Source organism: Primulina tabacum, chromosome 5 (assembly GCF_025594145.1).
Source record: "Primulina tabacum isolate GXHZ01 chromosome 5, ASM2559414v2, whole genome shotgun sequence".
Classification (NCBI taxonomy): domain Eukaryota; kingdom Viridiplantae; phylum Streptophyta; class Magnoliopsida; order Lamiales; family Gesneriaceae; genus Primulina; species Primulina tabacum.
In genome coordinates, this window is record NC_134554.1 from 24066789 (window position 1) to 24131880 (window position 65092).

Genomic DNA, 65092 nt, shown 5'->3' on the forward strand with positions numbered 1-65092 from the left:
TAAATGTGAGGAATTTTCGTAATATTTGTGTTAAATTTCGTTTTAGCAGAAGTTATAAATTGTAATAAATAACATATGATAAATTAAGTTAATAGATAACCAAAAATATAATTTAATAATAATTTTTTTCGTAAATTAAAAGTAAATATAAGATAAAATCAGATTTGGCATTGGATTGAATTGTTGTTTGAAAGGGTGAAAAAGACAACCCTAATAAATAAATGGAAGTAAGACAGTTTGGTAGGTCGGAAGTGGAAGTAATGATTGTTTGTGAGTGTGGCAGTGAGAAACACTCTCAAGGAGCTTTTAAATTATTTTATTTGTTTCTGGAATAAAATTTTTATATAGAATACTTATTTCATGACCTTATCTTGATTCTAGAAGAAAAAAAAACCCAAAATTCACTAGAAACTAAGTAAGATAAATTAATATTATTTCATCGAAAATTTATTTCATATCGTTTATTGAAATAATTTTTAGATAGCCGAATCTAAGTTATAATTATAATTAATTATTTAAAAATATTTATTAAATTTAATTACGCGGTATAAAAATAGTTTAAAATACTTAAAAATGTACTCAAGGGTTTGAAAAAATTTCGGCTTGACCTCTTCGTAGATAGAACATAGCAATAATTTAAAATATATGTAAAAGAAAAATGACTGAAGTACGACGCTGTTATATTAATAAAAAATCACAGATAAGTACCGATCAGACACAAATCAGCAATTCATACATATCAGTTCAAATAAAGCAGGCAAGGTCCACAACGACATAAACTAAATCCAAACTCACCATAACTCCAAATAACCATACAAATACAAGAAAAATCTTCCCGGTATATAGACTCTGACATAAAACTGATCAAAATCCAATATAATAAAAATAGATTAATTGGGAGACTTCAACTCAAACAACCGATTAACCATATCTCAATCACGAGCTCCACTGGAAGACCTTCTATCTGGTGCTGCAAAATTACTCGGGTGACCTATCATGGTGTCCAAAAACAACTATAGTAACCCTCCAGTATAAAATACTGAGGTTGTGAATATGGTATGATCAATAACGATAATAATAAATCACTCATAAACATATAATAAAATGAAAATATGCAATGCATTAACATGGTTCAATAATAAAAGGATACTAAGAGTCAATAAATGGTACGATAATAATAGGAGTAATGTTCGAGCAATACACACATGTGAGCTACAACTTCATGCAGCTAAGCTGTTCTGCCAAGTTTGCGAGATATGTCATGCTGTGTCTAATAAACACCCACGACTCGTCCTCAATTTAGTTGATAACGATACAACAGGAAGACTCAATAACGAATAACGTATGATGTCAATATTTCATGTGTATATCACATAAAAAATGCAGCAAGAAATAGACAATCATAATTTCAATATTAGTGATAACTAGACTCAAAAGCCAGCAGCTAATTCCGAAATAACCACGAGTGCCAGGAATAAAATATAATAAGATGAATGAGTCACAAGAATGATTGAGCTCAACATAAATGTCATAATATCATGTCATCTACTAAATCTCATACATTATGTCAAATAATTGAACATAGATCAACAAGACATTTAAGAACTCATATAACTCCTCATAATAACATTAACAACTATAAAACACATAAATATGTCTAAAACATAATTTATATGTTACCATCGAAATGTTACATACCTAAACCGACTTTAAACCATAACAAGCTCGACTTAGATCTCATGGGCCTATCAAATAAGATAACATGCGTGATAATTCCACAATTTCGTAATAAAACTTAATAATCCAACTCATTTCCAAAGATTACTGAAGTTGAATTTATTTACTAAAATTATAATATAATGATTTACTTATCATAACTTAATCTCAATATTCTACCTAGTCGCATATATTTTCAGTAATTATCCATTTCACAATTAAATCTCAAAACCGACTAAAATAATCGAATAATCAAAAAATTCTAATATTTTTCCAACAATTCAAATCATTCGATTTATTCTCGAAATCTTGCTCCAATATAACCTGGAAACTCCAATAATCAACATATAAACATTAATTATCGAATATAAAAACAACTAGTTCAATATAAAACTCACAGGTCGAAGCATTTTACCTCAAACGAGACCAACGATCGAGCATATAATATAAACCTAATATATACGTCAATAAATCACAATCTAATCAAAGAAGCGAATTAAATTTTGCCCCTGAAACCATAGTTTTCTCATTTTACCCTGCACCTTAAAACCTCGACCAAATTCCATCCAAACTTAACATAACACCTTAAAACACACCCATAAATATTTCTTAGTTGTAAAATTTGCTCCTTAACTAAACTCATAATTCGTTTTAAAACTTGAATCTAAGTCTCGGTTTTAACCCGAATCAACTCAAATATTAACCAAACTTTCACCATAGCTTACTAACACCTAATCAACCGCTTTTCAACCCAATTAAATCCGTTTAGATCCCTCGGAAATGCCTATAAACCTACTGAATTTTTCTTCCCTTTTTGAACCAAACCCTAGCCCAACAAATCCCAAGCTCCTTCGATCCTAGCCCCAAACAGATGAGACCAGACATTAACCAATAATCCTAAGACCATAAAGAACCCTATGGACCCCTCTGGACCAAGCCCTACAGGCTCTTCAACTCTTGCGCGGCACGACTAGGTTGGTCCCTAGCCGTGTGCCTACCCATTCACCCCCTCTTCAGCCATGCGTGGACCACCATGGCTCGTGACTAGGACCCTCACGAGCCCAACCCCCCGCCTGGACAGCTGCTGCACAACCCCCATCTTTTATTTCCTTCCAAACTGTGCCCTAGCTTTTGTTGAAACCCAAAAATCGTGCAGCCGTTGCACTTCCTTTCCAGCCCTTAACCGTGTATCTAAGAGTCCTTAAACCTGCTATAAATCGAGCCCTAACATCCTAACCTAGCAGCGCCTTTACTTTAACAAGAACCATCAATAATCATGTAAGAATGATCATGTTTTCCATGTGTAATGCATAAAAACGAAAATAAAAGAAGGGACATCAGAGTTTTCATGCAACAATTATATTCACACATATTATGATATGAATGATGAGAAAAGAAAGAATAAGGCATGCCTTTGCGTGATTCACGCACGAAAATTCAATTCTTGAGGCGAAGGAACGTTTGCGGAGAGACGGATAATCCTTTCTACAAATTTCTCTTCAAAAACAGACGTGAATTGCCATTTGAAAGTTAGTGTGTGTGTGTTGCTAGGGACAAAACCCTAGGATTCTAGTGCTTTGAGCGTGAGTTTTGAGGGTAGCCAGGGCTAGAAAAATCAAGTTTTGATATAAATAAATGGGTAGAAAGATAGGCCCAATAGGCCCATTATAATATAGAAAAAAAATCTCGTTTAGAGAGGTTTTCGAGAATATTAACCGAGCCTCCAAAATATCATTGTTTTCTTTAAAAATCGATTACTAGTTTAAAATACGACTCGGCATGTAAAAACCTCTCAAAAACATCATTTTCAAAAATCACCTATTAAATATGCCATATGTTAAATAATTAAAAATAATCATTTAATAAAAATATTTTTTCTTTTACGGTCCATGGTCTCCGTTCCTCGGTCGCATCTCGAATAACCTTGAAACACAATTTTATGCATTCTATTAGAAACCATATTTTAATCATGTAAACGCGCCAACCACATTTTATGCAAGTCATATTTCATGTCAATGTGGCTAAATCGGATGTTATCTGAGAAAACAGATGGTTGTAAAACCAGATTGACTGCACCAAAAAAAAAAATCAGTTGAGCAGTTCTTGAGGGTATTTCCAGACTGATGGAGCAGGCATAGCAGGCTCCAAGGCCCCAGACAGAAGTCTATGAGCATTTCTGACGGCTCAACCCGAAGGAGTTCGGGGGTACTACTGATTCGTTTTTAGCAGAGGGTTGGATCATGTCTCTAGGATTGCACTTTCAGTATTTATATATGAGAGACAGAGATCGGGTCAGATGCGCCGTGTATATGCTGAGGGACGATGCATCCCTTCGGTAGGAGGGAGCATCGCTCGGGTTGAACTTGGCTACTCTCACATGGGATCAGTTCAAGGAGGTGTTCTACGACAAGTACTTTCCAGCGGAAGTTAGGGGTCGTCTGACGAGAGAGTTTATGAGTCTTCGACAAGGGGACTTGTATGTGGCAGAGTTCATCAGAAATTTCGATAGGGGCTATCATTTTGTGCCCCTTATTGCGATGGATGCCGCCCAGAAGCTGATGCATTTCATGGATGACCTCAGACCCACTTTGCGTCAGGATGTGATGCTGATGAGGCCACCGCTTGTTCCTTTCAGGCGGAACAAGCCCTCCGGGATATCGACGCCGAGATGCAGCGGAAGAGGCATCATGCCCAGTCTAGTTCTCACCCACCAAAGAGGCATTTCAACGGGCCACCGAGGCATCAAGGGCAGCAGAAGCCCCAGGGATAGTTTCAGAGGCCCGGACAGCAGAGGCCACCACAGGCACCAGGGGCTCCTAAGCCGGCAGAGAGGCAGCAATGCAAGCAGTACAACCGGTTCCACTTTGGCAAGTGTATGTGGAGAACCTTCAAATGCTTCATATGCCAGAAAGAGGGTCACAAGACAGTTGATTGCCCTAGGAACAAGGGCCCCAATACTGGCAGAGCCTATATGATGCATGCAGAGGAGGCAGAGGTGGAGCCAGACTCTACACTGATCACCGATAACCTTTATGTTTAAGAATTTATTTACTGCCTCGATTGCTTGGATTATTATTTTTGGTTGTGAGAATCTATAATGAATTAGGTTGCATGTTTTAATAGGAGAGTTTAAAGGTGGAATTGTGGTAATTAAGAGCTTTAAGGGCAGTAAATGTAATAACCTAAATCTCAGGACCTTATTGCAAAAATAAAATTTGGGGGCTGTTTTCGTTTTTTCGAAAATTTTGGAACCAAATTCGTAAATTTCGAGAATTTCAAGGTTTAATTTGGCTAAATTCGAAATTTTATGAGGACTAAATTGCAATTTCTGGAAATTTTTGGGTAAGTTTCGAAATTTTTTATGGAACAACTAGAAATCAATCAGTGAGTGTTGGAAGATTTTGGGTTAATTACAGATAGAAAATCTCTTAGGTTTTAATACGATCAGATTTGATGGTATGTTTTGTCGGTAGGAAGGATATACATTTCATGTGTAACCACGTATGCATTGCTAGATTCCGGAGCTACACATTCATTTATATCCGAGTCATTTGTTAAGCAACTAGGAATCATATCAGAGGCTATTGATTTGGTATTCAGAGTTTCGATTCCGTCCGGAGATTAGATGTTTACGTCTCAGATAGTGAAGAGATTGGAGCTTTAGTTGCAGAAAAATATTGTGCAGGTAGACCTGATTGTGCTACCGTCACCAGAGTTTGATATTATTCTTAGCATGGACTGGCTTTCTTCGAATGGAGCCGCTATAGATTTTTGTCAGATGTCAGTATCTGTTCGACCATCCAGCAGGCAGCCATTTATATTTGAGGCAGCTAGACACTAGCAGATGTCCCACATCATTTCTTGCATCTGTGTGAGGAAGCTCATGAGGAGAGGCTGCCATGCATTTTTGGCGAGTATTGTGATAGTGACAGAGCCAGTCAGTTAGAGGCTAGAGGATGTCGAGGTGGTCAGGGATTTCCCTAGAATTTTCCTGGATGATGTTTCAAGCGTTCCACCAGACAGGGAGGTTGATTTCTCTATTGAGCTGATGCCAGGTGCAATGGCGATCTCTAAGGCACTCTATTGTCTAGCACCTGCAGAGATGAAATATCTGAAGGATTAGATACATTATTTGCTAGATAAGGGTTTCATTCGCCCGAGATTTTCTCCATAGGGCGCACCGGTACGGTTTGTTAAGAAGAAGGACGGCAGCATGCGGCTTTGCATTGACTACAAGGAGCTGAACTAAGTTATAGTCAAGAATAAGTATCCACTGCCTAGGATCGAGGATCTATTTGATCAGCTTCAGTGAGCTTCAGTATTCTCGAAGATAGATCTCCGATCAGGATACCACCAGCTGAAGGTAAGAGAGTCTGACGTGCATAAGACGGCTTTCAGGATGCGTTATGGGCACTATGAGTTTATGGCGATGCCCATCATACTAATGAAAGCGCCAGCGATCTTCATGGATATCATGAATTGCGTCTTTCAACCATATTTGGATCAGTTCGTCATAGTTTTCATAGATAACATATTGATTTAATCGAAGAGCAGAGAGGAGCCCAGTCAACATTTGAGGACCGTATTGCATACTTTACAAGACAGACAGTTGTATGCCAAGTTCAATAAGTGCGAGTTATTGCTAGACAAAGTGACATTCTTGGGCCACATCATATCCCGAGATGGAGTGGAGGTTGATCCCAGTAAGGTTGAGGCAGTCCGGGATTGGCCAGTGCCTAAGAATGTGACAGAGATCCGCAGTTTCTTGGGGTTGGCTGGGTACTACTGGAAGTTCATTTCAAGGATTTTCTTCTATTGCGGTGCCTATGACCGCCTTGACGAAGAAGAACGCCAAATTCATCTGGGTATCAGAGTGCCAGGAGAGTTTTGACATGCTGAAGCAGGCATTGACCACCGCACCAGTTCTAGCTATGCCATCAGGGCAAGGAGATTTTGTGTTTTATACAGATGCTTCGAAGCTGGTTTGGGCGCAGTTTTGATGTAGCATGACATGGTTATAGCCTATGCGTCTAGACAGTTGAAAGTCCATGAGAAGAATTATCCGACTCATGACCTTGAACTAGCAGCAGTAGTATTCGTCCTAAAGATATGGAGGCACTATCTGTATGGGGAGAAGTGCATGATTTTTAGTGATCACAAGAGCCTGAAATACTTCTTCACACAGAAAGAGCTGAACGTGAGACAATGAAGGTGGCTATAGCTAGTGAAAGATTATGGCTGCGGCATTAGCTACCATCCGAGTAAGTGATTCCTTGAGAGTACAGTCGACACTGAGGGACATGATCCGAGCAGGGCAGACTTCTGACGAGCAGTTGCAGAAGTGGAGACAGAGGGATGAGTCTAAGGGCCTGAGGTTATATACAGTGGAGGACGGCATAGTAAGGTAGTGTGACCGATTGTGGGTTCCTAGCAGTGATTCCTTGAGAGCAGATATCTTGAGTGAGGCCCACAGCACCCTGTACTCCATCCATTCAGGAATTACGAATATGTATAAGGATCTACAGACTCTTTATTGGTGGCCGGGAATGAAGAAAGATATTCTGCGTTTTATCTCCGAGTGTTTGACGTTTTAGCAAGTCAAGGCAGAACATCAGAGACCTGCAAGAAAGTTGAGACAACTCCCTATTCTCGGGTGGAAATGGGAGAACATTACCATTGACTTTGTGACAGGAATACCGATGACAGCGGGAGGATATACTGCCATTTGGGTGATAGTTGATCGACTCACTAAATCAGCACACTTTCTACCAATCAGGAAGACTTTCACCATGACTCAGTATGCAGAGATGTATATCAGAGAGATAGTCAGACTTCATGGGATTCCAGTATCCATCGTGTTAGACAAGGATATGAGGTTCACGTCTGCATTCTGGAAGAGTCTACATCACGCATTAGGTACTAAGCTGCTATCCAGTACTGTCTTCCATCTTAAGACTGACGGACAATCATAGAGGGTGTCTCATAATTTGGAGGACCTACTCAGAGCTTGCATGATCGACTTCCAGGGCAGCTGGGAACTGAAGCTACCTCTCGTGGAGTTCACGTACAACGACAGTTATCAGACATCTATCGGTATGGCTCCATATGACATTGTATATGAGGAAGTGTAGGTCAGAAGTTTATTGGGGTAAGGTAGGAGAGATGACAAAGTTGGGGCCAGATATTGTCAATCAGACTGTAGAGTTAGTGGTCATGATCTAAGATAGGATGAATACTGCTCAGAGCCGACATAAGAGTTATGTAGATCAGTGGCGTAGAGATCTTGAATTCCCAGTAGGGCATCATGTATTTGTGAAAGTCGCACCGATGAAGGGTGTGATGAGATTTGAAAAGAAAGGCAAGCTCAGCCCTAGATTCATAGGACCGTTTGAGATCCTAGAGAGAGTTGGGATACTCACATACGGAGTTGAATTACCGCCGAATCTAGAGGGAGTTCTTAATGTGTTCCACGTTTCCATGCTACGGAAGTACATGTCGAACCCTTCGCATGTACTGAATTATGAGACACTATAGTTGACGCCAAATCTATCTTTTGAGGAAGGACCCACTCAGATATTAGATATGCAGGAAAGGAGGCTCCGGAACAAGGTGATCCACACGGTCAAGGTCAAGTGGCTGAATCATTCTGAGGAGAAGGCTACTTGGGAGATTGAAACCGAGACGAGGAATCGCTACACGGAATTATTTGGTATGTTTCGAGGATGAAATTCTGTTTATGGGTGGAGAACGGTAAGGTCTAGGAAATTCGAACTATGTAACATAACTGCATGCAGTCTAGGGTTTTTACTAAAATATGTGTTTAATGATTTTAATATTTCATGTTTTACTTAAGTTTGATGCATTAGGGCTTTAAGTTGCATTTCGTGCTCGAACGAGGAATAGAGACCGTGGTTAATCAGGAAATTTTTTTTATTAAATAATTATTTTGAATTATTTAATATATAGTGTATTTAAGTATGATTTTTGAAAATGGGTTTTGGTTGGGTATTTATACTCGTTGTGTCATATTTTTAATCGGTACGCATATTTTACCGATTCGGATGACTTTTTGAGGGTTCGGGTAATATTTTAAACGTACCAAAAAAAAATATTTTTCGGTGGTGTTATTGGGCTTGATGAGTTTATTTTATCGTATAATGGGCCTAAAACCATTTTAATCCCCTTGATTTTAATTAAGGGCCAATTTACACCTTTAAGTATGATTTAAACCTCATTTGTCAAAACCCTAAACCTAACCCCAACCCCACGGTCGCCCCTCTCCTTCAGTAGCAGCATCATTTCATAGGTTTCTTCAGCATCCATCTCGATTTTCTTCAAAGATTTCAAGAAATTTTCTCCCCCGTCTCTCCGGTGTTCGTCCTACACGTAGATGTCAAAGTTTTAGAGCGTTTAGACGAAAAGAAACTCCTGAAAACCCTTTTTTTCTCATCATTAACATCATGCTATGAGAACTTGATAGATTATGCATGTCATATTATTGTTCTTATGATGGTGCATTGTTTTACTAGATTTTGTCATGAATATCTTTGAGAAAAATATGTTTTGGGCTCATGTTTTGTTGGGGATGAAGGGGCTGCCAGGTTTCATGATGAGGGGACGATATACAGCAAGTTTAGGGAGGGTTTAGATGAAAAGATCAGAATTGGAGCGAGTCATTGTAGGTGGCCGATCTGGATTTCATGTGTAGACTCGGTTTTGATTCAAATGGGCTTTGGGGTTGATGCGGCTGTGTACAGGTTGGAACAGACCATGGTTCAGGCCCTGGTGGGTCTGAGTTGGGGTCCTAGATGGTCGGTGTGTGGCTGGAAGCAATCCTTGGGGAGACCATGAGCCTAGGAGAGAAGGGTAGACGCGTTTTGTCTTGTTAGAGTGAACCATGCACGTCCGCATGCATGGGGCTAGGGGCCATGGCTTGGTCAGTCAAGGAGGATCCAGTGGTGGGCTAGGAAGGTCTTGTGAGGGTCTGGTCCGAGCTGGTTCGGGGTAGGGTCGAGTTATTGGCTTGGAAATGTAGTTAGGGTTTTGGCCGCTTTGTGCAGGAAATTTCCAGCAGATATCCAGCCAAGTTTGGGAGTCCCATATGGTCTGAATTAGGTTGTTAAAAGGCAGGTCATGTTTGGTGAGGTCATGGATTAAGTTTGGAAAAATTTGGTTTAGTTTTGGGTTGATTCGGATTTAAACCGGGACCCAGGTCCAAGTTTTAAAACGAATCGTATAATTTATGGAACGGGCTCAATGTTATGCCTAGGAAATGTTTATAAATATGTTTTGAGGTGTTCTTAGGAGTTTGGTTGGCTTCGGGTCTAAATTTAGAGGTCCAGGGGTAAAATGGTCAGTTAGGGTTTCGAGGGGCAAAATAGTTATTTTACACTCGGGTCGAGTTAGCAGTCCTGGCAGCGCCCTGATCACCAAATTACACATTTTTAATATATATGGTATCATGAACACGACTTTTTGTGTAATTATGAAAAATACGTTGCATGCTTGATTTTAAGGAAATTTACGTATATGCATGATTTTTATAAGTTATGAATATGATGACATGTTTTGAAGGATAGGAGTTGGTTGTAACTAATACGAATACGATATGTAAGGCCAAGGCTCAGTGGATAGGTAATACTGTCTTTGATGTTTCCGCCGCCGGGTACCACTATTATACGTAGATGGATCCATCGAATAATAGAGCTGATACGAAAGTCACAACTAATGAACTGAATTCAATTAAAGAAAATAAACACGTATATGATGATATGTTGAGACATGTTTTGACACGTTATGCTTTGTTACGATATGTTTACGTTCACATTTTAAGATCACGAAATGTATGTTGATTATAGTACTTTTCACTGTTGCATGTCATGTATATGTACTTGTTATAAAGTTTATGATGTGTTAAGTTTTTATACTCACTAGGTGTGAATGATGCAGGTGGGCATATCGATGCAGAGACTGGAGGCGCAGAAGACTGAGTAGGCGGGGCTAGATGTGCACACGTTAACCCGAGGACCATATTTTTCCGCACATCATGTTTATGAAAGGAGAGATCATGAATATTTGCATACTTTGTGTTGGAATATTTCATGTTCTCAATCTTTATTTTGATGTTAACAAAACTTGTTATTGTGTTTCTAACATATTTACTCAAGTGTGAAGTTATTAACACAAGAAGAAAACTGAAACTGAATTCTGCACAAACTGAATTTCTGGCAAGTTTCGGTATTTTGATGATATCTCTCAACTTGATGATTCAAATGACAATCCGCCAACAAAATTGATCGTAAAAATCAATTTGAAACAAGTCATATTTCACGTTAGTTATGCAAATTCGTATTTTATCAAGGTCTAAGTGATCGCTAAATTACCGAACTGATTGACAAAAACAACAATCAGTTGGGTATGAACAGTTGTGGTATTTTGGTTATATCTCTCAGCTCGGTTATTGGAATGTAGCGATTCAGTATGGGTTGGAAAGATAAGACGATGATCTACAAATCATATTCAGAAGCTAAAGTCTGAATCGAAGCTTACGATATTGATAAATGATGATGAATCTACTGGTTCTGTACAAACTAAAATCAGATAGGCTGATTTCAGCACACCAGCTGAACTGAACCGAACCAGCAGCTGACTAACTAAACTGAACCAGTTAAACTGAATCAGACCAGCTGAAACTGAATCGAACCAGACCAGTTGAACTGAACCAGCTGAAACTGAACCAGACTAGTTGAACTGAACCAGTTGACTAGAGTTGACCACTCGGGAAAATGTCCAGCAAAGCGAATTTGACCGTTGCAATTTTAGAAACAATACAGAAACTTTTCAAACGGTCATATTCTTGTATCAAAGTATATATCATTATTGAATCCTATAAATACAACATTGAATATCAAACAAGAGCTTTTGAAGAGGATTCAAAGCATAGGCAGTTAGCATAAAGACATCAGCTAGTTGAGAGCACAAACCCTTTTGTGAGGATACATTTGAGATGTACACTATAAATGATAAATTTCTCACACACAATCACTCATACATATACAAGATAGTTGAACTTCAAATATTAGTTGAGTGAGTCTTCACACAAAGACGTAAAACAATGTGTTTGTAGTCTTTTCATATGAGATATTAAACAATATGATGATTTTGAGGTGCTGCCTGCAATATTGAGTGCTAGGAGTTCTGGTTGGGTGCTGCCCTTCTGGAGTGGGTCTGTACAAAGAGTTGTATAAATCAAAATTTTCTAGTGAATCCTTCCCAAGGTGGAAGAAGGGGTGACGTAGGAGCATTTGAAGTCTCCGAACATCCATAAACAAATTCGTGTCTATTTCTTTATTGCATTTACTTATCATTTTCATAGTTTTAAAGATGCATTGTTGAAGCATTTTACGTGTTCTTCAAATACAAAAATATTGCATACCAAGTGTTTAATAAAATGCTTCAACCAAAATATTTTTTACGCATTCAACTTGCATATGTTTTAAATGCTTTACAAAATATTTATTCGATCTCTACGAAGGATTATTTCGAGTGTCTTCCACTTGGTTTGAAAACCAAACTCGATTTAATTCATCGGTGTTCAATATTTCAAGAACCGAGCTATTGTAGCTCAACGATTTACCCCCTAACCGATCCTAACACTTTGTTTTTTTTATGTTGGATTCGTCAGGATTTTAGTTATATTTTTAACTGCAGTATTTTTATCATTATTGGATTCCTCTTATTTTAAAAAGATTTGTTTTACAGCAGTCATTGAATGCATGCTTAAAAATAGTTATTTCGAGATTTAGCTTTTTTAAAAAATATATATATATTAGTAGACGGTTTAATGAAGATACGAGTTCTGCGCAAGCTGAAATCAGCAAACTTCATCAGTTTGGTTCAGTTGAGCAAGTTTAGTTAAACAGGTTCAGTTGAGTAGACCAGCAAAATTGAACAAAAACATCAAAATCAATTGAGCTCGGGAAAAGTGTCCAGCATGCGGAAATGATCGTTTCAATATCAGAAACAATAGAGAAACTTTCCAAATGGTCATATTATTGTATCTAACATATATATCAGTGTTGGAACTTATAAATATAACATCTTGAAGATCAAATACAAGCTTTGGAAGATGATTCAAAGCATGTGCATCCTACATGAAGAAATGAGCTAGAATGAGATCAAGCCCAATATATGAGGATACGTTTGAAAGATAAATATATTGTAAAGGATTAAATTTTCACACACAATCACTCACACCTATATATGATCGTTGAACTTCAAAGTTTAGTTGAGTGAGTCTTCATATAAGGACAATAAAGATTGTGTTTGTAGTCTTGGCAAAAAAAACATTAAACACTATGCGGATTGTGAGGTTGCAGCCTACAATCGAGAGTGTGTTAGGAGTTTTGATTAGGCAATGGATAAGCACTATGTTGAAATGAGTTTGTACAGAGAGTTGTATAAATCAAATCCTTGTAGTGGATCCTTCCCAAGAAAAAGAAAGGGTAACGTAGGATTTGTTAATCTCCGAACATCTATGAACAAATTCGTGCTTATTTATTTATTATATATAATTATTTCTATTGTTTTTAAGATGCATTGTTGAAGAATTTTATGTTCTCTAAATACCCAAAATATTGCCTACCAAACGTTTGATAAAATATTCAACCAAAGTGTTTTTACTCGTTCAACTTGTATATATTTTAAATACTTTACAAAATATTTAATCAGTTTTCTACGAAAAATTATTTTGAGTATCTTCCGTTTAGTTCGAAAAAAAAAACTTGATTTAATTTATCAGTGTTCAATATATCAATAATCGATCATTGTAGCTTAATGATCCTATCAATTAGTATCAGACCTACTTATTCTTGAAAGAACATTTGAAATGGATTTTTAGTTAATTTTTTTTATATATTTTCTAACACATATATGCAAAGTTTCAATTTATGGCAGCTTGCAGCAACCTTGGAAAAATGGCTTAACTCCTTGCTCGAGTGTCAAAATTACAAACCATGTTTTGCATTGAAACCTAGACTCGTAAAGGATCGCAGTAGTATAAAATTTGTAGCCTGGTAGAAAATCAGTTTATTTGTTCAATTCAGGCTATAAGTGCTGCAGTAGAAAATAGGATATGAAGAAATTTGGTTAGTCATCCCTTTAATTTTATAAATTTCAAAATTTCAGAGGTATAGGAGGAGATCTCATTTTAAATATTGAGGTGGAGAAAAATTTGTACTTAAAAAATATTTTGAAAATATGGCTTTTTGATTCAAACAAAAAGAGGGAGAAATAAGTTAGTCGAAATAATTGTTTATCCAAGTTTTGTGGTCATAAAAAAGAAGGAGATTGTTGGGATGAGAAACACAAGTAATCTTGATTTTGATGATAACAAAATTTGTTATTGTGTTTCTAAGGTGAGAAACACAAGTAATCTTGATTTTGATGATAACAAAATTTGTTATTGTGTTTCTAACAAATTTATTTAAGTGTGAAGTTGATAACTCAAGATGAAAGATGAAATTCGAATTTAGCAAAACTGAAAATCTGGAAAGTTTCAGTATTTCAATGGTATCTGCCAACTCATTATTGCAAATGACTAGCCGTTAAGACAAGTAAATAGAAAAATCAATTTTTGACAAGTCATATTTCACATCAGTTGGGCTGAATCAGATGTTATCTATGAAAACTAATAGCTGTAAAACCAAATGGATTGCACGAAAACAATAATCAGTTGAGCATGAGCAGTTACGGTATTTTGCTCAGCCTGAACAGCCCGATTATCCAAATGAAACAATTCAGCATGTGTTACGAATCTAGGACGATGATCTACAAATTATATGCACAAGTAAATGTCTTAATCGGAGTGTAAGATGCTGATAAATGACGATAAATATACGAGTTCTACAGATACTAAAATCAGCAGATCTCATCAATTTGTCTCATTTGAGCTGGTTCAGCTGAGCAGGATCTCTTGAGAAGACGATCAAAACTGAACAACAACGTCAAAATCAGTTGGGCTAGGGAAAAGTGGCCAGTAAGCCGAAATGACCGTTTTAATATCGAAACAGTCTTTCTAAATGATCATATTCTTGTATCTAACCTATATATTATTGTTGCAGCTTATAAATACATTTTGAAAATCAAATACAAGCTTTGGAAAATGATTCAAAGCATGGACAACCTAAATGAAGAAATGAGTTAGAATGAGAGCAAACCCAATGTGTGATGATATATTTGAGAGATAAATACACTATATATGATTAAATCCTCACACACAATCACTCACACCTATATATGAGAGTCGAGCTTCAAATTTTAGTTGAGTGATTTTTCACATAAAGACATTAAAGATTGAGTTTGTAGTTTTGACATAATAGACGTTAAACATTATGTGGATTATGAGGTTGCTACCTACAATCGAGATTTTGCTAGGAGTTTCGATTAGACAATTGATAAGTACTAAGTCAAAATGAGTTTGATAAGGAGTTGTATAAATAAAAATCTTCGAGTAGATCCTTCCCAAGGACAACCAAGAGGAAGAAAAGATGACATAGAAGTTGTTAATTTCAGAAAATCCATAAACAAATTCTTGCATATTTATTTATTGCATTCAACTTACACATCTTTTAAATACTTTACAAAATATTTAATTGTTTCTACGAATGATTATTTTGGATGTCTTCTGTTTGCTTTGAAACTAAACTTGATTTAATTTATCGGTATTCAATATCTCAAAAACCAAACTATTGTAGCTCAACTATTATTTATCAATCGATCTTATCAAATACATTTAATTAATTTTTTTCCATTAAAGTGTTAAGAACACTACAATTATTATTGGCCTATAACTATTCATCTTCACTCTCCAAAACTTCATTTGAGGCTATGATTGCAATTCCTCATTATCACTTTTAGCCACGCCTCGATCATGCAAAAAGGCAGAGAATTTTTAACTTTTTTGGTCGATAACAATAATAATCTTAGTGAAGTTGATGTTTGTGTGAATAATGTGTATATATTTATTAGTCAACAAGGAAGAGGATAAAGCCAGGTTGATTTTGTACGATTCTAAACAATTTTTAGGTCCCCATGTGAACTGAATATACGAACGAAGAAAAATGCAATGACATTTTTGAGTATTTTAATTTTATTCATGCATATAATATACAAATATTTTGAATTTTTTTGAAGAAGATTAATTTCTATAAAAAAAAATGCGATAGTTCTAGAAAATAAAAGCTTTTGAATCGGTATAGCATTGCAATGGCATTATTATTACATAAATATGCAATTATACTTGTACATTAACATTTTATTTCGCTTGTTGCCTATTATTAGGGCTTAAATTTTCTGAAAAATTAGTGCTCAACTTTAATTCTATTAGCACATGAATTAATACTATTTGAAGTCTTAACTGACCTGCGCAATTAATTGATTAAGGAAAAAAGCTATAATTTTAGTATCGTTGACTCATATATAATATGATGAATGATAAATCATTATATTTTGATAAGAATGATGCATAACATTAATCTTTTATAGAACTTGGATTAAGTATTGGAAAAAAATAAGAATGAGTAATCAATCAATGTCTCATCTTCCGCACTAAGTTATTTGTTTTAGATTTTAGTATGTAACTTGTCAAAATTGGTTTTAATCGAGTAATATTTCTTTTATTTTTTTTATCGAAACCACTAAAACATCGGATATTTTTTTGGCACAAATGCTCTCATATGTGACTCGTACTGGCGATTATAAAACCTATATTACATACATTAAAAGATACATAAGTAAAAATAATAAAAAAAACAAAGGCTTTTTCCTCACATATTTTAGAATATTTAGCGTCATTTTGCTTTATTATTCCCCTTCAAATAAGTAGTTTCTGATGAGTTAGTTAGTGACAACTGACAAAAAAATGCAAAACAAATTCAATTTACTTGATAAAAATCCAACTTGAATAGTTATATGACTACATTTCATAACAAACCAATTTACAAAATTAAAATTGTAATTTTCTATTAATTATATAAGTAGTTTAAATCAAAACTGTCTTCACGTCCTCTAAAGTATCGTTCGTACCTGATCAACATTTTTTAAAAAATATTTTAATAATATTAAAATATTAAAATTATTATTATAAAATTATTATCAAGCATATAATATTTTCATAAATTTTTGTTGGTTATATACATAATGGTTATATACATAAAATTAGGCTATCAAAGAAGCTCCAAATATTTGAAAATCTCACCCAGACTATTGAAAACATGACTGGTAAAACTTGGAAATTGGGCTAATCCAACCCCGACCAATTCCATTTTAATTTGACTAAAAATTAAAATCATTTTTAAGAAAATAAAATATAGATCATTGTTGTTTTACCAAAATAACTTATGGTATTGATACAATTTCAATATTTTAAGACATACATCAATACTAGCGCTTCTTGTCTATGGTTCATTCAATATTTGCAATTATTGCACTCTAATGATATCATTTACAATTATTGTATCTTTGCAATATATGAGAATCGAACATGTGATCCCGACTTTAATATCAATTATAGGATCAAGTGCTTGCAACTTTATCAAAAGTTATAACTTATGTTAAATTGACAACTTTAATATTTTAAATCGTACATCCTAAATGTCAACCAAAGATCACCCTACCAATAAAGTAATTATCGCATCGTTTTTCACAAATAAAACCAATCCGATCTGGTCATTTGATGGTGAGTATGAAATTAAATAAATAAAAATAAATGGAATTAACCCAAATCCAATTTATTTTACATTGTTTTTATAGAAGATGGCATGCATGGTAATAAATTTAGTGGTGATTCTCTCCAAAATCGGCTTCTCCTTGGGTCAATTTTTCTTAATTTCACTCCTTCAAAATCGTCTGAAAACATGAACAAACTGGTTAGGGGACGCAAATATGGTTCCCGACGTTACGCCTCCGATGCCTAAGTTAGACCAAACATAGGAGCAATGGAGAAATAAGTGAAAGTGTCTTGAAAGCCTAATACAATGTTGATATCATGTGTTTTCTATATATATATATATATATATATATATATATATATATTTGATTTATCAAATAAGATACCTCATTTCTCCATCGTGTAATTCTCATTCTTAAGATGAATAGAAAATTATAATAACATGACATAACATGTCAAACGATTATTGAAGAGGCATCAAAAGGGTTACCCCTTGCGTAAAAACTCATATATATGTTTTCGAAATAAAGCTCGTGAATGGAATTTTATTATTTGAATTGTAAATATCTACTCTAGATTTTACATGAATAGAAAAAAAAAATTGTCCTTATCTCCAATAAAATTATTATAAAAATCTATATATTGAATCTACAGCCAATGAAACGTCCTAAAACGTTTTTCAAAAAATACATGGGTTTTTTTTTTTAAATAAGGATGCCAAAACTTTAAACTTAAAAAACATAAAATTTTGTGTTGGATCAATTAATGTTTTGGTATTACACAAATTTTAAGGCAAAACTGAACTATGTTAAACCGAAGTAACCGAGTCCACAAGCTAAACTGAATTAACTAGACCGAAATAAGTCAAGACTAAACTGATGTATACTAAAATTTATCATTTTACCAAGTCTATCAGTCCAGGAAATCTTCATTCGCTATCAAGGACATCAGACATCTAGGAAAGCTAAACTGATGTTTGAATAAATTTTTCTGTACAAAACTGACCACATCAATATACAATTATCAGATAATGTTGACGTGGACAAAAGACAAGTCAACATACATTTTTTTTTGGAACGTATGCTTTATGAAACTCGAGACCGTTGGATTTAGAGTTTATAAATAGAGAATAAGTTCAATTTAGTAAAGCTCTACGTCTTTTCCAAAAGATTCAAGCATTCAAGCTTTCAAGTATCTAAACTAAACTCAGTCAGTCGAGCACATTTACAAAGAATTGTACATGATCATTAAGGATCATTAAGTATTAAGATATCATAGTATTATAAATCATTATATTTGATAACAGTCTGTATATTGTTATTCATTCAATGAGGTGTAATAGGAGTTTCAGTTTGGTAAGTCCAAACTGAACAATGATTTTGCAAATTACTTTTATTATCCAAAGTCTTCTAGTGTGAATCTTCCATAAGGAAGAAGGGGTGACGTAGGAGCTTGAGTTCTCCGAACATCCAGAAACAAACTTGCATACTTTTTATTTTCAGTTTACATAGCCAAACCATTATTCGATTGACTCTAATATACTAGTTTGGCTTCTTTCCGCACATGTTTGTTATTCAACTGACATTGAAAATATAGAAATATATAATTATGTTGCTAACCCGACTAAATTATGTTTAGACAAGTAATTTATGTCTATCTCTATTCAACATCTTTCTAAACACTACAATCATTCCTATCATTTTGCATAATAAATTTAATCATCATAAAGTTAAGATAAAGCTCAAACGTTGTTATTGTTAGCCGATATATTAGGAAGAAAAAGAATCTATTAAAGATAAACTATTAATAACAATAGATGAAAATACAATTCTATACGGATATATATTTATATGAAAAACAAGAAACGTACGAATAAGTGACTAAGGCCTGTAAAGAACACAATTTCCTTAAAACATATTCGTCCCCTCAGAGATGGTGTTTTGAGGGTCATGTAAACGTCTATCTCCAAGGATAAAATGACAATACCAATAGAAATTAAACACAAAATGATACTCCGACTAACAGAAAATATGCCTGATCATAATTACCCTTAGAATGGAAAACAAAAAAGAAAAAATTGGAAGAATGAAAGACTTTTAGTTTTATTACTTTTATGGAAGCATTTTTTCCCCAATAAGATTGAACACAAATTTATAGGATCAATACCGCTTTCTCATTCAATGCACAATACCACAAGTTTCAAGACTAACTTAAATCAAGTGCATTTAATTATTTCTTGAAAGTGAATTTTACACGAGGCAAAATTTATTAACTCATCTAATTTTAATTTACATCAATTTTAATTAACCAAAAGGAATTTAAATAAAAATTCGAATAATCCCTCACATGAATTGAATTGAAATTTATCGAAATAAGAAAACTGGGTGATATTGTTTGAAAGGAATATTTTATTCCTTTATTATTTTGATAAATTGATATCATCAATTTAATATTTTACCTTTCTAGATTATGAAATATTGCTTGATTTATTTCTAAATGATAAGATCTTGGTTGCTTTATATCTAGATATTATAGGATTTGTTTTTAATATTATTTTATCTTTGTTTGAAAGTGTTTTATATCTAATGAAAATCTTGTTTCCATATTTTGTAGGACTCTTTTATGGATTAACTTTTAGGTCAAACCATTGACATAAATATGTATAGCTTCACAGCCGTACAAGGGTGGTTGTGGAGAGAGGGAAAAAAAGGTTTTAAAGAGAGAGAGGTTTTGGAGAGAGAAAAAGTGTGGCAGAGAGGGGCTTTTCATAACGTTGGACATAGAGCTTTTCATTGAGAAGAAAAATCACAAGAAGTCCTAACATTTATTTTTCTCTACGGTTTTTGTGTGATCGTGTGATCACTTTGTTGTGGAGAGGAGCTACTGGAGTTTTTGGGAGTGCACGTGTAGGTCGGCTAAGGAGTTCTTGCATAGAAGAAATATACGAGAGCCGAGCCTATTTTGATGAGACATTTTTGTGTGATCGGTTGATCATTTTACAGCGTATGAGAGCTGCTGGATTTTTCTGAACACACAGAGAGTTCAGATATTGAAGATTTTCGTGTTGAAGATTTTGTGTGATTGATTCACATATACCGTGTTGCTGATTAGTGTTGACAACACTCAAGAACTGTAAGGTCCAAAATTAAGACGACGTAATCCAACTGCATGCGAATCTAGGAAATTATGAAAAATTGAGTAATTAATTGATTTTAGTTGCTAATTAATTATGTGACATACTTGTTTATATGCTGAATTAGACTTTTATTATCATCATGCATTTAGTGGTATTTTTAGGAATATTCAAGTGACGATCGAGGAATGGGGACCGAGGGCTGAAATTGAAAAATGATTTTATTAAATGATTATTTTTAATTATTTAAAATATGACCGATGCTTGTCAGTATTTTCGAAAATAAGGGTTTGGAGGTGATTTTATACGCCGAGACGTAAATTTTATCGGTGTTGGTTTTTCAACTAAAATACGAGCTTTCTGGCCACCCGGCTAATAAATTCACAAATTTATTTAATCAAAGCTATGATAATATTTTATTTAGATCCTAAATAAGCACTAATGGGCCTAAACTTGGCTTAATAGGCCTAAACTTGAGTTAATAACCTTATTTACTATATAATATACAAATCTCCACCCAAAACCCTACACTTTTGCACCAAAGGAAATCGGCCACACTTTTTCAAAAATCTGAAAATTCTCTCCTCACCACCCTACACACACACGGCACACATACATATCATCCAAGGAGGATTTTCGTAGGGTTGAAGAGAATACAAGCCAAAGTTGTGTTCCGTTCTTCGTCGTCAACGGTTTTTCGTGCGTATAAAACGCAAAGACACGCCATACATCTCCTTTTCTCATCCATCATATCATATTATTGTTTGAATTATTGTATGCATGAAGAACATGTCTTATTTTTCCAGAATTTTCGAAATATAATGCTTATAGGTTTCGAATTCATGATTTATGTTGCACAAAAAGTGTACAAGCATGTTAGGGGGCTGCCATGATGTCAAGTTAAGTCCAAACAAAGGTTTTATGTGATTTAGAAACACACACGATCCACCAAAAGCTATAGAAGCAAGATAGGAAGAACCGAAACCTGCTGTCATGGGGGGAAGTGATCGGGCTGCTTGTTGTAGGGTGAGGCAGGGTCTTGGCTGGGGCCAGGGCTCGTCCAAGGGCTGTCATGGGTCAGGGCTAGAGTCCTAGCCAAGATAGGACTCGAGATATGGGCTGGGGAAGGAGTCCTAGCCATGCTAGGACTCCCACCCGTGAATCGCGCAGCATGTGTGCGCTAGAAGGCAGGCGTCCAGGGGCGTGGGGGCTCGGCTCGTGGGTCACAGGCTTGGTTAGGGTGTCTCAATAGGGTCCTAAGAAGGTACACTAGAGGTTGGCTCGGGTGCTGGGGCGTTGGCTAGGTCCCTAGGTGTGCAAAACTTAGAACCCATGCAAGGTAGGATTCTCGGCCAGCATGGGGTCTCATGGGAGGGCTTCGTTTTATGGTTTGGTTTGGTTTCTTGGTAAAATTAGGGTCCAGTAGGCTAATTTAGGATGTTGGTCAAGTTTTGGACCAACATGGTTCGGGGGTAACTCGTGAAAATCGAAAGTTGGCTCGGGGTCGAAGTTTAGGTGTCAAGTTAGAGTTTTAAACTAATTAAAAATTGGAAAACGGATCACGGGGGTCGAGTCGTGGTCCATAAGGGCTAAAATAATATAAAAAGACTAAATTTAGAATTTAGAAATTTTATATTAAAGTTTGGTATTTTTCGGGATTAAAACACTGTTAAAACAATTAAGAAAAGATAATTGAAAAAGTCTAACATTTAAGCCAAATAAAATTATGAAAAAAATCATGTAAGCTTAAATAATTATTTGTTACATGTTAGAGTCATGAAATCAAGAAAAAAGTCGAAAACGTAAAATGTCGAGTCCAGGGGTAAAACGATCTTTTTACACCGGGAAATTAGTAAAGGCCATGGCAGTGCCCTAAATGCTATTTTTACGAAAATATGATTATTTTTAACTGTTTATGAATTTTTCATGATTAAATGATGATTGTTAAATGTCTAAGGGATTTTTATGATTTAAGAAGACCGTTAAAATACATGTTGCATGCTTGGTTTCAAAAATGAAAAACGTAATGATATTCATGATTTTTCTAAAGTGATGTGAATGAAAAATGTTGAAGGATGTGAAATAATTGTGACTAATTCGTTAATATTGGCGACGTCGTGAGGGTTATGGTCCCAGTGGGAGCCCGACGATTGTGTTTCCATCATTGCGGATATGTGGTAACGGATATGTGGTAACGGTTTTGTGTTAACGGAAGAATGGGAATATCGTGAGGGGAAAAAGCCCAGAGGGAGCCCATTTATGGGAAAATGCCCCAGAGGGAGCCCCGACGATCGTATTTCTATTCGAATCATGATAGGCCAGGGCCCAGTTGACCGGTGAGAGAGTTGCTGGTGTCCCCCGCCGCCCAGTACTGTGGTTTTATGTAGATGGATCCATCGACCCTCATGAGCATGATCAGGAAAGTCACAATTAACGATCTGAATTCAACAAAAGAAAAGAGAAAAAGAAAAGAAAAATGTTCATGATCATGTTAAAGGTTTTATGTCATGTCATGTTGAGGAAAAAGGAAAAAATTTAAGGTTTATGATTGCATGTCATGAAAAAGTATTTTATGAAAATGTTAACGAAAATGTTTATGTTTATGCATCTTCATGAAAATGATATTTTAAGTACAAGTATTTTCACCGTTATATGTTGACTGTATTACGTATTACTCGTTATAAAGATTATGGTGTGTTGAGTCTTTAGACTCACTAGGTGTGATGGATGCATGTGGTATTGAGGGAGGACTTGATGAGTGATTTGACTGGACTGAAGGCGCACACAACCTGAGGACCAACGCTACATTTTCCGCATTAAGCTTTATGATTTAAGTTAAAGATTTTTAAGATTATTTATTTATGCTTTTGAGGGAATTTTGAGAGGTTTAGTATGGGCTTTACCTTTCAAATTATTGCTTTTTAGGTTTGGTAAAACAGTAGACGATTTTACTTTACGACTATTTCACTCGAATTTTTAAATACTAGTTGATTGAGGTTTTATTTTAAAAAGGGCAAAATATTTTATAAAAATATTTTCTTGTATTAAGTGAGTTGGCCGAAATATATATATAAAAAAATTTTCTAGTACTTTTAAAGCAATAAAAAGGACAGGACGTTCCAGTTGGTATCAGAGCAAAGGTCCTGTAAAGGGTTGTGCCACCATCAGCGCCGGGAAGATCAGTCGTCAAGCCTCAATTTGTAAGTTTACATGCTTTATATGATTTTATGATGTTACCTGCATGATGATATGAATATTATGATGCATGTTTATTAGCTTTTTGAGTATTTATGCTTTGCATGCTTAAACTGATAAAATGAATTAGGACATGTCGCATGATTAGGAAACTTAGATTTAAATGCATGTTGGTTACGTTAGAATTTGGAAAACATTCAGATAAAATGCCTCCTAGACGCATACCCGTTATCGAAAATCAGGCAGAGAACAGTGTTAATCGCCGAGAGAATAGTCAAAGAAATGCACCACCACCACCACCTCCTCCACCTGAGGATCCTGCTACTCGTGCATTAGAGGGCATGGCTCGCCTCTTCGAGCAGCCGTTACGGCAGCAGCAGTTACAGCAGCAGCAATTACAGCTGCAGTTACAGCAGATGCAGGAGCAGCCACCTAGGCCACCGCAGGATACTTATGAGCAGTTCCGGAGGCTAGGGCCGAAGGAATTTTCTGGCACCACCGATCCATTTGCTGCTGAGAGTTGGATCCGATCACTCGAGGTACATTTTCGCTATCTGGACATGGGAGATGCCGACCGTGTGAGGTGCACTACTTATCTGCTTAGGGACGACGCTTCTTTATGGTGGGAAGGAGCCAAGCATGGTGTGGACCTTGCTACACTCACTTGGGCACATTTCAAGACGAAATTCTATGAGAAATACTTTCTGCTGACGTCAGAAGCCGGATAAAGAGGGAATTTATGACTCTCCGTCAGGGAGACATACCTGTTGCTGATTTTGTGAAGAAGTTTGATTGGGGTTGCCACTTTGTACCCCTTATTGCCGGGGACGCGGAAGAAAAACTTAGGCATTTCAAGGATGGCCTATGACCTACCATTCGGGATAAAGTTATGATGATGCGTCCGGAGAATTATGCTATGGCAGTTACTTATGCATATCAGGCTGAGCAGTCCTTAAAGGACATTGACTTTGAGATTCAGCGCAAGAGGCAGCACTATCAGAATAACAATCAACCCAACAAGAAGCCAAATACGGGTCCTCCTAGACCTCAAGGGCCTCAAAAGCCCCAAGGTCAAGTCAAGAAGCCAGCGCCACCAAAGCCACAGAATCCGGGAGCACCAAAGCCTGCTGAGAGGCAACCATGCAAGGAGTGAAACTGTCTACATCTTGGCAAATGCGAGTTGGGATCATATAAATGTTTCTACATGCAAGGAGGCCGGTCACAAAGCTATTGATTGCCCAAAGAGGAAAGAAGCTACTACGGCCCGAGCTTATGTTATGAATGCCGAGGAAGCTGAGGAAGAGGCAGACACTATACTCATCACGGGTAATGTGGGGACCCGGACGCTAATCATCTTCTTAATCATCTTTGGGATTTAATTATCAATTAAGATAAACAAGGTCTAAAAATTTTTCTTTTTAAAATATAAGTGCGGAACGTAATGGAATTTAACTAATACACATCTCAGTATAAAAGTACAATATAATGTACAACAATTATTCAAACTAGTCTAAGGTTCAACTACTAGTTTCCAGTATTAAACCAAGTCTACATCCAAGTCCGGAATCACCACTCTAATCTCGATCTCTCATCATCCTCTTGACCCTGATCTTGTCCCACCTGTTGTCATGCACACATACAAACAAAACAACAGCCGGATACTCCGGTGAGAATAAATCCCAGTATAAATAATGTATACATGCAGTTAACTGAATTAACATAAAAGCATGAATTATATCTTATTACATGTAGCATAATCAAACAATATGTATCAATATCAGTCTGTAAATAAAACATGAATCGTAATCTACGAAACATAAATCAATACGGATATGTAAATCAAATTCTAGTCTCAATATCTAAAACTCGACTCATCTCTCATTCTAATATAGGGATCCCGGTGAATAAGAACGTAACAAGTCTCCCACCTACTACTACCAGTCGCAGTGGCGGTACGTTCTTATTTCTGGACTTTGGTCTAATCTATATCGAATAGAATGCTATCTGTATCTGAAGCATAACGATATACCAAACGTCCAGTGCCTTGGCGTATCTACCAAGACTAAGCCTATTCTGACAATGTGCAATGGGTCAGTGACAAGTCTGTCGAAATCTAACCCCTCTGTCAGTGACTCTTACTTAATAGCTCTCTGCTTTCTACTTCTAATTCAATAGAATAAACATACTCATTAAGACACAAAGGTATAAAAACAATACCATACAAGTATGTGGTTTAGGGAAACTCGAGTTAAATCTAACTCAAGTCGATCTCCCAATTGACATCCATTTATACCTTTCTCTTCTCGATCTGATGAAGACGAAGTCTTGTATTCCAATCTGTCCATATCCAAATCTGATAATGACAACCATATAAATACCATATCAGTATATAACTCAATTCAAGACCTGTTCTGATCAATACTCAAATCGGTATATAATCTGATCCATATCTGAACAAGGTACAATCTAATTCATATCAATGATATCACGATACAATCGAAATCATTACTGAATCTGATCAATATCAATCTACTGATGTTTCGACGGCATAACAATACAGTCACGATAATCCCGTCTATCCCAACATCACAGATATAATACCAGAATTCATAACCAGTATCAGTACAACTCAAAATCTGAATAATAACACAACTCTGATATAGAATCTCAACTAAATCAACTCTGAAATTCATAACAATTTCATAAACAGTATTCTTTAATCTGACTTCAGTTATACAATGTCTACTGTAGCAGAAACATCATATCTGATTCATATTCAATTCTGACAATATCATAAATTGAAATCATGTTTAAACGTAACGAAACTTACGTCCAGTTGTAGCCTGCATCGATAGGAATACAGTATTGAAGTCGGATTCACAATCGGACGGATGGATCTCCAAAATCTTCAATCACAAATTGAAATCCTTCCTCGGAGCCTTATCTTGATTCCTCTTTGAATTGTGAAGAAAGAATCGATTGTATATATATATATATATATATATATATATATATATATATACTGCATGCAACACCAGGAAACGTGGCTTATTTTTCATGTTGCACGTCAGACCGCGGGTGCGCTCACTTTTGCACCGCGGGTGCGCTCAGTGTACTGATATACATCAAATTTTCCAGAAGCTTGGACCGCGGGTGCGCTCTGTCTTTTAACGCGGGTGCGCTGACCTTACTGGAACAACACCGCGGGTGCGCTCAATCTCCAGTAGCAACTCTCATACCCTACAGTCCATACACCGCGGGTGCGGTATATTCTCACACCGCGGGTGCGGTCTTTCTTTACCAATAAACTCAATTTGCAACGGCGCTTCTCTACATCTGTTCTTCCATCGCCTTATTCATACTACATATATCAATTCAGACATATCAACAAGAATCTCGGGCATTACATTTCTCCCCCTCTAAGAATTGATTTCGTCCTCGAAATCGCACGTAATCTATCAATTCATATATGAAAAGCACTATATCAGAAAAAATGTATAACAGAGTTTAAATCAAAAACTCATCTCAATGAATCCATTCTGAAATCTTAATCTCATGACAAATTCTATCTTTCAGATAATCTCTTTGAGGCCCTGTCAACTTACTGTATTTTCAAAATAGAATAGTCTTTATTCTGAAAATATCTTTCTTGTACGGATCTGTGATTCTAAATTGGAATAATAATTCAAGAGTATAATATCATAATACCCTTCGAAATAACTCTGACCGAATCAATCTCACAATACTGGCTATACAACATCTGTATATACCAATCAACAGCTCATACCAAATCAATATCATTCGCTGATATCAGATCAGTTTATCCCAGTCAAGGATATATTAAATCTTCGGCTCCAAATACCAATCGTCATCATCCGACGTTGGCGTATTAAGTCTGTCTGGTCTGAGCTATCTTCATTCTCTTCTGAATTAGCTACATTTTCTTTGTCATATCTCTGATCAATTTAGATTAAAGTTCATATACCTCAAAGATATCATCTCTATATGAAAGAAATCTGTGGTACTCACTGTACAATATATCATCTGTAACTATTTCATTATCCATCTGAAAATCTGATAACTATTAGCATACAATAATTCACACAGCGACAATATGTCATATCAACTAGTGCTAGCATCCAGCACTGCAGCTCTCTGAATATCTCTCAATATCCGGATAGTACGCTCTGACTATCTGTCAGTCGGTGGATAATATATGAATGAGTTCAAGGTATATTCTGCCACAATTACAAAATCAATCATAATCACAATCTGATATACTCTACTTCGGCATTCTAGTCATTCTGACCACTTTTCTGACATCGATCTGTGTCATTTGGTCATGTTTGTACGTTATCTGGTACAAACTAATAGATATAGATTGAACAATCTGTCAATCACAATCATATTACATCACAATCTGGAAAATATTGCAGTGGTCTTATTACGAAATTCATCGAAATATACTCCCCATGTCTAGTCAAGAATATACAAATTCTGTAATAAATCTTCTGATCTCTATCTTTCTATCTTCATTTATTGGCGGTTCAGACATTTCAGTACAATTCTGCCAACATTTCAGCATAAATTCTGCCATAACTGATTTAATCTGTCTATATCAAAACTATCTGTTCGAATAATCATATACTTTCTGTTACCTGACGACTACTGAATCCATTTCTGTGCGCTTCTGACCCTATCTGTCATTTCCAATTCGAACTATTTGGTATAAACAATCAGTTAATAATATAAATTAAAGAAAAATACCTACCTGGTATTCGGTTCTGATTGTCGATATCAAATTCTGTTATACAATTCTGAAACATTTGACATCACAAGATAGTCATTCTCATACCGTAAAATCACATATCTGTCACTCTGATCGATGCTCTGTTCTGATTATTGAAATTAAGCTCTGAACATTCTGATTATATTTCTGATCTACTGAAATTCTCGAATTCAACTCTGATTCGGATTGAACTGTATATAATCTCAACGGTTCACATTGATCTGTATCAAATACGGCTGTAGAAATATAACAATACTCAGGCAGACACAAAATAACAATCGTATATGAAAATCTGTCAATTCAGACCAAACATAAATATCTGACAATTCTGATATTTCTGAAATTTCTGATATCGGTATTATTCTTATCTACTGATCATGATCTCAACTGTCTCAAAATCAATCGGTATACTAACTTCAGATATCGCATATTCTGAATACAATATGTTTCAAGCAGGATTCATATCTGAATAATTTCTGTATACAATAATCACAGTTCTCAGAGTATTCAATACAATCTTCAGATATTCGATTCAGTCAATCAGATGCTGTAAATATATCAAGCTATCATAGATACAACAAGCATGAAATCATCAGAATATCTCTGAACATACTGAAATATGCCACCGAGAAACACTAAATCAAATGTAACTCCTGGCCCGTACTCTTCTACTGATCTTTCAATTCTTTCACTTCATTCAGTGACATTCTGCACATTCAATATCATTCTGTACTGAATTCTAAAACACAACCAGTACCTGGTATCAATTCAATTCTGAAATCTATCTTTCTAATATAAAGCAAATCTGAAATCTTATCTGGCAATTATCAGCCAACTCGTACATCACTGGCAAATCTGCCAATGCTAGGCTCGATTTCAGTACATCTACTGAATACATAAGGATACCATCTGCTCCTTTCTGTATCAATCGAATCATAAACAATACAGATATCAAAGGAATTCTAAATCCAGAATCCTTACCGTGAAATCTTTACTCATCAGCCATATCTTGTCTGAATTTTATACTCTCCTGAAAGGAATCTATCATAATTCTGTACTTGTTCATCATATTAATATCAATAATGCAGTCAAATCAGAAAACACAAGTACATCATAATCTAACTCAATCTTATTCTCATCGTACTGTAGTATACAATATTTCACAGAAATCTCTGATATCCATCTTTCTTTCCAAAAAAAAAAAAAAATAAGGGAATCAATACTACTAGTACAATCAGACTCAATAGATACAGCATATCTCAATGCAACTCAGTCAAAGATGATCGTAGGGAATGCATTAGTATATATCAATACCTATGCCATATAATCATAAAAAAACAGTACCTGCCACTGTAACATTATGTGTGTCCTGTGTCTGTTCCTCGATCTTCTGCTCCCTAAAATCTTCGGGAACTTCTCTGAGGACAAACTCTAGCAAGGTGTCCCGGCTGTCTACAAATACGGCAACTACCAGTCACTCCCTGGCATTGCTCTGTGGAATGTCTCCCTCCGCAAGTTCTGCAATATACTCCAGTACAACTCGGGCTGAAATCACTAGAGCTAGACGAACCACTCAGTCCGCTCCCTAACTTTTTGAATGGCTTCTTTCGAGCTTTCAGCAAATCTTGCTTTCCACTCGTACTGCCGCGATCAAATCGGAGAGGGGATTGCTGTGTCTGGGGTTGCATCTCACACACCCTTTTTAGTTGTCTAATCAGACTCGCCTCCGCTCTCTTTCGCTCTACTCAAGGCATCAACAAAATGGTAAGGTCGCTGCATATTCATCAATGCAACTATCTCCGAGTTCAATCCTCTAATGAACTGATCCGCTACAGCTTCATCATTCCCAATTACATGAGGAGCAAAACGCAGTAGAGTAGAGAATTTAGCAACATATCCTTCAATATCCAGTTGACCTTGTCTCAAATTCTCAAACTCTGCTTTCTTGTCCTCCCGGTACGAAACTGAGAAAAATCTTCGATAAAATTCAGCTCTGAATATTTCCCACGAAATCACTGTACCTCTCTGTTCTAGCATTCTTTTACTTGTAATCCACCAACTTCTGGCAGTCTCTCGTAACTGGTGGAATATCAGTTTAATTCTCTGCTCATCTGAATAATCAAGTAATTCAAACCGTATTTCTATGTCATCAAACCAGTTCTCACAATCTTCAGACGTCTCGGTACCACTCAGGATCGGCGGCTGAAATAACTGAAATTCTTTCAACTGTATTTCTATCTGAGTTTCTGATACATCTATCTGTTCAGTCGAAGTACTACCCCTTTCTGGAATTCTCCGTGGAGTTATATCTGCTTATCAAAACATTAGTACTCAAATACTACAAATCTGTTCCAATATTTCTCTGATCATCTTACTACTGATCAAGAATCAAATCTGATTCATACTCAATAATACATATTACCAATTCAAATCAGATAATCAGGTAAACATGTATTTCAAAGCAGTAAATCATAGTCTCATGCTAGCATACATAATGTAAATCAACATTAAAATAAATCTCATGCTAGCAATCACATGCAAGGAAAGAAAACTCAATCTATCTACCCCGCTCATTCTCTTCTATCTTAGTCTAAAGGATCTATCGCTCTGATAGCACCTGTTGTGGGGACCCGGATGCTAATCATCTTCTTAATCATCTTTGGGATTTAATTATCAATTAAGATAAACAGGGTCTAAAAATTTTTCTTTTTAAAATATAAGTGCGGAACGTAATGGAATTTAACTAATATACATCTCAGTATAAAAGTACAATAATGTACAACAATTATTCAAACTAGTCTAAGGTTCAACTACTAGTTTCCAGTATTAAACCAAGTCTACATCCAAGTCCGGAATCACCACTCTAATCTCGATCTCTCATCATCCTCTTGACCCTGATCTTGTCCCACCTGTTGTCATGCACACATACAAACAAAACAACAGCCGGATACTCCGGTGAGAATAAATCCCAGTATAAATAATGTATACATGCAGTTAACTGAATTAACATAAAAGCATGAATTATATCTTGTTACATGTAGCATAATCAAACAATATGTATCAATATCAGTCTGTAAATAAAACATGAATCGTAATCTACGAAACATAAATCAATACGGATCTGTAAATCAAATTCTAGTCTCAATATCTTAAACTCGACTCATCTCTCATTCTAATATAGGGATCCCGGTGAATAAGAACGTAACAAGTCTCCCACCTACTACTACCAGTCGCAGTGGCGGTACGTTCTTATTTCTGGACTTTGGTCTAATCTATATCGAATAGAATGCTATCTGTATCTGAAGCATAACGATATACCAAACGTCCAGTGCCTTGGCGTATCTACCAAGACTAAGCCTATTCTGACAATGTGCAATGGGTCAGTGACAAGTCTGTCGAAATCTAACCCCTCTGTCAGTGACTCTTACTTAATAGCTCTCTGCTTTCTACTTCTAATTCAATAGAATAAACATACTCATTAAGACACAAAGGTATAAAAACAATACCATACAAGTATGTGGTTTAGGGAAACTCGAGTTAAATCTAACTCAAGTCGATCTCCCAATTGACATCCATTTATACCTTTCTCTTCTCGATCTGATGAAGACGAAGTCTTGTATTCCAATCTGTCCATATCCAAATCTGATAATGACAACCATATAAATACCATATCAGTATATAACTCAATTCAAGACCTGTTCTGATCAATACTCAAATCGGTATATAATCTGATCCATATCTGAACAAGGTGCAATCTAATTCATATCAATGATATCACGATACAATCGAAATCATTACTGAATCTGATCAATATCAATCTACTGATGTTTCGACGGCATAACAATACAGTCACGATAATCCCGTCTATCCCAACATCACAGATATAATACCAGAATTCATAACCAGTATCAGTACAACTCAAAATCTGAATAATAACACAACTCTGATATAGGATCTCAACTAAATCAACTCTGAAATTCATAACAATTTCATAAACAGTCTATTCTTTAATCTGACTTCAGTTATACAATGTCTACTGTAGCATAAACATCATATCTGATTCATATTCAATTCTAACAATATCATAAATTGAAATCATGTTTAAACGTAACGAAACTTACGTCCAGTTGTAGCCTGCATCGATAGGAACACAGTATTGAAGTCGGATTCACAATCGGACGGATGGATCTCCAAAATCTTCAATCACAAATTGAAATCCTTCCTCGGAGCCTTTTCTTGATTCCTCTCTGAATTGTGAAGAAAGAATCGATTGTATATATATATATATATATATATATATATATATATATATATATATACTGCATGCAACACCAGGAAACGTGGCTTATTTTTCATGCTGCACGTCAGACCGCGGGTGCGCTCACTTTTGCACCGCGGGTGCGCTCAGTGTACTGATATACATCAAATTTTCCAGAAGCTTGGACCGCGGGTGCGCTCTGTCTTTTAACGCGGGTGCGCTGACCTTACTGGAACAACACCGCGGGTGCGGTCTGTCTTGCACCGCGGGTGCGCTCAATCTCCATTAGCAACTCTCATACCCTACTGTCCATACACCGCGGGTGCGGTCTGTCTAGCACCGCGGGTGCGCTCAATCTCCATTAGCAACTCTCATACCCTACTGTCCATACACCGCGGGTGCGGTATATTCTCACACCGCGGGTGCGGTCTTTCTTTACCAATAAACTCAATTTGCAACGGCGCTTCTCTACATCTGTTCTTCCATCGCCTTATTCATACTACATATATCAATTCAGACATATCAACAAGAATCTCGGGCATTACAGGTAACCTAGTCATTTAACATTTTTATATTGCTTATTTCTGCATGAAATGTTAAATTGGTTATTAGAATTGAATTGTGATTAAGTTTCAACCTAGAATAAATTAGGTTGCATGTTCTACCTAGTTGGACTTAAGCGATGATTTTAGAAACCATAGAAAAATGATTCGAATTTTTGTGCCTTATTTTATGTGAAGGATGTTATGATTCCAAATAAAAAGTTTTAGGGCCAAAATTAAAGGAAACCATAAAAGGGGGTTTCGAAATTATTGGGGGGCCAATATGCAATTTTCGAAAATTTAAGGGACTTAAGTGCAATAATTCGAAAATTATGGGTCAATAATGCAAACTTAAAAGATTGAGGGACTAAAGCAAAACTTCTCTAAGAAATGTTTAAGTTCAACACGAAATCTTCATTCAACTTTGGGAATTAATGATAGTAAATCCTTAAGTGTCAACACGAAAAGAATTAAAAGACATTTTCACCGCAGGGAGGATCATCATTCTAGGTGTAGCTACCTATGCTTTGCTAGATTCAGGAGCTATACACTCTTTCATATCAGAAACCTTCATCAAAAGACTGAATATTACTCCTCAAGATATGGGTTTGGGTTTCAAAGTTTCGATTCCATCCGGTGATCAGATGCTCACGTCTAAGATTGTTAAGAATCTGGAGCTTCGTTTATTCAGAGATGTTGTTCGGGCAGATCTTATTGTGCTTCCTATGCCCGAATTTGATATTATACTGGGGATGGATTGGTTATCAGCGAATGGAGCGTCGATCGATTTTTGTCAGCGATCAGTATCTATTAGGCCACCCAGTGGTAAATCTTTTGTTTTTGAGGCGGCAAGAAACAAGCAAATGCCGCACATTATCTCTTGTCTATGTGCGAGGAAGCTTATTAAGCATGGATGCCAGGCGTATTTAGCATGTGTCACTACTACACATGAATCCATCAGCCAGAAGTTAGAAGATGTTGAGATTGTGAGGGATTTTCCTAGCGTCTTTCCCGAAGACGTTTCTGGCATTCCACCCGATCGTGAGGTGGAGTTCTCTATTGACCTTATGCCGGGCACTGTTCCTATATCTAAATCACCTTATTGTCTAGCACCCGCTGAAATGAAAGAATTGAAAGATCAAATTCAAGAATTGCTAGACAAAGGTTTTATTCGCCCTAGTTACTCTCCGTGGGGCGCACCGATTTTGTTTGTGAAAAAGAAAGATGGTAGTATGCGTCTTTGCATCGATTATCGAGAGCTCAATAGGGTCACTATCAAAAATAATTATCCACTGCCAAGAATTGAGGATTTATTTGACCAGTTGCAAGGAGCTTCGATATTCTCTAAGATTGATCTGCGATCGGGATACCATCAGTTGAAAGTCAAGGAGTCTGACGTGCACAAGACAGCATTTCGCACAAGATATGGGCACTATGAGTTTATGGTCATGCCATTCGGGTTGACCAATGCGCCAGATATCTTCATGGATCTCGTGAATCGCGTATTTCAGCCATATCTGGATCAGTTTATTATTGTCTTCATTGATGACATATTGATCTATTCCAAGAACAGAGAGGAGCATAGCCGTCATTTGAGGATCGCACTGCAGGTATTACAAGACAGAAAGCTATATGCAAAGTTCAGCAAGTGCGAGTTTTGGCTTGACAGAGTGGCGTTCTTAGGCCACATCATTTCTAGTGATGGCGTGGAAGTTGATCCGAGTAAAGTTGAGGCAGTAAAAGAGTGGCCAGTACCGAAGAGTGTCACCGAGATTCGCAGTTTCTTGGGACTAGTTGGCTATTATCGCAAATTCATCAAGGGGTTCTCATCTATTGCAGTGCCTTTGACATCTTTGACGAAGAAAAATGCTAAGTTTATTTGGGGACCCGAGTGTCAAGACAGTTTTGACAAGTTGAAGCAAGCCTTGATATCCGCACCAGTGTTATCTATGCCATCGGGGCAAGGAGATTATGTTCTTTATACCGACGCTTCTAAGCTTGGTTTGGGCGCAGTTCTTATGCAAAACGACCGAGTTATCGCCTATGCGTCAAGACAGTTGAAAATTCATGAAAAGAACTACCCTACTCATGATCTTGAGCTTGCAGCAGTAGTCTTTGCACTAAAAATTTGGAGGCACTACCTTTATGGGGAGAAGTGCAAGATATTCACCGATCATAAAAGTTTGAAATACTTCTTCACACAAAAGGAGTTGAATATGAGACAGCGCAGATGGCTTGAATTGGTAAAGGACTATGATTGTGACATTAGCTACCATCCGGGGAAAGCTAATGTAGTGGCAGACGCATTGAGTAGAAAAGCAGCAGTTATCACTCATTTATCACTCCAAAGACCGTTGCAGTCCGAGATACAGCGGTTTGAGCTTACAGTGTATGCTAGGGGCAAGGCCCCTAATCTTGCCACATTATCAGTACAGTCGACTTTGAGAGACAGAATTCGTGATGGGCAGTCTACAGATGAGCAGATGCAAAAGTGGATAGCAAGAGATGAAGCCAAGGGCCGGAATTTATATTCAGTGGTGGATGGTTTAGTCCGTTATCGAGACCGTCTATGGGTTCCTAGTGACGATTCTTTGAGAGATCTTATTATGAAGGAAGCCCACGACACACCATATTCCATTCATCCGGGCAGTACAAAGATGTATAGAGATTTGCAGTTGTTATATTGGTGGCCAGGCATGAAGAGGGACATTCTGAGACTTGTATCTGAGTGTTTGACTTGTCAGCAAGTCAAAGCAGAGCATCAAAGACCAGCGGGAAAATTAAAACCACTCCCTATCCCCGAGTGGAAATGGGAGAACATCACTATGGACTTTGTTGTGGGATTGCCAAAGACAGTTAAAGGATTTAATGCCATTTGGGTGATAGTGGATCGTCTTACGAAATCAGCGCATTTTCTACCTATTAAGACGACATTCACCATGGTTCAGTATGCCGACTTTTATATTCGGGAGATAGTTCGGCTGCATTGGATTCCTGTATCCATCGTTTCTGACAGGGATCCGAGGTTCACGTCGTCTTTTTGGAAAAGTCTGCACGCAGCGATGGGGACCAAGTTATTGTTCAGTACAGCGTTCCACCCTCAAACCGATGGTCAGTCAGAAAGAGTTATACAGACTTTGAAAGATCTACTGCGAGCATGTGTTATTAATTTCCAAGGCAGTTGGGAACAAAAATTACCTCTAGTGGAGTTCACTTATAATAACAGCTATCAAGCATCAATAGGAATGGCTCCTTTCGAGGCACTCTATGGAAGGAAGTGTAGATCTCCTATTCATTGGGACGAGGTTGGGGAAAGAAGAGATATTGGTCCAGATGTGATTGAAGAGACAGCTGAGCTTGTAGTCAGAATTCGTGACAGAATGAAGACTGCACAAAGCCGACAAAAGAGTTATGCGGACAAAAGACGAAGGAACTTAGAGTTTGCAGTGGACGATCATGTATTTGTGAAAATAACACCCATGAAGGGTGTTATGCGTTTTGGCAAGAAAGGCAAGCTTAGTCCAAGATTTATAGGACCGTTTGAGATTTTGGAGAGAGTCGGGACACTAGCTTATAGAGTGGCATTGCCACCCGCACTTTCTGGAGTTCACAATGTGTTTCACATTTCGAGCTGCGAAAGTACATGTCTAACCCGTCACATGTGCTTAATTATGAACCTCTTCAACTAACTCCAAATATGTCGTATGAAGAAAGACCTGTCCAGATTCTGGCTAGACAAGAAAGACGATTGCGTAACAAAGTCATTCCAATGGTCAAGGTCAAGTGGCTGAATCACTCGGAAGAGGAAGCTACTTGGGAAACCGAGAAGGACTTGAAGAGTCGCTATCCGGATCTATTCGGTAAGTTCTAATTTCGAGGACGAAATTTTATTTAAGGGGGGAGGAATTGTAAGGTCCAAAATTAAGACGACGTAATCCAACTGCATGCGAATCTAGGAAATTATGAAAAATTGAGTAATTAATTGATTTTAGTTGCTAATTAATTATGTGACATACTTGTTTATATGCTGAATTAGACTTTTATTATCATCATGCATTTAGTGGTATTTTTAGGAATATTCAAGTGACGATCGAGGAACGGGGACCGGGGACTGAAAACGAAAAATGAAAAACGGGGACTGGGGCGTTGGCTAGGTCCCTAGGTGTGCAAAACTTAGAACCCATGCAAGGTATGATTCTCGGCCAGCATGGGGTCTCATGGGAGGGCTTCGTTTTATGGTTTGGTTTGGTTTCTTGGTAAACTTAGGGTCCAGTAGGCTAATTTAGGATGTTGGTCAAGTTTTGGACCAACATGGTTCGGGGGTAACTCGTGAAAATCGAAAGTTGGCTCGGGGTCGAAGTTTAGGTGTCAAGTTAGAGTTTTAAACTAATTAAAAATTGGAAAACGGCTCACGGGGGTCGAGTCGTGGTCCATAAGGGCTAAAATAATATAAAAAGACTAAATTTAGAATTTAGGAATTTTATATTAAAGTTTGGTATTTTTCGGGATTAAAACACTGTTAAAACAATTAAGAAAAGATAATTGAAAAAGTCTAACATTTAAGCCAAATAAAATTATGAAAAAAATCATGTAAGCTTAAATAATTATTTGGGACATGTTAGAGTCATGAAATCAAGGAAAAAGTCGAAAACGTAAAATGTCGAGTCCAGGGGTAAAACGGTCTTTTTACACCGGGAAATTAGTAAAGGCCATGGCAGTGCCCTAAATGCTATTTTTACGAAAATATGATTATTTTTAACTGTTTATGAATTTTTCATGATTAAATGATGATTGTTAAATGTCTAAGGGATTTTTATGGTTTAAGAAGACCGTTAAAATACATGTTGCATGCTTGGTTTCAAAAATGAAAAACGTAATGATATTCATGATTTTTCTAAAGTGATGTGAATGAAAAATGTTGAAGGATGTGAAATAATTGTGACTAATTCGTTAATGTTGGCGACGTCGTGAGGGTTATGGTCCCAGTGGGAGCCCGACGATCGTGTTTCCATCATTACGAATATGTGGTAACGGATATGTGGTAACGGTTTTGTGGTAACGGAAGAATGGGAATATCGTGAGGGGAAAAGGCCCCAGGGGGAGCCCATTTATGGGAAAAGGCCCCAGAAGGAGCCCCGACGATCGTATTTCTATTCGAATCATGATAGGCCAGGGCCCAGTTGACCGGTGAGAGTGTTGCTGGTGTCCCCCGCCGCCCAATACTGTGGTTTTATGTAGATGGATCCATCGACCCTCATGAGCATGATCAGGAAAGTCACAATTAACGATCTGAATTCAACAAAAGAAAAGAGAAAAAGAAAAGAAAAATGTTCATGATCATGTTAAAGGTTTTATGTCATGTCATGTTGAGGAAAGGAAAAAAGTTAAGGTTTATGATTGCATGTCATGAAAAAATATTTTATGAAAATGTTTACGAAAATGTTTATGTTTATGCATTTTCATGAAAACGATATTTTAAGTACAAGTATTTTTCACCGTTATATGTTGATTGTATTACTTATTACTCGTTATAAAGATTATGGTGTGTTGAGTCTTTAGACTCACTAAGTGTGATGGATGCAGGTTGTATTGAGGGAGGACTTGATGAGTGATTTGACTGGACTGAAGGCGCACACAACCCGAGGACCAGCGCTACATTTTCCGCATTATGCTTTATGATTTAAGTTAAAGATTTTTAAGATTATTTATTTAAGCTTCTGAGGGAATTTTGAGAGGTTTAGTATGGGCTTTACCTTTCAAATTATTGCTTTTTTAGGTTTGGTAAAACAGTAGACGATTTTACTTTACGACTATTTCACTCGAATTTTTAAATACTAGTTGATTGAGGTTTTATTTTAAAAAGGGCAAAATATTTTATAAAAATATTTTCTTGTATTAAGTGAGTTGGCCGAAATATATAAAAAAAAAATTTCTAGTACTTTTAAAGCAATAAAAAGGACAGGACGTTCCAAGAAGAACACTGACGCAGAGTGTTGATCGAAGAGTGGTCGTGTTTGTTTTAAGCAACACGTTTTTTTTATTTTATGCATCTAGTTTTTATGTGGTTTGTTTTGATGCATTTTTAATTCCCTTGAGTGTCAAGGAATTTGGTTTTGTTTTCTCACTAGTATTGTTTTGGTGTAAACGATTTACATAATTTTTCTAGTGAATTTTTTGCCATGAGGACATCGCACAAGTATTCGTACTTGTGCATAATTTAAAACTGATGTTTATTTATTAAAATTATATTTGTGTGTTAATACTAAATTTCCGCTGCATGTTGTGTGCTTGTGTTGACATCACCAGAGCACAACACTAACTTCTTATACACACATTATAATATTTTAATTTCCTGTACGTTTATGAGCAACAATTCCTTTCAAGTGGTATCAGAGCCAACGCTTGATGCACTAAGTGATTGATTCTGGTTTATTGTTGTTTTTGTTTGCAGGAAATTTTACAGAATCCCAATGGACGTACTGTCTACAAACACTGCTATTTTGAAGGAAAAATGCTGGCAGCATGTCAACCCGCACGGTGTTGCCTCAGGTGTTGCAACACCGGGCCGCAACACCACTTCAAAATCCTTGTGTTTCAATGCTAAATCTCACAATGAGTTAGGTAATCATGAAATCCAGGATACTGATTCTGATGAACTCACATTTGAAAGTGTGCAGGCTATGTATGAAGAGCTATACGAAGATTGGATCAAAAGAAATAAAATAAATTCTATGCTCTCAAAGGAAAATACTGAGTTAAAGAGTAGCGTGTCTCGACTGGAAGTCTTGTTGAGTAAGAAGGACCTCGAACTGTGCAAAGTCAAGGATGATCTTGAGAAGGCCACAAAGACTATTGATAAATTCAGCTCAAGTGCATCAAAACTTGACTCAATGCTAACTATGGGAAAGGACAACAGAACTGGTCTTGGATATGTTGAAAGCACATATGAACATGGTGAAACTTCCAACTCTAAATCAAAATCAACCGTGTTTGTAAAGGCAAGTGAAGACTGCTCTGTCCTCTTAATAGTTAAACCTCCCATGAAGACTCTGCCAATCTCAAAGCAAGCCTCGGAACGATTGCTGAAACAAAACAGAGCTTCCTCTTCTCATTTGAAACTTGACTCGCCAGTGAAGATGCCACAAACCAAGAAGCCAGTGTCAACTTCTAAATCAAAGCAAAGAAAGCGACAATTTATTTGCCACTACTGTCATAAGCCAGGTCACATCAAACCTTTCTGTTTTAAACTGAGAAATGACTGTATGAACTGGCATGAAAATCTGGTGTTGCCCACTGTGTTGCCCAACACCAAGCGCAACACAACAGTCAAAAAACCTCATGTGAAGAAAGTTTGGGTACCAAAAGCTGTTATTCATTGCAATGTCATTTATACTTCTTTAAAAACTAACATTGCAGGTGCATGGTACTTTGACAGTGGGTGCTCACACCACATGACCGGATCTAAAGGACACCTCACGGATTATGTTGAAGTAAAAAGTGGGCGTGTAACCTATGGTAGTGGTGCCAAAGGAAGAATTGTAGGCAAAGGAACCCTGAATGTTGACGGGCTTCCTGAACTTCATAATGTTCTACACGTTGAAGGACTTAACTCAAATTTAATAAGCATAAGTCAACTTTGTGACAATGATTTACATGTTAAGTTCAATAAAAATAATTGTGAAGTTTTTAATCATGTCAATGTTTGTAATGTCAAGTACTCGTTCTGCTGACAATAGCTATCAATTGGGAGAAGGTGATGGTTGCCTAAGTGCCAATATGAGTGATTTAGACCTATGGCATAAAAAACTGGGACATGTGAGCTTCAAGACTTTGAAGAATCTGTGTAAGTTTGATGCTGTGAGAGGTATGCCAAATTTAAGTTCAGGTAACTCATATGTCTGTGGACCGTGTCAGAAAGGTAAACAAACTCGTGTTGTGAACCCGGTGTTGCAACACTTTGGGACAACACGGTGCCTTGAACTCTTGCATTTGGATCTAATGGGTCCGATGGAAGTTGAAAGCTTGGGTGGTAAGAAATATTCGTTTGTTTGTCTTGATGATTTTTCACATTTTACTTGGGCAAGTTTTCTTAGAGAAAAATCTGATACATTTGATGCTTTTAAGAAGTTGCATGCTAGGATAACAAATCTGTATGATATAAGGGTGGTTAAAATAAGAACCGATCATGGTGAGGAGTTCGAAAATTCTCATTTTATTTCTTTGTGGCATAAGAAAGGTAACACTCATGAATATTCATCTCCGAAGACCCCTCAAAAAATCGGCATAGCTGAAAGGAAAAATCGAATCCTCCAAGAAATGGCTCAGGTCATGCTTAGTTCTAAGAATGTGTCAAAATGTTTTTGGGCCGAAGCATTAAATACGGCATGTCACATTTCCAACCGTGTTTATTTAAGGAGTGGTTCTACAATGACCTCATATGAGATTATCATGGGAAGAAAACCAAACCTTAAATATTTTCATATTTTTGGATGTGTAGGTTATGTGTTGAATGATAGAGATCATCTAGCTAAATTTTATTCCAAAAATGATAAATGTCTTTTTCTTGGATATTCTACTAATAGTCATGCTTATCGTGTATTTAATCTAAGAACTAGGACTACAATGGAATCAATTAACGTTGTTTTTGACGATCTTGCGGATCTGACAGTTAAAACATCGGAGAATGATGTAGAAGAATTGCTGGATATAAGTGAGGCACTGACCAGAAACAATGTTGAGTCTGGTGTTGAGACCAGTGAAGCAACACCAAGCATAACACCGCCTCGGAACCGAACAGAAACTGTGGATAATGATAACGATGATGATGATGATGTGGTAATCAATGGTGGAAAAGAAATTCCCAGCAAAATTTAAAGAATCACTCATCATCACAAATCATTGGTGAACTACATGAAGGTGTGCAAACTAGGAAAAAAGAGAAGGTTGACTACCGAAAGATGATTGGACTAATCTGCATGAGCTCCACGTTTTCTCAGGTAAGTCACTCGTGTTTTGTGTCTCAAATTGAACCCAAGAATATTAATGATGCACTAAAAGATGAATTCTGGGTCAATGCAATGCATGAAAAACTTGAACAATTTGTGCGCAATGATGTATGTGATTTAGTGCCTAGACCTTTAAATACCAATGTTATTGGAACAAAATGGATTTTCAAGAATAAAACAGATGAATCTGGTAACATTGTTTGGAACAAAGCTCGGTTGGTAGCTCAAGGGTATACACAGGTTGAGGGGGAGGATTTTGATGAAACCTTCTCTCCTGTAGCCCGAATTGAGTCAGTCCGACTGATGCTTGGCATAGCATGTCATATGCACATCAAATTGTATCAAATGAATGTAAAAAGTGCTTTCTTGAATGGAATTCTGAATGAGGAGACCTATGTTAGTCAACCTAAAGGATTTGAATATCCCCACCACTTGGACCATGTCTACAAATTGAAGAAGGCTTTGTATGGACTGAAACAGGCTCCAAGGGCATGGTATGGTAGGTTGGCCGAATACTTGATAAACCTGGCCTTCAAACGAGGTGAGGTTGACAAAATCCTTTTCATTCAAAAACTGAAATCTGATATTTTGATCTGTCAAGTATATGTAGATGATATTATTTTCGGTTCTTCATCTAAAATACTTGTGAATAACTTTGTGGATTGCATGTCATCACAGTTCGAAATGAGCATGGTAGAAGAACTAAATTTCTTTCTTGGATTACAAGTTAAGCAATTTCATGATGGTATATTGTGACAACTCAAGTGTTATAGACATTTCTAAGAATCCTGTTCAACACTCTCGAACAAAACACATAGACATAAGACGTCACTTTATTCGAGATTTGGTTGAAAAAGGCATAATTCGACTGGAATTTGTTAGGACTGAGAATCAACTGGCTGATATATTCACGAAACCTTTGGACTTTGAGAGATTTTCCAATCTTCGAAAGTCTCTCAGCATGTGCGTACAATAATCACACACACATGTTGTCATTGGTGTTGCCAACACCGGTGACAACACCATTTTTGCATGTATTTTTTTATGATGTTAGGCATACTGCATAATCATAATCATCCTATTTATTTGTTTAATGTCTGAACAGTGAAGGCAATTTTTGAAAGGTACTCTCTGAGTGTTCATACTTCCAATCAAATGTTGAGGAATAAATTATGCTCAATCCAAGGCATCGAGTAGTTGAGGATATTCATGGAAATCGTGATCTTGTCTAATGTGAAAAAATGACTTGGAAAATGTGAGCATAAGGAGAAAAACAGAAAAGAGGTAAATAAAAAAATTGTTTAGAAGAAAATGAAAAAAGCTACCTAGAGGAGTCCATTGAAGACCGTTCTTCTAGTGTGGGAGCTACCAATTCTAAGTAAAAATAGTAATGGAAAAAGCTACCTAGGGGAGTCCATTGAAGACCGTTCTTCTAGTGTGGGAGCTACCATTTCTGAATCAAAATAAAATTTTATGGAAGTTTGAATAAAACTCAGTGGTGTTGCCAGGAGGTGTTGCCAACACCAAGTTCTGACACAGCACAGTTTATACACTGTCTGACATTTGATAATTCATCATATTGGAGGCATATTTAGGACATGCATATTGATTTTTGTTTCGTGAATTCATCATGTGCAGTGACATATCAGTGTTGACCTATGACAGTTGATAAAAACCTTGATTACCTAGATTTTGAATTTATGTGTATACTTGTGTCAGTGAGTTATAATCGACGTGTGTTTTACTGGATATTCTTTTGAAATCGTCGTAACACGAGTTTGAATCAATTTTACTGTTTGTTTTTGGGATAGAACCGTAATTAGTGTTTTGGGTAAATTTCGGAAATATTACCTTTACCATGTGGATTTTTCGGTGCTGAATGATTGAATCGAATTTTTGTGTAAGAGTAAATATGTTTTGTTGTCGTTAAATGCCTGTTAATTACTCTTGCTTATTTTCACTTGCTCTCGCATCTTTCCTTACTCTCGTGATTTCTTTGTGCGTTTTTGTGCGTAACTCCTGATATACCTTTATAATTTTCTCTCACAATTTACAGGTGGCTGAAGATACTGCTGATGTTGAGTCCGATGTTGTCAACATCGCTGACAACATTGACTCTTTTGATTATGATGTGAGTCATTCTGTCTCCACCAAGTTCTATACTGAAGCTTCCTTAGTCCTATGGCCTCTCTATGTGAATAGAGAATTTATTGAAAAGAAGAACATTGACATGAAGGCGTATGACCAACAAAATTTGATGACTTAAGTCCTTCAAAGATCAAAAAACTATTTGCTATGATTGTCAAGTTCTCCCCGAGTGTCATCAATGAATTCTACAATACCCCCGCGGATGAGGAAAATGAAATCACGGAAGAAATCAATGCTATCACTGATGTACTCATTTTTCTTCCCTGATCTTTGGGATACTGGAGCTATAGGGGTTTCTCAAAAAAGATGATGATACCCTTTTTGATGTGAGTGAAACCCTCAAGATCGCTTCACCTTATTTCAAGGGTAACAGGAAACTGGACCTACCTTGGTCAGTTACTGGTGTTGCCACTGGTGTTGGCAACACGACGTCCACATCCATTTCCACTCTCAATGGATTTTTCATGCTCTATGCTTCTCACTTAAAAGCTTAAAATTGACTTTGATCTACAGCAGATTCAAAAGGCCAAAGGATTCATTACTTACTACGTGGCTGAGTACAGTCTGCTTTTGGAAGTTGTCTTACATTCTGGTCAAAAAGGGGGAGTAGGAGGACCAAAAATACAAAAGAATGATGCTGAAGTATCTGGAGTTGCTGAGATTGAATGAATACTTATACTCTGTCTTTAATGTTGTTTTTGGGTTGCTTTGCGTGATTAATGAATTTCTCATTCGTATGTCTTCTTATGTTTTCGGGTCTCCTAATGATGGTGTTGAAAACACTGTCAACAACACCAGTGCTTTAACATGTTTAATTCAGAGGGAGATGAACTTTAACTCAGGGGGAAATACACTCTAACGCAGGGGGAGCTTAACTGACTGTGAGGCTTACCAAGATTATCATTTTTGGATGTTTTGTCCATAAAGGCAAAAAGGGGGAGATTGAAAAAAATATTTTATTCTTTTATTATTTTGATAAATTGATATCATCAATTTAATATTTTGCCTTTCTAGATTATGAAATCTTGCTTGATTTATTTCTAAATGATAAGATCTTGGTTGATTTATATCTAGATATTATAGGATTTGTTTTTAATATTATTTTATCTCCAATATATTTTATCTTTGTTTGAAAATGTTTTATATCTAATGAAAATCTTGTTTCCATATTTTGTAGGACTCTTTTATGGATTAACTTTTAGGTCAAACCATTGATATAAATATGTATAGCCTCACAGCCGTACAAGGGTGGTTGTGGAGAGAGAAAAAAAAGGCTTTAGAGAGAGAGAGGTTTTGGAGAGAGAAAAAGTGTGGCAGAGAGGGGCTTTTCATAACGTTGGACATAGAGCTTTTCATTGAGAAGAAAAATCACAAGAAGTCCAACATTTATTTTGCTCTACAGTTTTTGTGTGATCGTGTGATCACTTTGTTTTGGAGAAGAGCTGCTGGAGTTTTTGGGAGTGCACGTGTAGGTCGGCTAAGGAGTTCTTGCATAGAAGAAATATACGAGAGCCGAGCCTATTTTGATGAGACGTTTTTGTGTGATCGGTTGATCATTTTACAGCGTATGAGAGCTGCTGGATTTTTCTGAACACACAGAGAGTTCATATATTGAAGATTTTTGTGTTGAAGATTTTGTGTGATTGATTCACATATACCGTGTTGCTGATTAGTGTTGACAACACTCAAGAACAACACTGACGCAGAGTGTTGATCCAAGAGTGGTTGTGTTTGTTTTAAGCAATACGTTTTTTTTAATTTTATGCATCTAGTTTTTATGTGGTTTGTTTTGATGCATTTTTAATTCCTTGGAGTGTCAAGGAATTTGGTTTTGTTTTCTCACTAGTATTGTTTTGGTGTAAACGATTTACATAATTTTTCTAGTGAATTTTTTGCCATGAGGCATCGCACAAGTATTCGTACTTGTGCATAATTTAAAACTGATGTTTATTTATTAAAATTATATTTGTGTGTTAATACTAAATTTCCGCTGCATGTTGTGTACTCGTGTTGACAACACCAGAGCACAACACTAACTTCTGATACACACATTATAATATTTTAATTTCCTGTACGTTTATGAGCAACAATTTCCTTTCATTGTTCAACAGTTGAATCCTGCATAGGATAGGTAGGAGTTACCCTTTGAACTTTCCCTTGTGAAAGTATATTAATTTACTGGCTACTCAAAAAACATGATCTACTTGAACTGTTCTGTAAGGTCTAGAAAATTCGAACTACGTAACATGACTGCATGTAATCTAAGGTTTTACTAAAATATATATGTGTTTAATTATTTTAAAGCTTTAAATGCATGATTATTGCATGGATATATGTTTCATTTCATGGTTTATTAAGATTTCATGCATCAGGGCTTTTAGTAGTATTTCGCGCTCGAACGAGAAACGGAGACCGATGACAGTTAAGGAAAAATATATTTATTAAACAATTATTTTTAGTTATTTAATATATGGTGTAACTAAGTTAGATTTTTGAAAATGGACCTACGTGGAGTATTTTTACTCGCCAGGTCATATTTTAGATCGGTACACAAATTTTAGCAAGTCGGGAGACTTTTTGAGGGTTCGGACAATATTTTCAAAAACGTACCTAAACGAATATTTTTCGGGAGAGTTTTTGGGTTTAATGAGATTATTTAATGCATAATGGGCCCAAAATTCTAATAGACCTCATTATTTTAATTAAGGCCCATTATACACTAATATTTTTATTAAAACCTAACTTCAAAACCCTAAACATAATCCCCCTTTTCGGCCGCCCCCTTCCCCCAACTCCAGCAGCACCTTTTCGAAAATATTCCAGTAGCAAGCCACCAAAATCCTCAAAGTTTTTCAAAGAAATCCTTCCTCGTCTCTCTAGTGCAAGTCCTACGCAAGTATCTCTAAATTTTCGAGCGTAAATATGCAAAGACACGCCCGATTTCTTTCTTTTCTCATCGATCACACTATATTATATATGTTGAATGGTATTTTCATGTTATAATATGAATATGGTTGCACGCACGGTTTATGCATGGTTTTTCATGGATATGTTGGACTTTAATCCCTCTCACTAACATTTTTCTTGCATGGTCGAAGGGGCTGCCGGATCCTTGAGGTTTAGGAGTAATTTTACAATAGGTTTCGAGCATGTCTAATGGTTATATCAGATCGAAGCCGAGGTAGGGTAAGGGCTGATGGTATTTCCTTGGTGTTAGGGTTTGAAGGGCTAGGTCGGATGAATGGGGGAAGGCCGCCGTGCATGGCTCATTTAGGGCACTGGTTCAGGTTGTGTTGGATCTGTGTCAGGGCTGGAAATGGTCCATGGTCCACTGGTAGAAGGGGCTAGGCTGGATTGAAGCTCGAGGACAAGTTAAGTCACGTTTTGGGTGAGTTTTAGTGATCCAGGTCGCAAGGGCTGTAGGCGTGAGGTAGGTTGAGCCAGTCAGATACAAGTGGGTTTGGTAATGGTCCTAGAAGGGTTAGCCAAGGTCTGGAAGCGTCGGTTTCGGGCTTAAGGTCAATTATTTGAAGGATAGGTGCACTAGGGCTTGGTGGGTGTAAGTGCAGAATTTTTCCAGCAGCTTTATGGTCATTTTCGTAAGTCTTAGGTGGTCTGAAACAAGGGGTTTAAGGGCTGGTCATGTAGGTTCAAGTCATTGTTTAATTTGGGAAAAGTTCTGTTGAGTTTCGGGTTGATTCAGGTTAAAACTGGGATCTCGGTGAAAGTTTTAAAAAGAATCGTATAAGCTATTGAATGAGCTCGAGTTTACGTCTAGGAAATGATTATAAATATGTTTTGAGGTATTTTAAGGAGTTCTGTCGGCTTCGGGTCGAAATTTTGAGGTCGAGGGTAAAATAGTCAATTAGGGTTTCTAGGGGCAAAATGGTAATTTTGCACCCGAGTCGAGTTAACAGTCCTGGCAGCGCCCTGATCACAAATTGATATGTTTTAAATGTATATGATATTATGAACATGAATTTTTACAATAATACGAATATACGTTGCATGCTTGATTTTAAGAAAATTTACGTATATGCATGATTTTATAAGTGATGAATATGATGATATGTTTTGAAGGATTGGATTTGGTTGTAACTAACACGAACACGAATATGTATGGCCAAGGCTCAGTGGATGGGTAATACTGTCGCTGATGTCCCCACCACCGAATACCGCGGTTATACATAGATGAAACCATCGACTAGAGCTGATACGAAAGTCAAAACTAATGAACGGAATTCAAATAAATAAAATTGAACACGTATATGTTGATATGATGCGATATGGACACGTTTATGCTTTGACATGTCATGTTTATGCTTATTCTTTTGAGATCATGAAATGTATTTTAATCACAGTACGTTTCACTGTTGCATGTTGTATATTTACTTGCTATTGCGGTTCAGGTGTGTTGAGTCTTTATACTCATTAGGTGTGAATAATGGAGGTGAGCATATTGATATGAAGACTGGAGGCGCCGAAGACTGAGTAGTTGGGGCTAGATGTGCGCACGCTAACCCGAGTACCATATTTTTCGCACATTATGTTTATGAGTCAGGAGTAAACATGGATATTTTTTATACACTTTCGCTTTGATGGTGTGACATGACTTTTCATGTTTCATATTTGAATTATTTTAAACGACAGTCTAAGGTTTGATGATTTGACATTCTTTATACTGTAGTATTTTTACTAGTAGTCGAATATTTTTATTTTAAAATGTGTGATTGACAGCTTCTATTGTATGCATGTGTTTAAATGTATTTCGAAATGAGCTTTTTTTAAAAAAAATTCTTGTAGTATTTTGATAGTAGACGTTTCATGTTCTGTTGTTGGTATCAATTATGATATATGTCACACAAGATTCTCCTTGATCAATTATATTCTCAGGATTGTGTTTGTTTTGACGATTAACAGAAGTCTGGTTGTTCGGGATAATCTAGAACTTTGCCGCGCAATTCTGCCCCACTTTTCTTTCACATAGGTGCGTAAGAACAATTTTCGTTGTTTCTCTTCTTTTTACTTTTTTTCTTTTTTCTTTTTTTGACGCATAAGAGTCATTAAAAGCCATATGCTTATCCTAAATTTCACTGTTTCACCAGTAGGAATGGACATGAGATTACCTCCACAGTGATTTACCAAGTTAATGCAATTAGGTTGTCCCATCGAACCTAGTTCCTGGGATTTCCAGTCATTGTAGGTTAAGTTTTCCTTCACACCAACTTGTGTAGGCTTAAGTCTCATTCTCCTCTCTGATTTTTCAACTAACTCTTTTTTTTAACCTTTGCAGCAGATCCGCTAATTTTGTCTTTATGCAGTAATAAAGACAATTATAGTTGAGAGTAGTTGTCTAATGCTATTGTGTCTGCGATGTATATGTGTAACATACCGTACTTTTAAACTATTTTAAAATTTGCGGAAAAATAAAAATTTTCATGAATAAATAGTAATATTCCAAATTACATTAAAATAAACTGCTCGTCTAAAAATATTTGAAATAAAAACAATTTTGATCGAAGTTTGCAACAAGGTAAACGTTTAAACATCGTAAACAATATCCTGAAAATCATAGTATTTAAAACATGCATAAAGTTCTTAAAATCATAGGCGGTCCTCGGGTTTAGCCTCCTACGCAGACCGAGCCGGCTCACTGGTCACCACCCCTCGTCTCCTTGTACTCGTCCTCACCTGTATCGATCAAGTCTAGTGAGTCTAAAGACTCAACATTATAAATTGGAAGTAACAAGTAATACATAATAAGACCACATGCATTTTTAAAGTAGAACGTACATACTTAAGCTTGAACGTAATAACATAAACTTAGACGTGCCATCATCATAAAAATTATCATAAACATGCTTGCATCATACATACTCGAACATGCATAAACTTCATCATTTTGCGTAGAGATAGGTTTCAAAGCAAGTGACTCATACATAAATGCGTCTGATCAGACTAAACCACAGTACTGGGCTGGCAGGGAAAATCCACTACCACATACATGAGATTCCCGGTCATGCTTTACCGGGTGGATTGGTCCCTGGTCATGCTTTATCGCTTTCCAATCCTTATCTAAACCCGGTCATGCTTTACCGGGGAGGAGAGGTCCTTGGCCACGTTCACCGGCTTCCAAATCCGTTCATAATTTGGTCACAAGACATTTAGCATACTTCCAAGATAAAATATTTTCTTTAGCACGTTGAACATACTAATACATTATGCATGCCTGCACAAGACAAAAATAATTTTTTTTTCCAGAATTCTTGGCGCTTGGGCGGTAAATCTTATCGCCTGAGCTCCGCCCTGCGGAACTTGAAGAATACTTTTTTTTAAAACATCACAATTTGAGCAGTTAGATGAAAATGATCATATCTCACTCGTCTCTTGTCCAAAAATTACGAATTTACTGTCAAATCGAATATATCAAAAAGTACTATGTTTTATATGTTGATGGTTTTTCCAGAAAACCGACCAAAAAATCGAAGGATTCGAAATGACAGCCGATTCGGTTTTTGAGATCTAAAATAAATCGTTTAAACATCACAGTTTGAGCAGTCATACAAAAATGATCATAACTCACTCATTTCTTGTCCGAAAATTACGAATTTATTGTCAAATCGAAGGTCATGAAACTTACTACGTTTTATATGTTGAAATGTTTCCAGAAAACCAACCGAAAATTCACAGTAATCAAAATGACAGCAAACTTGTTTTTTCGGATCTAAAAAGTGTTTCAAAATTGATCCAACCATTTTTGCTCAAACTTTAAATATCCACATGAATTTTTGTACACAATAAACATAAAAACATATAATATGACTATATCGATGCAGAAACGAAAAAATATACATGCCTTTGATCTTTAAAAATTCTGAAACGACGATATCGAAGCGAGGAAGGTGCGATGGTTGATCCGGGACGAACGTGGCACGATTTTCTTGAAGAAAAATGGGCGATGGATTGCTGGAAAATTGCAGAGAAAGGGGGCGGCAGCTGCTACACTTAGAACCCTAGGTTTTTCTTTAAAAAAAATGAAATGAGAAGCTGATGAAATGTGTGTGTGTGTATAAACGTGAGTGTGTGTGCAGAAGTGTGTGCGCGTGAGTTTTAATTTAATTAAGGGTATAAAATTTCTTAATTACCCAATTAACATGCTAATTAAAAATGCTAATTAAAATGCTAACCCCCTACTAACTTTTCTAAAATCTTTTAATTTAAAACAAATTGTACAAGTGGCAAATCTTTAAAAATTAAAATCATAAAATCACTTAATAATTAAATTAGACTTTTAATATGCTAAAAAACTATATAAATCATTTAAAATACCCCAATCCTAACTTAAAATAAAATACTACATTTTAAAATCGCCAAAATCGTCGCCGGTTTCTTTTCCTCGATCCCGCATCGAATAATCTCCTGAAACATGAAACTCAAGAAGACATTTTAACGTGCATCACAAAAAAATAAATAATTTAAAATAATTCAAATTCATAAATAATGCATCGCTAAAATTATTTTAAATTTAATTAAATAATTTAACAATTAAATAAATGCATGTGTTTTACGTGTACTGATTTTGGACTCTACAATTCCTCACCCACTTAAATAAATAATTTCGTCCTCAAAATTAGGTCTTACCAAATAGATCCGGGTATCGATTCCTTATATCTACCTCGGCATCCCAAGTGGCCTTCTCCACTGATTGATTCAGTCACCGGACCTTGACCAACTTGGTCACCTTGTTCCGAAGCTTCCGCTCTTGCCTGTCTAGGATTTGGACAGGTCTCTCCTCATACGACAGATCCGGAGCAAGCTGCAACGGTTCATAGCTCAAAACATGCGAAGGATTTGCTAGGTAATTCCTCAGCATCGAGACATGGAACACATTGTGTACACCGATCAGATTTGACGGTAAGGCTACACGATAAGCTAGTGTCCCAACTCTGTCAAGAATTTCGAACGGTCCAATAAATCTCGAACTCAGCTTGCCTCTCTTCCCAAATCTCAGAACACCCTTCATGGGTACTATCTTCACGAATACGTGATCTCCTACGGCAAACTCAAGATCCCTTCTTCTCTTGTCAGCATAACTCTTTTGGCAACTCTGGGCGGTCTTCATCATGTCTCGGATCTTGAACACCACGTCTGCAGTCTGATGAATTATCTCTGGGCCAAGTTTTGATCTCTCACCGATTTCATCCCAATGAATCGGCGATCTGCACTTCCTTCCATACAGTGCTTCATAGGGAGTCATACCTATTGATGATTGAAAACTGTTGTTATAGGTAAACTCCACTAGAGATAGCTTCGATTTCCAACTCCCATGGAAATCGATCACACAAGCTCGCAGCAAGTCTTTCAAAATCTGAATCACACGCTCAGACTGGCCATCTGTCTGAGGGTGGAATGCCGTACTGAATAGCAACTTCGTCCCCATGGCTGCATGTAAACTCTTCCAAAAAGACGATGTAAACCTCGGGTCCCTGTCAAACACAATATAAGCTGGGACCCTGTGCAATCGAACTATCTTCCTGATATAGAGCTTTGCATACTGAGTTATGGAGAAAGTCGTTTTCACCGGTAAGAAATGCGCTGACTTAGTAAGTTGGTCCACTATAACCCAAATGGCGTTGGATCCTCTGACTGACCTCGACAACCCAACGACGAAATCCATGGTGATATTATCCCATTTTCACTCGGGGATAGGGAGCGACTTAAGCATTACTGCTAGCCTCTGATGCTCTGCTTTCACTTGCTGACAAGTGAGGCATTCATATACAAATCAGCGGATGTCTCGCTTCATGTTTGACCACCAATACAAAATCTGAAAATCCTTGTACATCTTGGTACCTCCTGGGTGGATAGAATACGGAGATGTATGTGCCTCTAACAGAATGTCCTCTCTGATCGAATCAACACTAGGCACCCACATCCTTCCTCTGTATCTCACAATACCATCAGACACTGTGTAGAGTACACTGCCATTGGCCTCATACTTCAGTCTCCACAAGAAGCATGACAAAGCAACTTATGAGATCTGGCATGAAAAGCAACCTGTTTTATCTTACTTCAAACTTTTGATTGCAAATATTTTATCCACAACAATGGTAGAAACCATCTGACTACTTTTGATGCTAAGTCGGATGATGATATATTTATTAGATATTCTTTAGTTAGTAAAACTTATCGAGTTATTAGCAAAATAGCTCTAAATGTTGAAGAATCCATGCACATTATATTTGATAAAATAGTGTCGATTGATGAGTCAATCGATCCAACCAAACTGATCAACATTTTGAAGAAATAAATCTGGAGGGTGAAAGTGAAGATGATGTTTATAAAAAAACTCCTCAAACTCCAGTATCAGAGCTGATTGATCAATCAATTGAACAAGATGGTACCCTAGTGGACTAGCTCGCTGATGCACAAAGATCTGATAGAATCCCAACTGATGACAACCAAATTGATATCAACTCAGTTGAGAAAAATCAAACTAAACTCGATCCAATTGATTTAGTTCCACATAAAAATATTGTTAAACCTTTTTGCAGATGGAACAAGAATCATCCACTGGCTCGGTAATAGGTAACCCTACTGCCCTTATAAGAACCAAAGGACATATGATTAGTTGGTTTTTACATGCTGATTTATTTCTAATATTGAACCTAAAAATATTGATGAAGCTTTAAATGATAACACCTGGATCGATGCTATGGAAGAAGAGCTCAATCAGTTTACTAGAAATCTTGTCTGGGACCTAGTTCTAAGACCTTATGATCAACCAATTATAGGCACAAGAAGGGTGTACAAGAACAAGTTAAATGAATATGGAATCGTAGTAAGAAACAACGCAAGGCTGGTTGCCCAAGGATTTAGGCAAGAAGAATGAATTTATTATGACGAAACAATGCACCAATAGCTAAACTGGAAGCAATCAGAATGTTTCTCACTTATACCTTTTACAAGAATTTCAAAGTTGATCAAATTGATGTAAAGATTGTGTTCTTAAATGTACAATTGCAAGAAAAAGCTACATCGAACAACCACCATGTTTTATCGATCATTTATTTCCTGATTATCTATCAATTAAACAAAGCTTTATATAGTATAAAACAGACTCCATGAGCTTGGTATGAAACATTAACTAAATTCTTAATTGAACATGACTTTGTTATAGGAACTATTGATAAAACTATGCTTAAATTCATTGAAGGAGATCATACCTTATTAGTGCAAATTTATGTTGATGATATCATTTTTGGATCAGCTAACCCCAAACTTGTGGAAAGTTTGCTAAACTGATGCAGAAAATGTTCGAACTGAGCATGATGGGTGAACTGAATTTCTTTCTAGGACTGCAAGTTAAGTAGTTGGATACTAGAATTTTTGTCAGTCAGACAAAGTACACCAAAGAACCACTTAAAAAATTCGGTATGGAATCATGTTCCGCACCTGCAACCCCAATGTACTCATCAGCTAAGCATGATAAAGATGAAGGGCGAATATTAGTCGAGATAAAATTGTATCGAGGTTTGATAAGCTCATTATTGTACTTAACTGCTAGTCGACCGGATATCATGTTTGTAGTTTGTATGTGTGCACGTTTTCAGTCTGATCCAAAATAATCACTTTATTCAGCAGCTAAAAGAAACCTTAAATATCTTAAAGGAACTCAAGATGTTGGTTTATGTAACGTACCAGTACTTTTACTACTTAAAAATTTGCGGAAAAATTTAAAATTTTCTTAATTGAAACAGTGAACATTCAAAATTCGATAAAAGAGATAAACTGTACGTCTCACAAGTTGTGGCAACAAAAGATTTGAAATTTAAAGTTTGCCAAAAGTATTGAATGTTTTCATAAAACTTAAAACATGGCGGTCCTCGGGTCTAGCCTCCCGCTCAGTCCAAGCCTACTCCTTGGTCCCCACCTCCAGCCTCCTCATAAACTTCCTCACCTGCATGATCAAGTCTAGTGAGTCTAAAGACTCAACACGTATAAACTGGGAGTAACGAATAATATGTAATAAAACCCCATGCAACTTTAAAATAGAACGTACATACTTGAAACTTGAACTCACACTAAACATGAACATACATACATAACTTAGATGTGCCATAACGTGAAACTTTTCATAAACATACTTGCATACTTGTACATACTTGAACATACATGAACTTTATAATTTTGCGTAGAGGCATGTTTCAAAGCAAGTGACCCATAACATAAATCGTCTGATCAAACTAAACCATAGTACTAGGCTGACAGGGGCGAACCCACTGCCACATACATGAGATCCCCGTTCATGCTTTAACGGGTGAATTGGTCCCCGTTCATGCTTTAACGCTTTCCAATCCTGATCTAAACCCGTTCATGCTTTAATGGGGTGGGTTGGTCCCAGTTCATGATTTAACGCTTTCCAACCCCATACATAAATTGGTCACAAGACATTTAGCATACCTCAAAAACTTGAAAAATATATTTTCTTGCACGTCAACATACTTACTTGGCGTTGAGGGATTCGTTTGATTTCGTTTGGGGCCGTTGCTGCACATACTAACATGAATTCAAATGCTTAACTTGCATAACTTAGACGTAGGTATTCGTGCTCACCACCGAATTCAATAAATAACTTAAGACATTTAAAATCACTCTGGACTTGACCTCATATAATCATTGCGTTGAATCATGATATGAAAACCCAAGAGCACAATAAATTTTTCCCAAAAGAGGTGCTACACGGACCCCGTGCCCAGGTCCGGCTACGGGTCCGTGTAGGTTCGCTAAAAGACTTACCGAAAAGAGGGAAGGACACGGACCCCGTGCCCTGGTCTGTGTGGGGGTCCGTGTCAGCTCGCTAAAAGGACAGTCAAGAAGAAACAAAGACACGGACCCCGTGCCAGGATCCGTGTCCGGGTCCGTGTACCCTCGTTGGACGCGAACTCACGAAAATTCTTTACATGCCAAGCTTATTATCCTAGACTCGATTATACAGACCATGAATCGACACCCCGATAACCATCCTTGTATTCCATAACATCGAACCAAACTCGTACCAACGCCCCAAAGCAACGACGTTTATCCTACGACACAAAAATACGGCAAATGACATCAAATCGTTTCCTACGACTTCTAATTAATCCTAGTGCCTATCGACATGAAACGAAACCTCAATAATACTCCCAACATCATTACCATTATACCTATATCCAGCAACGATCACCCATCGATCCCCAACGAAGCTTGCAACATTAAAACTTCAAAAACGCATCAATACAAAAGTTTTCTGAAAAACACAGTTTGAGCAGTCCCACGAAAATGATCATAACTCACTCAATTTTTTATCCAAATAATTCAAATTTACTGTCAAATCGAAGATATCAAAAAGTTCTACAATTTTTGTGTTGAAAGTTTTCTCAAAAACGCGACCGAAAAATCGCAGTATTTAAAAGACAGCAAAAATCGAATATTTTAGATCTAAAATGGTTTCAAAAGTGTTCTAAACATAATTGCTCAAACTTCTACGCATCACACATGTATTTTTACGCATAAATAACAACACAACGCATAATATGACGAGATCGATGCAGAAATAACAGAATATATGTGTCTTTTGATGATTTGAAATACCGAAACGACGATACCGATGCGGGAACGGAGCGAGGCTTGATCCGGGACGAACGTGGCTCAATTTTTCATGAATAAAAGTGGCGAAATTTACTGAAATCTATGAAGGAAGGGGACGGCTGCTGAGTGACTCCAAGAACCCTAATTTTGCTATTAAAAATGTGAAATTGAGAATGAATGTGTAAGTGTGTGTTGTAGCGTGAGTTTTAGTGTGTGAAAGATGTGTTTTGGTGAAAAACGTGTGTGTGTTTAATTAGGGGTATATAATTTGCTTAATGATAATTAAAAGTGCTACTTAAAAGTTAATCCCCTAGTTACCAAAATAAAATACACCATGCTAATTTTAAAAGCTTTAAAAATTCAAAAATCACTAAATACAATAATAAGGCTTTTAAAATGCTAAACTAAATAAATTATTTAAAATACCCCATCCTCAACTAAAATAAAATATTGCATTTTAAAAATTGCCAAACTCGTCACCTGTCTCTATTCCTCGATCCCGCCTCGAATAATCGCCTGAAATATGAAACTTGAAAAACATTACAACGTGCATCACATAAACATTAAAATAATGCAATTTAAATAAATCATGCATCACTAAAAATTATTTTAAACTAAATAAATGATTTAACAATTAAATATATGCATGGGTTATACGTGTACTGAATTTGGGCACTACAGTTCCTCCCCCACTTATATAAATTTCGTCCTCGAAATTAAATCTTACCAAACAACTCCGGGTAGCGAATTCTCATATCTGCTTCGGCTTCCCAAGTGGCTTCCTCCACTGATTGGTTCAGCCACCGGACTTTGACCAGCTCCTGTCTGTCTAGGATTTGAACAGGTCTTTCCTCATATGACAGGTCTGGAGCAAGCTGCAACGGCTCATAGCTTAAAACATGCGAAGGATTAGCTAGGTACTTCCTCAGCATTGAGACATGGAACACATTGTGCACCCCAGCCAGATTTGGCGGAATGGCAACACGATAAGCTAGTATCCCAACTCTGTCCAGAATTTCAAACGGTCCAATAAACCTCGGACTCAGTGTTCCTCTCTTTCCAAATCTCATAACACCCTTCATTGGTGCTATCTTTATAAAAACGTGATCACCTACGGCAAACTCGAGATCTCTCCTTCTCTTGTTAGCATAACTCTTTTGGCGACTTTGGGCGGTCTTCATCCTATCTTGGATCTTGACCATCACGTCTGCGGTCTGCTGAACTATCTCTGGACCAAGTTCTGCTCTTTCACCGACTTCATCCCAATGAATCGGAGATCTGCACTTCCTTCCATACAATGCCTCGTATGGAGCCATACCTATGGATGATTGAAAACTGTTGTTGTAGGTAAACTCCACTAGAGATAGCTTAGATTCCCAAGTCCCCAGGAAATTGATCATGCAGGCTCGCAACAAGTCTTCTAAAATCTGAATCACTCGTTCAGATTGGACCATCTGTCTGCGGGTGAAAAGCGGTACTGAAAAGTAACTTCGTCCTCATGGGTGCATGTAAGCTCTTCCAAAAGGACGATGTAAATCTCGGGTCCCTGTCGGACACAATAGAAACTGGGATCCCGTGCAATCGAACTATCTCCTTAAAGCTCTGCATTATTGCGTCATGGAGAAAGTCTTCTTTACTGGTAAGAAATGTGCTGACTTGGTGAGTCGGTCCACTATAACCCAAATGGCGTTAAATCCTCTGACTGACCTCGGCAAACCGACCACAAAGTCCATTGTAATATTCTTCCATTTCCACTAGGGGATGGGGAGTGGCTTAAGCATTCCTTCTGGCCTCTGATGCTCTGCCTTCACCTACTGACAAATGAGGCATTCAGACACAAATCTGCGGATGTCTCTCTTCATCCCTGGTCACCAATACAAAACCTGTAAGTCTTTGTACATTTTGGTCCCTCCTGGATGAATGGAATACGGAGATGCATGTGCCTCTGTCAGAATATCCTTTCTGATCGAATCAAAGCTAGGCACCCACATTCTGCCTCTGTATCTCACAATACCATCTGACACTGTGTAGAGTACACTGCCCTTGGCTTCATCCTTCAGCCTCCATTTCTGCAACTGTTCGTCCGAAGGCTGGCCCGCACGAATACGGTCTAGCAAGGAAGATTGGACTGTCAGATTAGACAGTCTCGGAGTTCTGCCCTTGCGATAAACCTCTAAAACAAACCTCTGAATTTCAGACTGAAGAGGTCTCTGTACTGACAACTGTGCCACAAATGCGACTTTCCGGCTCAAGGCGTCTGCCACTACATTAGCTTTCCCCAGATGGTAGCTAATTTCGCAGTCATAGTCTTTCACCAACTCTAACCACCGTCTCTGTCTCATGTTCAGTTCTTTCTGCGTGAAGAAGTACTTGAGACTCTTGTGATCAATGAATATCTGACACTTCTCGCCATACAAGTAGTGTCTCCAAATCTTCAAACCAAAGACGACAGCGGCTAATTCCAGATCGTGAGTCGGATAATTCTTCTCATGCGCCTTCAACTGTCTGGATGCATAAGCTATCACCCGACCATGCTGCATCAACACTGCGCCTAACCCGAGCTTAGATGCATCGGTGTATAGCACAAAATCCCCTTGCCTTGTTGGCATGGCTAACACTGGCGCTGAAATAAGAGCTTGCTTCAAAGTATCGAAGCTCTTCTGACATTCATCGCTCCAAACGAATTTAGCATTCTTCTTGGTCAGTGAAGTGAGTGGCACTGATATGGACGAAAACCCCTGAATAAACTTACGGTAGTAAACGGCTAAACCCAGAAAATTGCGGATCTCAGAAAAATTCTTCAGTTCAACCCATTCCTTAACGGCTGCCACCTTTGCTGGATCCACCTCAATTCCATTGCTAGACACTATGTGACCCAAAAACGCTACTTTTTCCTACCAGAATTCACACTTACTGAACTTCGCAAATAACTTGCGACTATGTAGGGTCTGCAAAACTGTCCTCAAATGCTGGCTATGCTCCTCATGGCCTTTCGAGTAGATAAGAATATCGTCAATGAACACTATGACGAATTGGTCCAAGTAGGGCTGGAATACTCGGTTCATGAGGTCCATGAAAATTGCTGGAGCGTTCGTCAATCAAAACGGCATCACTAAGAATTCGTAATGCCCATATCTGGTTCTGAAGGTCGTCTTGTGAACATCTGCGTCTTTCACCTTCAGCTAATGATACCCTGATCGAATATCTATCTTAGATAACACTGTAGCTCCCTGCAACTGATCGAACAAGTCCTCGATCCTTGGTAATGGGTATTTGTTCTTGATCGTTACCTTGTTCAGCTCCCGGTAATCGATGCACAGTCTCATGCTCCCATCTTTCTTTTTTACAAAAAGCACTGGTACGCCCCACGGCGAGAAACTGGGGCGGATGAATTCCTTGTCGAGAAGCTCCTGAATCTGCTGCTTGAGTTCTAACATCTCAGCTGGAGCTAATCGGTACGGTGCCTTAGAGATTGGCATTGTGCCTGGCATGAGATCAATCGCAAACTCCACCTCTTTCTCTGGTGGAAGACCTGTGATATCGTCAGGAAAGACGTCTGGGAAGTCTCTGACTACTGGCACGTCTGATATTGACGGAGTGGGTATGTCAGGTGTTGAAATGATGCTGGCCAAGAAATCCTGACACCCCTTGGAAATAAGTTTCTGCGCCTGCATGCAAGAGATCATGCGAGGGAAACTCCTCCATCTAGCTGGCTCAAAGAGAAACTGCTCCATACCCAAAGGTCTTACTAGCACTGATCTCTTCTGAAAGTCAATCAAGACCCTATTCTTCGTCAGCCAGTCCATTCCTAAAATAATATCGAATTCCGGCATTGACAACACTATCAAGTCTGCATACACTAAGTGGCCCTGCAGCTCGAGATCGATGTCTCTGACCACGCTAGTAGCTGATATTTCTTCCCCTGATGGGACAGTTACTGAATAACTCACATCGAGTCCAATGGTCTTGATATCCAAGTGACTAGCGAAGGTTTCCAATATAAATGAATGGATGGCCCGGAGTATATCAGGGCCTGAGTAGCTATTCTCTTAATGAAAATATTTCCTGAGAGACGTTAGCACAACACAAAACTTATATCCTCACAATTTCTAACATTAGTCTCAAGCATAGTAGAAATTAATATCCCAAGTCTCTCAAAAATTTTACTAGCACCCTAATAATCCCAAGTAAAATTCCAACACGCAAGGCAAAAATTTAATATTGTGCCGAATTAAATAAGTTATCAGTCAAAAGTGTCGTGTCTGGGTTCGCCTCCTGTGCATGCATGGCGAATACTCTGCCCTGAGTTGGCTGCTTCCACTGTGGGCACTCCTTCAGTATGTGGTCACTGGCTCCACATTTGAAACACTTGCATGTCCCATACAAACACTGTCTCGGATGCTGGCGGTTGCATTTCGGGCACACCGGGTACTCTCCCGGCCTCTGAGGAGCTTTCTGCTGCTGAATTGGACCCTTGCCCTTTGGCGGTCTCTGGTATGGCTTCTTCCCAGGCGGCCCCTGGAACGGCCTCTTAAACTGAGGTCGTTGTTGTTGTTGCTGTGGAGCCTGATAGGGCCTCTTGCCCTGCCGGTCGGCCCCGATATCCCTCTGATCCTACTTTGTCGCCAAAGCCCTGGACACGGCAACTGCATAGGTAGTAGGACCAGCTACTCTCACATCACGGCGCAAGATCGACCGCAATCCATCCATGAAATGCCTCAGCTTCCCCTGGGCATCATTAGCTATCAGGGGCACAAAGTGACACCCCCTCTCGAACTTCCTCACGAACTCCGCGACGCTGCTATCCCCTTGACGCAATGTCATGAACTCTCTGGTTAGGCGAGAGCGTAATTCCTCGGTGAAGTATTTTGAGTAGAAAACCTCTTTGAATCCATTCCAAGGCAACACTTGCAGATTGACTGCCACTGACGCACTTTCCCACCATAATCTAGCGTCCCCTATCAGAAGGAACGTGGCACACCTGACCCTATCTGCATCGGTCAGTTCCATAAAATCAAAGATTACCTCGATGGACTTAATCCATCCCTCCGCTATTATCGGGTCAGTGGTACCCGGAAACTCCTTCGGATTCATCCTCCTGAATCTTTCATACACTACCTCCGGTCTGGGCCTCTCCCATGCGTCTACTACAGTCTGGTTCCTCGCAAACTGTGCGAAGAACTGCGTCATACCCGCAAGCATATGTGCCTGCATGTCTAGAGGTGGAGGAGGAGGAGCGTCTCTCCTCTCCTCTCGAGCCTCTCTATCCTCATCCCTTGTTTCACAGTCGATCACACGTCTAGGAAGCATACTGCTCCAATAATTGACCCAACATGTAAAACCCACATGCATGAATATGATATAGACAACATAAGATGCACGTACTTGAACTTTAAAATATGCACATGCTGAAATCAGAACTTAATGCTCACTACATAACATAAATTTGAAACCTTAAAACTTACAGACTTGAGGTGTGACTTCGTGAGCTTCTTGCGGCTGGCAGTAGGCATAACCCTTTACAAAAACACCGCTCTGATACCAACTGTAACGTACCGTACTTTTACTACTTAAAAATTTGCGGAAAAAATTTAAAATATTCTTAATTGAAACGTGAACATTCAAAATTCGATAAAAGAGATAAACTGTACGTCTCACAAGTTGTGGCAACAAAAGATTTGAAATTTAAAGTTTGCCAAAAGTATTGAATATTTCCATAAAACTTAAAACATGGCGGTCCTCGGGTCTAGTCTCCCGCTCAGTCCAAGCCTGCTCCTTGGTCCCCACCTCCAGCCTCCTCATAAACATCCTCACCTGCATCGATCAAGTCTAGTGAGTCTAAAGACTCAACACGTATAAATTGGGAGTAACGAATAATACGTAATAAAACTACATGCAACTTTAAAATAGAACGTACATACTTGAAACTTGAACTCACACTAAACATGAACATACGTACATAACTTAGACGTGCCATAACGTGAAACTTTTCATAAACATACTTGCATACTTGAACATACATGAACTTTATAATTTTGCGTAGAGGCATATTTCAAAGCAAGTGACCCATAACATAAATCGCCTGATCAGACTAAACCACAGTACTAGGCTGACAGGGGCGAACCCACTGCCACATACATGAGATCCCCGTTCATGCTTTAACGGGTGGATTGGTCCACATTCATGCTTTAACGCTTTCCAATCCTGATCTAAACATGTTCATGCTTTAACAGGGGTGGGTTGGTCCCCGTTCATGATTTAACGCTTTCCAACCACATACATAAATTGGTCACAAGACATTTAGCATACCTCAAAAACTTGAAAAATATATTTTCTTGCACGTCAACATACTTACTTGGCGTTGAAGGATTCGTTGGATTTCGTTTGGGGCCGTTGCTGCACATACTAACATGAATTCAAATGCTTAACTTGCATAACTTAGACGTAGGTATTCGTGCTCACCACCGAATTAAATAAATAACTTAAGACATTCAAAATCACTCGGGACTTGACCTCATATAATCATTGTGTTGAACCATGATCTGAAAACCCAAGAGCACAATAAAGTTTTCCCAAAACATGTGCTACACGGACCCCATGCCCAGGTCCGGCTACTGGTCCGTGTAGGTTTGCTAAAAGACCTACCGAAAAGAAGGAAGGACACGGACCCCGAGCTAGGTCCGTGTGGGGGTCCGGGTAGCCTCGCAAATTTGACACCGAAAAGAAATAGAGGCACGGACCCCGTGCCCTGGTCCGTGTGGGGGTCCGTGTCAGCTTGCAAAAAGGACAGTCAAGAAGAAACAAAGACACGGACCCCGTGCCAGGGTCCGTGTACCCTCGTTGGACGCGAACAAACGAAAATTCTGTACATGTCAAGCTTATTATCCTAGACTCGATTATACAGACCATGAATCGACACCCTGATACCCATCCTAGTATTCCATAACATCGAACCAAACTCGTACCAATGCCCCAAAGCAATGACGTTCACCCTACGACACATACGACACAAAAATACGGCAAATGACATCAAATCGTTTCCTACGACTTCTAATTAATCCCAGTGCCTATCGACATGAAACGAAACCTCAATAATACTCCCAACATCATTACCATTATACCTATACACAGCAACGATCACCCATCGATCCCCAATGAAGCCTGCAACATTAAAACTTCAAGAACGCATCAATACAAAATTTTTCTGAAGAACGCAGTTTGAGCAGTCCCACAAAAATGATCATAACTCACTCAATTTTTATCCAAATAATTTGAACTTACTGTCAAATCGAAGGTATCAAAAAGTTATACAATTTTTGTGTTGAAAGTTTTCTCAAAAACGCGAACGAAAAATCGCAGTATTTAAAAGACAGCAAAAATCAAAAATTTTAGATCTAAAATGGTTTCAAAAGTGTTCTAAACATAATTGCTCAAACTTCTACGCATCACACATGTATTTTTACGCATAAACAATAACACAACGCATAATATGACGAGTTCGATGCAGAAATAACAGAATATACGTGCCTTTTGATTATTTGAAATACCGAAACGACGATGCCGATGCGGGAACGGAGCGAGGCTTGATCCGGGACGAACGTGGCTCGATTTTTCTTGAATAAAAGTGGCGAAATTTACTGAAATCTATGAAGGAAGGGGGCGGCTGCTGAGTGACTCCAAGAACCCTAATATTTTCTATTAAAAATGTGAAATTGAGAATAATGTGTAAGTGTGTGTTGTAGCGTGAGTTTTAGTGTGTGAAAGATGTGTTTTGGTGAAAAACGTGTGTGTGTTTTAATTAGGGGTATATAATTTGCTTAATGATAATTAAAAGTGCTACTTAAAAGTTAATCCCCTAATTACCAAAATAAAATACACATGCTAATTTTAAAAGCTTTAAAAATTCAAAAATCACTAAATACAATAATAAGACTTTTAAAATGCTAAAC

The 65092-nt window shown here is 37.4% G+C and overlaps 1 protein-coding gene across 1 annotated transcript; it reads left to right on the forward strand.

Moving 5' to 3' along the window:
• The first annotated feature begins 6950 nt into the window (after positions 1 to 6950).
• On the forward strand, positions 6951 to 45182 carry LOC142544285 (uncharacterized). Its single transcript, XM_075651347.1, has 8 exons — positions 6951 to 7120; positions 39812 to 40946; positions 41044 to 41224; positions 41858 to 42195; positions 42357 to 42911; positions 44422 to 44496; positions 44804 to 44929; positions 45027 to 45182. The coding sequence occupies exons 1-8, from the start codon at positions 6951 to 6953 to the stop codon at positions 45180 to 45182; spliced, it is 2736 nt and encodes a 911-aa protein (XP_075507462.1).
• Positions 45183 to 65092: the final 19910 nt, after the last annotated feature.

What these genes read in the sequence shown, in the direction of transcription:
- LOC142544285 (XM_075651347.1), top strand. Translation starts at nt 6,951, where the DNA reads ATGGCTGCGGCATTAGCTACCATCCGAGTAAGTGATTCCTTGAGAGTA. An exon ending in GTGGAGGACGGCATAGTAAG is followed by an intron (nt 7,121 to 39,811) that starts GTAGTGTGACCG and finishes TTTTGTTTGCAG; the next exon opens with GAAATTTTACAGAATCCCAA. An exon ending in TGGCCTTCAAACGAGGTGAG is followed by an intron (nt 42,912 to 44,421) that starts GTTGACAAAATC and finishes CACAATTTACAG; the next exon opens with GTGGCTGAAGATACTGCTGA.